The sequence below is a fragment of the Lycium barbarum genome, chromosome 7 (genome assembly GCF_019175385.1).
Source record: "Lycium barbarum isolate Lr01 chromosome 7, ASM1917538v2, whole genome shotgun sequence".
Classification (NCBI taxonomy): domain Eukaryota; kingdom Viridiplantae; phylum Streptophyta; class Magnoliopsida; order Solanales; family Solanaceae; genus Lycium; species Lycium barbarum.
The window spans coordinates 28,421,909-28,478,399 of record NC_083343.1 but is presented as its reverse complement, the minus strand read 5'-3'; the positions used below and the strand labels follow the sequence as shown (position 1 = coordinate 28,478,399).

The 56,491-nt window shown below is 38.2% G+C and overlaps 2 protein-coding genes across 2 annotated transcripts; both read right to left on the bottom strand.

Annotated features, from left to right (window-relative positions):
- Nucleotides 1-22,502: 22,502 nt before the first annotated feature.
- Nucleotides 22,503-25,328, bottom strand: LOC132602220 (uncharacterized). The gene is made up of 6 exons (XM_060315181.1): nt 24,534-25,328; nt 24,277-24,441; nt 23,750-24,168; nt 23,053-23,667; nt 22,900-22,968; nt 22,503-22,690 (listed from the first exon to the last, which is right to left on the bottom strand). Exons 3-6 carry the CDS (start codon nt 23,771-23,773, stop codon nt 22,586-22,588), a joined length of 813 nt encoding a protein of 270 aa, XP_060171164.1. The 5' UTR covers nt 23,774-24,168; nt 24,277-24,441; nt 24,534-25,328; the 3' UTR covers nt 22,503-22,585.
- Nucleotides 25,329-27,095: 1,767 nt separating this feature from the next.
- LOC132603346 (uncharacterized) lies at nt 27,096-33,631 on the bottom strand. Its single transcript, XM_060316367.1, has 5 exons — nt 33,474-33,631; nt 30,841-31,733; nt 28,317-28,517; nt 27,699-27,894; nt 27,096-27,464 (listed from the first exon to the last, which is right to left on the bottom strand). The coding sequence occupies exons 1-5, from the start codon at nt 33,583-33,585 to the stop codon at nt 27,238-27,240; spliced, it is 1,629 nt and encodes a 542-aa protein (XP_060172350.1). The 5' UTR covers nt 33,586-33,631; the 3' UTR covers nt 27,096-27,237.
- Nucleotides 33,632-56,491: the final 22,860 nt, after the last annotated feature.

Below are 56,491 nucleotides of genomic sequence, written 5' to 3'. Positions count from 1 at the left end.
TGTGTTCATCTCTTAAATTTATTCAATCAAGTAACACTTATATGTTAGTAAACACACAAACCTACAGCAAACCATCGATTATTAGTTGCTTCTTCATAGTATATTCATATATTTCTTTTCTCTATCAAATAGATTCAAGGCACAACCACATATCCTATACCTCACTCACAAATTTAATTGATTATCCAAATTCGAGTTAAATAGTTTGGCGCCCACCGTGGGGCTAGGATAATAGTGGTCTTTGATCTTGATCCCTATCTTACCCATAAAACCAAAAATATCTTCTGTTCGTCTCTGAAAAAACGGACCAAATGGCTGACAGTGGGCAATCTGGTCACGTCAACAACAACGAGATCGTGGCCGAAAATGAAGGCAACGGGCCACGAGGATTACCAAACCCCGCTGACCCTAACCCCGTTAATTCGAGGGAGGGCCTCAACCGTCAAAACACCGTGGACCAGGAGAATGCCGCCCAGCCGGCCACTGATCCTTTAAATACACACAATTCGATTACTTTGTCCCGGACTCAGGGCCGGAAAAAACCGGATACCCCGAATGATAATGTTGACTTACGTTTAATCTTTGAAATATTGCAGGAACAGAGAGCGGCGATTGTCGAACAGGGAATCGCAATAGCCCGGTTGCAAAACGGAGGGGATAAAACGATCTCGGAGGAGGCAAAGGGTGTTGCTGAACCCAGAAGAGATGAGGCACGGATGGTTGAGAGCGATGGGTCCAGAGCTGGGTCCTCCACCGAGGTTCTGAGAATGCTCGAAACTTTGGCAAAATGGGTAGATTCGACCGAGCAGAGGGTGGAAACATACAACTCTCGGATGGACCAAATCCCGGGGGCTCCGCCTTTACTGAAAGGGCCGGATTCGAAGAGGTACATCCAAAGGCCTTTTCCTCCGAGTGCAACACCAAAACTAATCCCGAAGAGGTTCAAAATGCCGGATATCCAGAAATATGACGGCACAACTGACCCACACGAACACGTGACCTCATACACCTGCGCTATAAAAGGCAATGATATGGAGAAAGACGAAATTGAATCGGTATTGCTGAAAAAGTTCGGGGAAACTCTGTCAAAAGGAGCATTGACATGGTATGACCATCTGCCCGAGCATTCGATCACTTCTTTCGAAATGCTCGCCGATGCCTTCATAAAAGCTCACGCCGGTGCCAAGAAGGTGCAGGCCCGTAAGGCAGATATTTTCCGCATAGCCCAGAGGGACGACGAATTACTGCGTGAATTTGTCAACCGATTCCAAAGGGAACGAATGGAGCTCCCCCCGGTTCCGGAGGAATGGGCTGCACAAGCTTTCACAAAGGGGCTCAACGTTCGGAGCTCAACGGCTTCGTTCAAATTAAAGGAAAGCTTGCTGGAGTACGAGGCTATGACATGGGCTGATGTCCATAACCGATACGAGTCGAAGATTCGGGTGGAGGATGATCAACTCGAGCTTCCCCCGGGGCCAATAAATGTGAACAAAAGTTTTGTGAGACCAAGGAAAGGTTACGAAACGGAGGCCGGATCATCGAGGGAAAGGTATCGGCCATACTCCCATTCGGAGAAGCCAAGCTTTAGGTCGGAGAAATCCAAGGTCGGCCCGAGCCACTTCTCTGGTCGGGGTGATAAACGGGTCGAGCGCCCGTCGAACAGTCAAGGTCTCTCATTCAGGAGCGATGTCGGAAGCTCTGCCAGCAACAAAGATTTGCCGAGGATATCGGAGTACAACTTTAATGTCAGCACCTCGGACCTCGTCTCGGCAATTGGCTGTATACCGGATGTAAGATGGCCGAGACCTTTGAGGTCGGATCTGGGCCAACGGGACCCGAGCATGGTGTGTGAATACCATGGAACCCATGGTCACAGAACCGAGGATTGTCACCAGCTAAGAGATGAGGTAGCCCGGTTACTGAAGAATGGTCATCTCCGAGAATTGCTGAGTGAACGAGCCAAAAGTCACTACAAGGAAAGAGAGGCTCATAAAAGGGCTGAGCGAGTAAGACCCCAGCATATAATCAACATGATAGTTGGAGGTACCGATGCTCCTCGAGGGCCGGTGATGAAATGAGCCAAGGTTTCTGTTGTTCGCGAAAAACGCAGCCGGGATTATTTGCCCGAGGGTTCTATCTCTTTCAGCAACGAGGATGCAGAAGGCATCATTCAACCGCATAATGATGCATTGGTAATTTCTATACTTATCTTTAAAACTCAGGTTAAAAGTATTTTGATTGACCCAGGTAGCTCGGCCAACATCATCCAGTGGAGAGTGGTCGAACAGTTAAGGCTGCTCGATCAGATCGTACCGGTAGCCCGGGTACTCAGCGGGTTCAACATGGCGAGCGAAACCACAAAGGGGGAGATCTCGTTGTCGGTGAACATCGATGGCACTATCCAGCAAACACGGTGTTCTATGTGATCGAAGGGGATATGAAGTATAATGCACTGCTGGGTAGACCTTGGATACATAGCATGAGGGTCGTGCCCTCAACATTGCATCAGCTGCTAAAATTCCCAACCCTGGAGGGGATAAAAACCATCTGGGGTGAACAACCCGCTGCAAGGGAGATGTTCGCGGTCGAGGAGGCGATACCTCAGCCCAAAAAATCGGATCACAAGGAAGAAGATCCAACCGGAGAAGCGGACATCAAATAGCAATCAAAGCACGCGGGTTTGGACCCGGGGTATGAAGAGGATGATTTCGATGTACCCAGATCATTCGTCATGCCGGATGACTCGGATGCAACCAAGTCGACAGTAGAGGAGCTGGAGCAGATCATTTTGTTCGAATATCTACTGGACAGAAAGGTATACCTGGGCACGGGGTTAACCCCGGAGCTCAGGAACAAGTTAATTGAATTTCTTCGAGCTAACGCAGATTGTTTCGCATGGTCCCATATAGATATGACAGGTATACCACCGGAAGTAGCAACTCACAAGCTCCGCTTAAACGGAAAGTTTCCCCCAGTGAATCAGAAGAGAAGACCCATGGCGGAAGCAAAACACGCCTTCGTAAAAGACGAGGTAACAAAGCTTTTAAAAATAGGTTCTATCCGGGAGGTAAGTACCCGGACTGGCTAGCTAACGTGGTAGTGGTGCCCAAGAAAGGTAATAAATTTCGAATGTGTGTTGATTACAAGGATTTAAACAAAGCATGCCCGAAGGATTCATTTCCGTTGCCTCACATCGATAGAATGATCGATGCAACGGCTGGGCATGAGATGTTAAGTTTTCTCGATGCCTACTCTGGGTATAACCAGATTCGGATGCACCCGGAGAATCAAGATAAAACATCCTTCATTACCCGATATGGGACTTACTGTTATAATGTCATGCCTTTGGATTAAAAAATGCCGGTGCAACTTACCAACGCCTAGTTAATGGGATGTTCGAAGAACAAATAGGGAAAACAATAGAAGTTTACATTGACGACATGGTGGTCAAGTCCCTGGAAACAGAGGACCATTTAAAACATTTGGAGGAAACCTTCGATATGCTCCGCAAGTATAACATGAAGCTCAACCCGGAAAAATGTGCCTTCGGGGTCCGGTCCGGTAAATTTTTGGGTTTCATGGTGTCAAACCGGGGGATCGAGATCAACCCGGACAAGATCAAGGCCATCGAGGATATCGAGGTGGTGAATAACGTCAAAGGAGTACAAAGGCTCACCGGGAGGATAGCGGTGTTGAGTCGCTTCATATCGAGGTCCTCGAACAAGAGTCATCGCTTCTTCTCCCTATTGAGGAAAAAGAACGACTTCGTTTGGACACCGGAGTGTCAAAGAGCTTTACAAGAATTAAAGAGATACTTGTCCAGCCCATCGCTGTTGCACACGCCAAAGGCGGACGAGCAACTCTTTCTCTACCTTGCTGTCTCCGAGATAGCGGTAAGTGGCGTTTTGGTCCGAGAAGAATCAGGTACGCAATTCCCTATCTATTATGTAAGTAGAACTTTGGGGGATGCGGAGACCCGGTATCCCCACTTGGAAAAATTGGCATTGGCATTGGTAAGTGCTTCTAGAAAGCTCAAGCCCTACTTTCAATGCCATCCAATATGCGTAGTGACTACTTACCCCCTAAAAAACATCATGCATAAACCGGAATTATCGGGTAGACTAACTAAATGGGTCGTAGAAATTAGCGGATATGATATCGAGTACAAACCTCGAACGACCATCAAGTCCCAGATCTTGGCCGATTTTGTGGCAGATTTCACCTCGGCTATGGTCCCCGAGGTCGAGAAAGAACTTGTTATATCCCGTATTTTTGCATATTCGGAAAATTCGAAATAATTTTGACTTGTAAGAAATAAGGCCATATTTTGATTTTATTTAATATATAGGTGTGGTTCATGAAATATTGATGCGGAAATATGGAGGAAGGCCAAGGGCAAAATGGGAAATTTTAGAAATTAGTTTCGGGAATTTCAAATAAGACCCGTAGCAAATTGGGCTTTAATGAAATGAAAAAAAAAAAGAACAAGAGGCCCAATCCACAAGGAGTGGCCGACCATACCCGTTAAAAAGGGCCCAAGCCTATAAACAATTAAAACCCATGTGTTATAAAGGGAAAGGGGCCATTATTCTTCAACATATTAGAAGCTTCAAGAAAATAGAACTGAGAGCATCACAAAGAAGGCCATTCGGCCAACACAAGAAAAAAGAAGAAAAATTTTAGCCCATCAATCTTGAGTCCAAAAATTGTAATTTTCTAGTATACCTACTAAGTTCAAGACCCTCTTCAACGGGATATAAATTTTGAGGCAAGAAAGTACTTTTTTTACCAAGTGAAAAAATTGGAAAAAGGTAAGAATTCTACCCTTTTCTTATGGAAAATTTATATTGTTATAGTGAGTAGAATTTAATGAAAAATATGGAGATGTTGTGTGTGGTGTGTGAGCCGTGTGTGTGTGTGTGTTATGGCCGTGTGGTGTCTTTTGTGAAGGAAGATGAATTGAAGTTGTTTAGTATGTTAATTATGTTGTTGTGGCCTTGTGATGTAAATGGAAAATTTATGGTTCTAGTTAGCATGAAAAATTTGTTGTTAAGTTGTTGTCGGAAAGTGTGTGATTTTATTATAGTTTATGTAATTATGGGAATGGAGTTGTAAGATGCAAATTGTTGTTGTTGTTGATGGAATTGGAAGAAGAAAATGCGACGTTGCGACCTTGTCGCAATTGTGGAGATTTCGAATGGAATATGGTGATAGTGGGATTATGGAAATATTTTGTAGAATTGTATGAAATGCTTTGAATTGTATTTGGTCGATTTTGAATTAATAATGAATATGTGAACCTTGAGATTTGCTTGAAAATGCGCAGTTGAATTAAATAATGATGAAATATATAGAAAGGAAGGTTACTAGTGTTGGAATGCATTTTAAATTGGGTTTTGATGTTATTAGTATGGTTGTTGGTGTTGTTGGTGTGGTTGTTGATGAATTTGGCCGAGTTGTATTCTCGGGGATGTTAAATTTACAGGGGAGATGCTGCCGAAATTTCTGTAGACAAGTACTAGTTAAAAACTGAATTTCTAAGTACTTGTAGCTAATGTTTGGTAATTGATAATATTATTGTAGATATTGGAGAGCCCGAGACTTGAGTCGGGATTTGGTTGGCGAGTGATCGAGTTTTGTTAGCGAGCGATCGAGGTATGTAAAGCTTACCTTTCTTCCTTTTTGGCATGACCTTTATGAAATAAACGAATGACATATATGTATGCTCTAAAGAAAATTCTACTCCTAGAGCCACTAGGATGACCTATGTCTTTGATTTCCATAAACTATTCCATATGACTTGACACATGCCTATGATGTTTGAAGTACTAGTCGATACGTTTCCGGATGTGGTTCGAAAAATATTTGATATGGCCTAAGTTTGGATATGTATATTTCGGATATGTGCATATGATTCTAAGGCTCCGTTTGAAGTACCCTATAATGTTATTTGAAAGCTCCTCAATATGAATGATACTAAATTTTCAGAGAATGACCTATGAAGTGTTTTTCGAAAGTTTGGTAATTTGAAAGTTCGCAACTTTGGTATACTAATTCTGATGGACTCGATGCTTACCTTGAGCCTTCTAATATTAGTATGTATATGTATTTATTCATCGAGTCTTGGAATTTATTTAAATATGTATATGCATATGGTTTCCGCACTACTCCGCTCGTGCCTACTACTATGATATCGTTCGCCGGATCTCGGGCCGGTTTTGTGATCGTGTGCACTATGTGATATTCGGAAGTATGATGTGTTACGGTTCCCGAGACCTCGCCATAGGGCCGGGTACCGCTTATATACGGCGTTATGATGTGATATGGCATATGATATGTTCTGGTGTTGTGATATGTACGATGATACGATATGTTCGGGGATTGTACGGAGATATGAAACCTTCTGGAGTATGATGTGTTGTGGCGCCAGCGTCGGAGTGGCGGCCACGTTCATGAGCCTTATGCATGATTTTTATTTGCACGATATATATATATATATATATATATATTCTGCACAGATTTTGATATACTCATTCTGTATCCATATTCGGTACTCCTCACTTCGGTTATGATTCGGATTTCTGTATTTCATGCTTTGCATACTCAATACATATTTCGTACTGACCCCCTTTCTTCGGGGGCTGCGTTTCATGCCCGCAGGTACGGACGCTCGTTTTGGTGATCCTCCAGTATAGGATACACATTCTGCCACTTGGATTACTCCTTTTGATCCGGAGCTCATATTTTTGGTACATACCTTCTGTTATATATATTCTGTTTATATATGACTATTTGGGTACGGCGGGGCCCTGTCCCGTCATATGTTTTTGTCATGGTTGTAGAGGCCTGTAGTCATATATGTGGGTCATGGGTCATGTTTGTTCGTTTGTGATTATGATCTGCGTCTTAATGCGGTCCCGTTTGCTATTATGGCCAAAACGGCCCATTTGTTTGTATAAGTGTGTATATCTGGGCGATGTCTATTCCGCCAGCCTACAGGATTTGATATGATGTTCTGTACGGGCGACCGCTTAAAACGATATTTGTTTTCAGTATCTGCTTAAATGACGTATGTTAAGTTTGACTAAACCTTTGATATGTCGATCTGGTACTTAAGTATGTTTGGGTGTCCAAATAGGGCACCAGTCGCGGCCCACGGGGATGGGTCGTGACAGAACTTTTGCTGACCTCGGGGAAAGCCTCGGGTATTTGGTCGCTACATACGGATGGAGCCTCGAACCTCAAAGGTTCTGGGCTAGGAATCGTCCTTAGAACTCCGGTCGGGAATGCCGTTCGGCAATCCATTAGAACTATTAAATTGACTAATAATGAAGCCGAGTATGAGGCTATGATTGCAGGTTTGGAATTAGCCCGGAGTATGGGGGCTGAAATAATCAAGGCAAAATGCGACTCGCTCTTGGTCGTAAACCAGGTTAACGGCGTCTTCGAGGTCAAGGACGAACGGATGCAGAGGTATCTGGAAAAAATCCAAGTGATACTTCACCGATTTAAAGAATGGATGATGCAGCATATACCGAGGGAGCAGAACATTGAAGCCGATGCATTGGCAAACTTGGGGTCCTCGGTCAAGGGGGAAGAAATCAACCCCGGGACTACGGTGCACTTGTTGAACACGACAATAGAAAACGGGCATGCCGAAATAAACACAATGGGTTTAACTTGGGATTGGCGCAACAAGTACATCGACTACTTGCGTGATGGAAAGCTCTCGAATGACCCAAAAGAATCACGATCATTAAGGACCAAAGCTGCGCGTTTCTGCTTGGTAGACGGCCAATTGTATCGACGGACTTTTTTTGGGCCCCTGGCTAAGTGTTTGGGCCCCGGAGAGACGGAGTATGTGATGAGAGAGGTGCACGAAGGAACCTGCGGTAACCACTCCGGTGCCGAAGCTCTGGTCCGAAAAATCATTAGAGCCGGCTATTACTGGAACCGGATGGAGGAAGATTCGAAAAATTTCGTCCAAAAATGTGACGGGTGTCAGAGACATGCTCCGATGATTCACCAACCCGGGGAGTTACTGCATTCGGTGGTTTCACCTTGGCCCTTTATGAAGTGGGGAATGAACATTGTTGGTCCGTTACCGTGGGCACCTGGTAAAGCCCGTTTTATTCTGTTATTGACTGATTATTTCTCTAAGTGGGTTGAAGCGCAGGCCTTTGAAAAAATCAGAGAGAAGGAAGTCATTGACTTCATGTGGGACCACATCATCTGTCGCTTCGGCCTCCCTGCTGAGATAACTTGTGATAACGGACCCCAGTTCGTGGGTGGCAAAGTCAACGATTTCCTCGAGGGGTTGAAGATCAAGAAAATTGTATCAGCTCCGTATCACCCGTGTGCGAACGGACAGGCGGAATCCACGAACAAGATAATAATCCAAAATCTGAGGAAAAGACTTGAAGCATCAAAGCATCATTGGAGGGAAATATTACCGGAGGTGTTGTGGGCTTACAGAACCACATCAAAGTCAAGCACGGGAGAAACTCTTTTCTCGTTGGTCTACGGGGCTGAAGCCTTTATTCCCGTAGAAGTTGGTGAGCCGACTTTCCGATTCAGATATTCCACCGAGGAGTCAAACGAGGAGGCCATGGCCGTAAAACTCGACCTCGCGGATGAACTTCGCAAAAACGCGTTAGTCCGCATTGCAGCCCAGAAACAGAGAATAGAAAGGTACAACAATCGGAGAGCCAACTTTCGGCATTTCCAAGTTGGGGACTTGGTGCTTCGAAAAGTTACCTTGAACACCAAGAATCCCAACGAAGGAAAACTGGGTCCGAACTGGGAAGGACCGTACAAGGTAACCAAGATAACGGGCAAAGGATCATACCAGTTGGAATCCATGGACAGGAAACGGTTGCGCAACAACTGGAATGTGGCTCATCTGAAAAGATACTACTGCTAAGGTATGGACTCCCCATGTTTTCAAATTAACCTTTTTCTTTTTGCAGAAAGTCAAGTACCGGCTAAAGAAAAGAATCTAGATCTGAAAACACGTGTTGCACTCTTTTCCTTAGTACGGTTTTGTCCCAAAATGGGTTTTCCGACAAGGTTTTTAATGAGGCAGCAAGTACAACGTGTTACTCGACGAAGATAAAGGACAAACGTTCGGATACTCGGGGTCGCACTGTACGAGTGGGGAATTGATAGCACTCACCCGATCTTGCAGCTCGAATAAGCGCTAGGGGACTATAATACCCACTTCAAAGTTTACCCCGGTTAGCGGAAATCGGAGGAGCTCAACAAGCAAAACCGGACCTAAAATATTAGGTTCCGATGTAAGGACCAAACGATCAGAATGAATCGTGTCCATTTAGTATTTGCTACGGCAAAGGCAGAAGGAAAAAAATTTCCTCATGTATATAAATACTTGCAATGCAAAAATTATCGAAACTTTGGATAACGATATCTCGGACGTCTTCTTGTTAAAGCAATTTACCCCGAGGATTACCGCCGTATTTCGGCACTACTCCATTCATATACCCAATACCGGGCATTACGGTCAAAATTCGACAAAGTCAGCAAGGTCATAGCGATCCGAGCCAAAATCGTTAACCCCACAAACGGGGACTCTTACATCAAAAGTTATCCAAGGCTGAGATTCAGGTGTCCGAAAAATACCGGCCCTAAAAAAATAAAAATAGCCAAAAAATTTCGGCCCTAAAAATGCCCGTCGTGATTCGGAGACGTCCGAATTCACAAAACATAAGATAAGTCCCACGGGCAAAAACTCAGTAAAATTCTCGGACAAAATGTACCGGATGAAGTGAAAAGTCGATGTTCAGGCATAGTCAGAAATAATGACTCTTTAAAGCAGACCGACAGTTCGGTCGAAAGTCGCAACAAACATTCAAACAAAGTAAAAGAATCAAGGAAAATACATGTTCTATTTATACGAAGGATTTTTACATTGGAGACTCCAAAATAATAATAATAATAATAATAATAATAATAATAATAATAATAATAATAATAATAATAATAATAATAATAATAAAAAGGCTAAGTACATGCCCTAATCTACCCGGCATGGCTGGATCCGCAGGCTTCGGACACTGTCCGCTCAGCGTCGTTGGAGTCAGACCCGAGGGCACCCTTAGTCTCTTCCTTGACTCTTTTAGCCTCGAGAATCAGGGCCGGAAGATCCGTAAAGCCGTGTTCGGCTTGCTCCAGGGTGATCCTCCGAGACTTCCATTTCTCATATTCGGCAGCAATAGTAGCATGAGCCTCGGCGGCCTCCACGCTCTTCAGAGCCTCTTCCAAATCGGCCTCGGCCTGGGCTAACTTTGCCGCCAAAACATCCCGAGCCTCTCCGAGGACATTCTGCATTTGGATGGCTGACTCGAGCTCGGCCTTGAGAGTGTCGTTAGCATCAGCTGTCTCTTCGAGTTCGACTCTTAGATCAACACATATCTGGCCCCTTTTCTCCGCCTTCTCCTCGAGCACCCTCATGCGCTCTTTGTACCGGGAATTCTCGGATTCGAGCTGCCGATGCCTCTCGGCCATGCTTATAGCATCGGACTTGACAGAGTCCAGCTCCTCCCGGAGTTGAGCGACGGTGTTTTCAAACTCACCGAGCCTTGAGGATAAATTAGTATTGTCTCGGCTAAGGCCGATCTTGTCAGCTTCGAGACTCCAGTTATATTCGGCCATCGCGGATAGCTCACCATTTAACTGACGATTTTCGGCCTTTGCTGCGTCGAGCTCGGGTCGGAGGTTGGAAAGAGTAATTGCTTGATTCAACTCATCCTCCTTCACTCGCAGAAGATGCAAAAACTTCTCGGTCTCTTAGCTTTGAGCATCCAGCTGGCCCTTGTGGTCGTCCACCTCTTGCTGGGCACGGACGAAAGCCTCGTTGACGAGCACCACACTCTGCAAATAAAGCAAGTTAAAAACTTGAACAAACGAGACTAAAAATTCTCGGTGAAATTATGCAAGGATGGCTGATAAACTTACCCGGTTGCCCGCGTGCATACCCTCGTTAATGAGGCACTTCCAAGAGACCCCGTTCATTTTTCGCTTGTCCGAGTCCGAGACAAGAGGCCTCAGATAGCCTGCTACGCCCACCGGGCGAGAAAGAAAGCTGCAATCCTCGGGAACGGTGATCGTAGCCTATCTTGTCCTCCTCGGCTCCACACTTGGGGCCGGAAAAATGCGCACCAAGCTGTCCCTGGCACCAGATTTAGAGGTACGGCTAGCGGCCCTCGTGGCCCGAGGGATCGAGAGATGTCCGAATCTAGCAGCTTCGCCGGTAGCGGGAGGAGTGCCCGAGAACATGTCCTCAAACTCATCCGACCTTGAAGCCGGAGTTGGAGAACTTGGAACGGCCTCAGCTGCTTCAGCAAAAGCGGGGGTCTCCGTAGTCGCAGTAGGCTCACAGTCAGGCAGCGGACCCACATCTATGGGGACTTCGGTCTCCAGGACCGACTCAGTTCTTTGACCCACTTCGGCAGCTGCTGCCCCCCCCCCCCCCCCCCCCCCCCCCCCCGCAGATCTTCTTGTCCTTTGCAAGGGGGTTTCCTCGGAAGAAGCTTCACCTGAAATATCGACGAATTCAATCGACCTTAGAGGAGTCGGGTAAAGAATTTATTTTGCACCTGTGGGTAATGCCGGAACCGAAGGTCTTTCCCCGGTTGAAGGAAAGGGTGAAACAGTGATGCCCCCCTCCGGTATGGCAGCCACGGAAGGAGCCGCACTGATACTTCGAACGAGGAGCTCGGGCTCTGCCTCATCCCTCAAAGTCCTAACAACGCTCCTCGCCCGTTTCTTTGGTTTCTACCCTTTGTCCGAGGGCCTTTTTCTCTTGGCGGCGGCAGCAAGGATACGAGAGGCACCCGCCGAATCGAACTCGGGTGCCGACATTTCTGGTTCTGCTGCTGACTCCGGCCTTGGATCCACCGACCCCTTAGGTAAACCTGAAAATCGAAGATGTTACAGAAGGGTAGAAGATGCCATAAATACGGACATAAACCAAATATTACTGTGGTTCTGGGCGACCCATCGGCCACATGACAGGTGACCCCACGTTCGATTGTCGTGGGAATGTTGGCTGAGTAGAGCAGCAACCCATTCGTTGAGATCCCGGACGACCGGAGGAATCCAACCCACGGCTAACATAGATAAGGAGCAGTGGGAAGATGGATAAGCTGAAGATCAAACAAAACACAAGCAATTGTTAAAAAGAATTCAGACTTAAGATTATTATTCCACCTTTCCGGAAAAGGCATATAGTTGTCCGGGATAATGTCCGAGGTCCGCACCCGGACATATCGCTCCAACCAGCCCCTGTCTCTATCTTCGTCCAGTTTTGAGAAAAATGGATTCCGACTACGCTTTGCGAGTTTTATTACGCCTCCCCGGAACAACCTCAGGGAATATAAACGGATCAAGTGGGCCAGCGTAAGCTCCTTCCCGGTGTTATTGGCCAGCAGCCGGTGGCAGGCCACGACCCTCCAAACGATCGGGCCAATCTGTGCCAAGGTCACATTATAGGTGTGGCACATGTCTAAGATGACCGGATCAACCGGGGGGTCGAGCTTGAGAGTGAAGGGGTAAGTGTAAACGTATAAAAAACCTTCCCGATGGTCAGTGACTGATTCGCTTGGCCCGAGGGCAAAAACTTGAACTGAACGGGTGTCCCACCCACAATCAGCCCGGACTAGATCAAGTTTATCCTCGGTAATGGATGAGGGATACCGCCTCACATCATACCCTCTATCGGATACCGGAGAAGGCTTTTCAACCTCAAAATCATTGTTAAAATTGGGTTTGGCCGGTATTATGTCCGAGGCAGTGGGCTCGAAGGTGCTTTTTGCCTTGGCTGGAGAAGTTGGCTCGGTTCCTTGAGAAAAAACCGAGGGGGCATCATGGGAAGTAGTTTCAGTATTGGCAGACATTTGAAAATATGGGATAGAGAGATTGGGAGAATGCAAAAAAGAAGTTAAAAAGTGAAGGTGACAGTAGAAGAATTCAAAGATGGCAAAGAACGAAAGGAGGAAGCAGCAACACGCAAGAACGACAAATGGAGAAATTGGCAGTATCGTTCCTTTTTTACGTAGTGCAAACAGCAAATCAACAGCAAATCAACAGCAAATGTGAGTTTTTAGATGATTATGAGTAAAGAGATGAAATGGGTAAGAGGCAAAAAACTTGAAATAGAGAGGTGAAGAGATGAAGATGTAAAAATGTTGAAGTGAAGAGGTAAGGGACGTTTTATAGGCATGGGATCGGGCGGTTACAAGAGCCCAGCCAATCGGGGAAGGCCACGTGTCCCATAATTAATGAGAATCGACTTGAAACGACGTGCGTTACGGCGGTTGTCAGAGCTGACCATCCGGGATATGACACGTGGCCGATGGCAGAGGGACGTGACGCAACTGTTCCCGCCAAAATGAAAAGATAATAATGGACGAATGGAGCCACCGGTTCCTTGATTCATCCACTTCCCGTTACTCCGATAAAACTTCGGTCCAGAAAGTGTGGGGACTATCTATATACGGTAAAAATCGGGTATCTGATGAGCCTGTAATACCAGTGACCGAGGGAAGAAAGAAATGAGGATATGCACGAAGGCTTTCTTTTTGGACCGGAGGAGTGTTTTGACCAAAGAGAGGGAAGAACCTCATTTGGTCCGATTTCTTCATAGCCGAGCTGATCGTGGTCGTTCCTCCGTTTGGTCGTGGCCGTTGGTCCGTTTGGTTGTAGCTGTTGGTCCGGGAGATCCGTTACACGATTGCCACGCGTCGATAGCGTCCTGCCATGTTCAACTGCCAATCGTACGGGTGTCAGACCGTATGATCAACCTAATCCAACCTGCTCCACTTCAGAGTTTTTTCTTTATTTTTTAGACACACTTGTTGTATGAAGCCCATGGGGCAATGCTATAAATAGGGGTCATTGCCCTACTTTTAAAGGGTTGGCTTATTCATATCAAGAACTCTTGTAATAGCAAAATTATATAAATGTCTCTCTCAAATATCTGATTTCGGTCCACATTTGCTGTGTTCATCTCTTAAATTTATTCAATCAAGTAACACTTATATGTTAGTAAACACACAAACCTGCAGCAAACCACCGATTATCAGTTGCTTCTTCGTAGTATATTCATATATTTCTTTTCTCTATCAAATAGATTCAAGGCACAACTACATATCCTATACCTCACTCACAAATTTAATTGATTATCTAAATTCGGGAGTAAACAGAAAGAAATACAACATTGAAAATAAATTAGTTTTTGGTATGAGAAGATGTTACATGTCTGTCATTGTCAAATATATTGATAAATCTTAAAAGAGAATATCTTTCCATTCACTTAGCCACTTAGGTGGTCCTAGGCGACAAACGTTTTCAATGAAGCATTGTTTTAGAAAGTTTTTAAAAAATCAGTAAAGAAAGACTTTTAGTAGTCTTAAACTTTAAATATGTAGATCATGCCATTTGGAAAATTGTAATTCAATAGTTGACAAAGAAGAAAATAATTTTTTTTTTAAACGGACTAAAAAAAAGTATAACAAATAAATTGAAACGGAGGGAGTTAGAGTCATTATTCGAATAAGAGATTTTATTTACACAAGTCTTCTTTATCAGCTCAAGAATAAAATAATTATGTGCAACTTTTAAAAGAATTGATATCTTTCACTTCTTGTATTTAGGGGGTGTAAGTGGTTCTTTTAAAAAAACAGACTTAATCGATCGAATCAATTTTTAGGTTTCTTTTAATAAAATCGATGATTTTTATACAAATTTATAATCATACCGAATAATTAGGTAGGTTTTAAATTTTATAAAAATAAATTGGAAAAATACTGAACCATATGGAATAAACTTATGTGTAAATATAACTTATATCTTAAGTTTAAGAATAACAAAATATTAAAATTTTCGCCTTGGGCCCAGGTGATGAAAATCAATATAGGCCGGCAACAGTTCTAATACTGAAACATATTACACTACTCATGTACATTGAGTCTAAATTAGTTCTAGCATCTCTAATAGTAACATGTAAACTACAAGGTATTCCAACGATCTTGTTTAACAAGCTAAAAGGTATTAAATATATTTCCTCTAGTATGATTTAAATTTCTCTTATTGGATACTTAACCTTAGTAAATACAGTTGTTGAGTCTCATGTTGATTGATTTTTTCTGATCTAAGTTATATATTTTGCTTTGCTTAACATTGCTTTACACAACCATAATAGTGGGATGAATATTTATTCTTGTCGTCTTTCACGTTTTATTGATTCATCACTTTTTAAATAGAAAAATGTCTACAAAGTTTTTGCTAAAGTCCTACAGAAGTATGCATCGTATCGTGTCTAACTTCTACTAGTGACTCCATGATGTATTTTTTAAAAGATACCGAAAATTAACCGACCTATACCGATACCAAAGAGAAACCGAGATGCTGGGACGATTCGAAAATCTAATTTTCGATATACAAAATTCAATAAACAAAAAATCGATATGGTATAAATTTTATAAAATAACCGCCCGAACTACACCATTGACACCCTTACTTATATTTGAAGAATTATTTTTAAAATTTATAAATTCAAGAAATCGCAAAATATTTCTTTTAATTTGATGATCACAAATGCAAAATACTCCGTAGCGTATAAATCCACGTGACTAGGCAAAATTTCTAAATTAATAAAATAAACATAAAATATAAAAATATATTAAAATTATAAAATAAAAAATAGTAGGAAAATGAATATATCTATTATTAATATGCTAACATGTGCATGAATCTGTAAAGAAAATCTTGATACGTAAAGATGCATTACACCAATAACATGGATATGATGAAACATAGTTAGAGTTGTAAAAATGATATTCTATCCTAATTATTCAAAGATAGACAATAATATAAAATTATTGTTTTAAAACCTAAAATTAGATAACAAATTAAGACTCATTATCATACGAATAGCCAGAATAGTGAATTCAAAACATTAGAGCGATACCAAAGGAAAATTCTAAAACTAAAAACTACCTTGAAAAAGCTAAATTGAAGAATGCTAAAAAAAAAATCTTGGAGAAAATAAAGCATGAAGAAGGAAAATGCAAGCACGGAAGCATAGTAAGAATTGGAGGAAAAAACTATTTGCTTTGTAGTTTGCACTTTGCATACAAAGGTCTAATGTATCTGTTACTTCAAAAACAACAAAGATAAAAGATTATAAAATTAGGATAAACAATTAGAAAATACTTTTGACTTTTGAGATTTTTAGTTTAAGAATTAACTATGAGTTAACTTTTGGATATTTAACTTTTCGTAGGGATCTAGTAGCTCAGTTGGTTGGTTACCTGAACTTTCACCTTGTTGGTGAAGATTCGAATCCCCACGTTGTAATCTCCTCCCCTATTTCCCTTTCGCCTACCCCCTATGTAATAATTTTTTAAAAAAAAAAGAGATATTTAACAATTTATTAAGTAATTTTGACTCAAATTTGAAAAAGTTCTTAGGGCTTATGCCCCAAATGAAAGCACAGATTGTTGGGACTTAAGCCTAGGCGAACACCCAAAAGGTTGGGGCTCACACTCCATGATATTTACGTCTCGATGTGTTCGCCCCGGGACTCGTTCAGAAAATGCCTTTTAAAACACTGATCGCACTAAAATTTCATGTTATATAATTTCTTTATTTCTTTACAGAGTTCATCTCGACTCATTAACTTGTTTAGGTTATGTTTTATTTAAAAATTTTAAAATACTCAAATGTTTTGATGGTGATATTCTACTAGTAGTTGAGATTGACTGTGCTCAACTCCAAAAATTTCGGAAGCAAGCAATTTATTGGTGAAAGTATTTGGAACTGTAATCTCAACTTTCTTCAGGTCTATTAGTTACTTCTTTTCTTCAAGTTTATTAGTTACTTCATCCGTTCATTTTTACTTATCCACTATACTAAAAATAAATTTTCATTTTTATTTGGTCACTTTAACATATATCAAGAGAAAGAATTTTCTTATTTTACCCTTAATATTAATTGTACATTTTAAAATCATTTTTCAAGTCTATTGAGATTATACATCAATTAATATGAATATTATAATAAAATAAATACCTTCATTTATTAATTGTTAAGGGTGTGCAAAATTACACGTGGACAAGAAAGGGAAAGGAGGGGAGTACACCATGCTAGTTATAAAATTAATCAATTTGCTAGAAACTATTAAGAGTGGATGATATCTTCGACTCTTGTACTTTTATGCTTTATATAATCCAAATTCTAGAGCATAAATTATAATATATGTCCTGTCTTGTTTTTTTGTTTTGTTTTTTTCTTGAGTTTTTGTGATTCACGTAGCTTATCCATTCAGTTAATCCTGCTCTTAAATTTGTTGTTTTGTTTTGTTTTGTGACTATTCGTCTAAAATAATGTGGGTCAATATGACCCAAAAATAAACAATTCCGGTTGTCTAATTTAACATTAATCTTGGCAACTCCCTTTCAAATTTCAATAATGCAAATTTAGCCAATTTGACAAGTCCTGGATTGTTCATTTCTCTCTAGAGCAGTCTAACTATTCTTTTTTTTTTTTTTAAGTGCAATAAGATCTCTTACTAAGCGTGTAGTCCCTCAATTATTATCACCTCTTTTCAACAACAGAAATAATAAAAAAAATCATGCACATTCTTATTCAGACTTTAACTACCTATATAATTTCAGCAGCTTGATGTTCATACTATAGAAAGAACCATAAACAAACAACGGTCCAGAATTAAGCATCTATGAGTTCAAAAATATTTAAGGTTTTAGTACTAAACTAAACTCATTATATGGTTAAGTTACATACGAACCCCGTATCCAAAAGCTACATATTCACCAGCAGAAACTGCTGCATTTTCATGTCATTTTCATATTTTCGGTCGTTGCGTAACAGTTACCTAATGCAGCACGCAATTTTAGCGAGTCCGGAGCCTAAAGGGTATAAAAATACACGGTTTTTACCAAAAGGGAACGTCCAAAAATTATTATACCAAAAGGGGTATATCGTGGGCTGATCCACGATATACCCCAATTTTTTTTTTAACTTGTCAGACGATTCAACGAAAAAAATAAATAAAAAAATTTACATGTATAACGTGGACTGATCCACGTTATACAATATAAATTGTATAACGTGGATCAGTCCACGTTATACAATTATAACTTGTATAACATGGACTGATCCACGTTATACATGTAAATTTTTTCCGTTTTCCAAATACTCACTCTGTAAGACGTTGCCTAGATTTAAATCATATTCGGTTATGTTTTTAATAAAAAAAAAATATTGATTTTTTTAATTTTTAAAGCATGATTAACTCAAATAAATATTTTAACACATGCAAATAATTAAATGTGTTATATATGCGAACAGAAATAAAAAATTAAATATAAGTTAAATAAACGTCACACATTAACTGAGTGGTAAATGTTAAATTACATACTAACTATTAAACTGCACAAGACATGTTATATATTCTTGGAAGAGTACATAAAGAAACAACAATTGTACAAGTTAAGAAAAAACATAAAAACCAACAAGCAACAACAACTACTGATTTCTATCGGGGCAGCGATTCTTGTTATGACCTGTTTGCTTGCACGTACTACACTTTCTAGCCATGCGAGCAGGAGCTATATCCATTTCATTCCTCCTTCTAGTTGTACTCCGCGCTCCTGAAGTTCGCTCGTATTCAGTATTTGCAATTAAACTGAAGGGAGAAGGTGGCCAATATGCCTCATCACCCAACAATGAAAATTTTCCACTGTACGTTTGCTTATAAAACCTGCAACTGTAGTACTTGCTAACATAGGTCTTTGGTTGAATTCCGCGAATATCACAAAATTTAATTGCATGTGAACATGCCATATGGTAGTTTCTCCACTTTCCACACGAACACTTTTTCCCTTCGGCAGAGACTTTATGTATATTTCCGCCCTTACCTTCGTGTGAAAATGTCAGAATCTCAAAGACCCCTTCAGTTGCATTGTATTGCTGCATGTCAGTATGCTTTAGGGACCTCTCCCAGTATTCATCAAACTTCTTTTCAACAGCGTGCGGCCAAAACTTTTTATCCGCAATCAACAAATCAGCAAGGGTGCTTCTTTCAACAAACCGATCAACAAGATTTTTAAACGTATAATGGACCATGGCAGTAACGGGCAATCCACGAGCTTTCTTCAATAAACCGTTGTAAGACTCGGAGACATTCGTTGTCATAGCCCCCCACCTATGACCGTTGTCCTTATGCAATGTCCATTTTTCCTCCGGAAGAGCTTTTAACCACAAATACGCTGGAGATGACATTGTTTTGATTTGTTCCATCCTCATTTTATACTTCTTCCTCTGGTGCTCTGTAGCCGCCAACCACATTAGCTTCTCAAGGTCACTACTGAGGAACTTTTTATTGAAGTTGCTTTTCAAATGCTGAACGCAAAACCTATAGTGTGTGGATGGTGGTTGTAACCAATCGTGTGTTTGGACACATTGCAAGATTCCTTGATGACGGTCAGAAATAAGTCCAATTCCTTGTCTCTCACGAACAATATGTCTCCACAACAACACAAGGAACCACGTCCAGGACTCAAAGCTCTCACGTGCAACAATAGCATATGCAAGTGGAAAAATGTTATTGTTTGCATCAATTCCAACAGAAAATAGCAGTTTCATCTCATACTTACCGTACAGATGAGTACCGTCTATTGAGATGACAGGCCTGCAACTTTTGAATCCATCGATGCTTGGTTTATAAGCCCAGAACAGAAACTTGAAGATGTGTTCACCTTGCATTGTAGTTGATTGGTGCTCCCACTCAACAACGGTCCCCGGATTGAAATATTTTAAGGCAGCCATGTATCGGGGCAATGTCTTGAAAGAGGTTTCAAAATCACCAAATACCATTTCAATAGCTTGCTTACGCCCCTTTTGTGCTTTTCTATAACTAGGAGTAAACAAATGCAATCCTTTTATTTTTTTCTGAACTGACTTAATACTGATGTATGGATCGACCATAATATATGGTATTAACATAGTAGCAATTAGGTGACTGTTCAAATTGGAATGATCCGGTCTGTAATCATCCGTCAGACAGCTGTGGTGGAGATCCGCTTTGCCTGCCTTCCACATACCACTTGAAATTTCTCTAAAACGGATCATCCACTCACACCCCAACATATGACGCTTGCAAATAACCCTCCAAAATTTACCTTTGGACTGATCACAAATGAACTCTTTCTTTTCTTTGAGACAATATTGTCTCACTGCGCCTTTCATTTCCTGCTTGTTCTGAAATAACATACCTAATTGCATAGTACAAGGAAAATTATCAACCCCTTAAAAATGGTCCAACAAATAAAAAGAATATTCATTGTCACCATACTAACCTGATCTGATAAATTCAGGTTTTTTACAATCCCAAAGTGCAGATCGAATTGGACCGTCATCTCTCATGAAGGCAAAATCATCCGGGCCTTCTTCTGTGTTGTCCAAATATGGAATCGCATTAGAATGGTAGCTAACGTTACCATCACTCGGAGTAGTAATGTCTTCATAAGAATGACCATCACCATCAGATGAGTGATCATCGTCTGTTTCTGTGTGATCTAATGGGACATCACTATCTGACTTATCGGAGTGATCATTAGCTACGTCGTTATTGGTCACAATTTGTGTGAGCTAAGTCAATACGGGGTTTTCTTCAAAATCGTTACACCTACATAAATAAATAAAATTAAAATTTAAAAAGATTATATTAACCCCAAGGACAAATTAAAAAATAAAAAATAATCAAAATAATATGTCGATTACAAAATGAAAAATAAAAATAAAGTTATATTATAAAAATAGTACATGAGAACTAAATAACATGTTGTATTCTTTTTATTTTCCATGGATGAACAATGAAAGAGGTTAGTTAGAATTTGCAGTATAATAATTTACATAGTTATCCTGAAAGTTATATTATAAAAATAGTACATGAGAACCAAATAATATGTTGTATTCTTGTGATGGTTAAACGCACAAAGACATTGAATAGAACGTAAATGAGAAAGTTTTCATAAAACATCGTTATATTTACCTTTCTGTAAATGACTCTACTTGAGTAGGGTGATATCGAACTATACTCCTGCCACCTAATTCAGTTGTATCTGGAGCACTACTCGGTCCAGGAATATCACAGCTCTGCATAGTCCAACCAAAGTTATGTGACTGACTACCAACTCCTACCATTATTTCTTGTTGAAGTGTACCTCTTTGAAGCCCAATATTCATAGCGGGAAGATACGTAGTACCCCGAATATCAAACTCATCGTCAGTGGGTGCTTCAACATTAGTAGAGCGTTCAACAGTTGCATACATGTCAAGTGTGGCTATACTGATATGATTGCTAAATATATCAGGACTTCGAAAAAATAACAATAAGGAGTCATCGTCCGAAATAAGAGCTTCCTCGTAAATGGGAAATCCCCTAGCCGTAATTGATGTTGGATATCGTCCAGTGATAACCACCGAAAGATTAGGATCAGATATGGCCATTTTGCTTATGAAAACATGTTGTAGACGATCGTATTTGAGGGAAATTGGAAACCTTTGTACGGCTTCCGGACGACGGTTATATCTAACTGAACCTTCTTCGTACACAACTTCCCCACCCCAATATAAATTAACTCTTACATAATTTTTCGCCATATTATTTTCAACAGAATACAAAAGTAAAAATTAATGGAGAGTGCAAGAGAGAAGTTGAGAGTTCGTAAAAAATAAAGTCTACAATAGAGAAGTGTAGAATTTAGTGAGACATACAAATCTGCGATTTTATATAAAACTAATGATTCACGGGTTTTACTATTTGATTTTACGCAAAACACGCTTGATTTGACGATTGCATGACAGATTCGACGACTACATGCATTCTGCGATTTTACACAAAAAATTTACAAATTATTGATCGTTTTTACTTTTACAGCAGCATGCGTGATTTGACGACTGCAACGATTCTCTGGCGTAAAAAAAATTTCGAGAATCAATTATTGCGCGAATCAATTACCAATCAACAAAATTTTATTGTTGCAAAACGTTGGCCAGCCAACGTTTTGCAACAATTTATATTTTGGAGGAAAAACGTTGGCTGGCCAACGTTTTGCAATTCATATTGTTGCAAAACCAACAATTCATATTTTGTAAAACGTTGGCAACAAAATTACACTTCAATGCTTTTGTAGCAACACTTATATCTGGACCAATGACAGCAACCAATACTACAATGCAAGATGTTTCCTCACCATGACTAAGGCCAGCCAACGATTTACAATAAAATTGAATTGGAAAACGTTGGATGGCCAACGTTTTACAATTTTTATTGTAAAACGTTGGCCAGCCAATGTTTTCCAATTCAATTTTGTTGTAAACTTTACACACATTAAATATGCAGAAACGAGGTGAACCAGAATTGAATAAAAACAGACAGACATTGGCAAATAAAAACAGTAACTTGTCCATCTTTTTCCGAATTCAATAAAGTTTACATACTAATACTTCAACATGAAGTTACCCACTATACAATAAAAATTTAATTTTTACAGTGTCCCTTTTTCCCCCCCGTGCCACATCGAGTTTGCCGACGCTCTCGTTTTGATCTACGTTGGTGAACCTCCTCTTCTATCACACCTGTATCCTGTAAATGCCATAACAAAAATAGAAGTTATTTTTGTATGATAAATTTTCGTAGCAATTACTTTGATTGTCTACGTAAAATCGGGCAGCATCTCCCCTGTAACAAGGAGTTCCTCCAATACCATATACCAACACAAATAACCAAAGCAACCAAGACAAAACACCACATAACAACCACAAGTCTCCAAAAACTTTGAATTAAAAGCTAACCTGTGGCTCTAAAGTCTGTACATCTGGCACAGGAATGTGTGAGGATCCAACATCAAATGCCATGGGAGGCTATGCAAAATAAATAATATAGACACATAAGGTAGCCATTACTTTAAACAAGATACAAGCTATTTGAGTGGTTAGAATACTCACGTCTGTAAAACTCAGTCTCCTCCCAATTGAAGAGCTCTGTCCAGTGAATGCAGGTAAAGGCCCCTCAGTCATCCCATAAGAGCTGCTTGTCTGACCACCAAACTGTTGGGCCATAACTGCGAGGCTAATAGGCCCAGACGATGCGAATGCCTGAAAAGGCCCCTCACTTCTGATTACCGCTGGTGATTGAACCTCGGGAGCAGACGTCGATGAGCTGGACATAAAATCTATTATTGGGTGATATGCATCATCATCTGCAGGCATCGTTGAGCTGGGCATATCTTGATCAAAACGAACCTCTTCCTCATCAACCAACTGGTGATCCACGGGAGCTCGACCCCGTCTGTTACCTGATTGGCGTCCTCTACCACGCGCCGCAGGTCTTGGTACATTAGGACGTTGATGACGAGGCACTTGCACAGTAGGTGGCTCAACATACTCTGCCGGTGGTGTATAATATGGAGCGAAACTCAACATCGTCCCCAGAGAGGCAGCAGCCATGGACTCTGTATTAATGTGGCTAAACATCTCTGCTATTTCCTTCACTTCATCAGACTTGGTTGGATCTTGGATAGTCTGCTGAGCCAACCTGTATGATTCTTGATGTCCTAAAGCCTTAAAAAAAATTGCAAGATTTGATAGTGGTCTAAGACACATGTAAAGACATCAAACATCTAATGGAATGTAATGTACGTACCAGTGCCTCATGCCTGTCTGCCATGTGTTGGTATCCTCTATCCACTTTATGCGCAGGATTTCCTATGAAAGTGCGCGAGTGACGTCGATACCAACAAAAATACTCTGATAGTGACTCTGGGTCTTGAGTTTCATACACCGACGATTTCCCCACAAAAAGTCAGTTTTTGTAAAATATTGTTGATCCTCCACTTTTATAGCATACCGCTTGTCACGTTTGTAATGAAAAGGATCAATCTCAGCACATGGACCCGGAATATGTTGCTTCCTACCAAACTGTCTGAGAACGCGGTCTACCATGTGCCACTCTCGATAGATCCCACAAATAAGGGGAACCTTCGCCATCCAAATATCTCGGCCACGCAGACACCACTCAGGGAGTCTATTGATGATGGCCTCTGAATAAGGCTGCCACACAAACTACGATAGAAAGAACATAAAATTACATGATAATAAAATAAATAAATTACACATAAGCGTAACTATTATATCAAAACGCCATCAACAACCATAATTATGATAAAATACCTGGCCATCTATTAGGTTGTCCAATACATCCCTACATATGGGTAAAACATCACGTGCCTCATTTTCGCGGGATTTACGATGAGTCCACCTTCGTGCAAGAGCCGTGTGTGGCGGAAGAGCCCTGCATGGTGGCTGCATCGGTATAATGCGCTCCCAAGCCCAAACCTATATTAAAAAATTAAAATAAATACATAAAAACCTTATAACTATCAAATAGGACAACCAAATAAAATTATATAATTTTAAAGGTCACGTACCTGCAATAAGGAAATGAATCCACACACATCCTTGGCTTTCCTCAACGAAGCGCAGCATAAACAAGTATACAAATATGACAATGCAGCCGCTCCCCAAGCTTGTCCACTCATTGCTCTAAGGTCACGCATGTCAAGCAAATAATCTAAATTAAGTAAGTCACCAGACTTATCCGGAAATATCGTGCCGCCACAAAGCCATAGCAAGTACAACCTAACCCGCTGTTGCACATCAATTTCTGGGGTCTGATCTGTAATGTCATCTAAGCCTCTAATATATTCAATTAATTTATGTACTTCTAACCTACTAACATCATTAAAACAATCCAGACCGAGTGCCCAACCAGTAAGCTCATGGATCAATTGTTGTCACCCACCAATATCTATATATCTAGCATTAAGATTATTCAAGGGATAACCATCAACAACCAAGCCAAACATGACCTCGATATCTTGTAATGTGATGGTCGCCTCACCTGTACGCAGATGAAAGGTGTGCGTCTCAGGACGCCATCTCTCTATAAGTGTAGTGATGACTGCCCAATCATATGATACACATCTTACCTCTATTACTCCCCTAAATCCACACAGGCCAAAGTAGTCAAGGATGCGAGGATGAAAAGGATGACGCCTCACATGCTTCCAAAATTCAGTATCCGCGCGGCGAGGAAACAGGCATCCGGTCGGTCCTCTCAAGGAACCATCCCACACAGCCTCTGATCGATGCTTCTCCTGGAGTGTTAACACATCGTACACTTCTGGCCCCGGATGTACGCATACCCGTGGAAACTCCATACCTTATATATAAAAAAAAAATGAAGTCTAGATCAAGCTATTTGGAGTAACTCACTATTAAAAAAAAATATATTATTCCAATTTTAGCAGAACAAATATGCACTGGCTAGATAAAGCCAACTTCCATACGCTTTATTTAGAAACCACTGATAGTGGACCACATTATAAGGTATAGACAAAATAATTGTCTACCCACTTAGACTTAGGTCCCATATAATAAAGCATTATCATGACATTTTAAGTATTTTTTTTTTGGGCCTACTGAGGCATCAATTAAGTTTCACTTTTCTGGCTATATAAATATCACATTAAAGGTACAATGAAATATATTGTATAACAATCCATAACAAAATATATTGTATAACAATCCATAACAAAATATATTGAATAACGTGGAACTGTCCACGTTTCACAATTATACCAAACTTCCGAGCATAGGGAAGAAATTACAGGTTCTGCAGTCATAAATTACTATGGTAATGCATAAATACATCAAACAAAGCAACATTCACAAAATGGGAGGAAAAAAATTCGATTCTTTATGACACATTTCACAATTCTTTTCTCCTGTACCGAAAATGTCATCATCGGTCCATTATTAGCAATATCCACAGTTCCACAATGTTTTAAGATAGTGATTTATACTTGTAAAACGTGGATTGATCCACGTTATACAATATATTTTGTATAACGTGGATCAGTCCACGTTTTACAAACATCCACAAAACTAACAAAAATAACAGCAGCATAACAATCCATAACAAAATATATTATTTAGTTATTCAGATCTTTTATATAACAATCCACAAAAATAACAACAACATAACAACAAATTTTATTCAGATCTTTTAAATAACAATCCACAAAAATAACAGGAACATAACAACAAATTTCTTCAAAAGTGCTACTAAACAAATCGGACCTTTTATATAATAATGCTTCTAACAATCATATTTTAAGTTCAAATTAAAATAACACAAACGTATTAAAATAACACAAATAAAAAATAACAATTAAGATATATAAGACAAACAGATCTACATCTACTATAAATATACAATATTATATGACTTAGAAAAAATACCTTAATTTAAATAGCAATAATAGATAAAGATGAAGAAGTTGCTCCAAAAATTAGACTGTATTGCAGGGTTTAAAAAAAAAATAGAGGAGAAGGAAAAGGAGAAGAAGATGGAGGTTCTGTAAGTATTTGCAATGGAGGAGAATGGAAGAGAATGAAGAGAATGAAGCGGCGGAAGATGAAATATTTTAGGGCAGAATTCGGATCAGTCCAAGTTAACATATAACTTGTATAACGTGGACTGATCCACGTTATACAATTTATATTGTATAACATGGATCAGTCCACGTTATACATGTAATTTTTATTTTATTTTTGTTTTTTGTTGAATCGTCTGACAAGTTAAAAAAAAAATTGGGGTATATCGTGGATCAGCCCACGATATACCCCTTTTAGTATAATAATTTTTGGACGTTCCCTTTTGATTAAAACCATGTATTTTTATACCCTTTAGGCCCCGGACTCCAATTTTAGCCACCTTTGAAGTCATCTTCCCTCCTTAGTTGTTCTTGTCCTTTTAGGTTTTAACAACACCCCCCCCCCCCCCCACCAACAACAACCACCAAGTCATAATCTACAGCTTCAAACAACCAATTTTAGCACTTACGGATGCTGAAATACCAATTAGTATTATCTGATAAAAATCTACCCCGAAAATTAACCCCAAATAATCCAGAATAACAATGGTATACGACAAATGCCATTTATGTACAAAGTATAAATGTTTCCAAGGGAGATAAGTTATTATCCTGTTTCAAAAGCAAATTCTTCTACCCTATTAAACCAAATACTGTACATTTCTCCTTGTATGAACAGGGGACTGTACCAGAGCTAAAACATCCCACCATCTTGATTGCTGGCAACTCCCTTCAATCGTGGTGGAAAGCTTTCGTATAGGTCTTTGAGGGCTGCATATAAGGGTTCTCCAGCCTTGGGTCTTTCTAGCGTTCCAAGAAGAATGTCAGCTGTAGTCAGGTAAGGATCCCCATAGAACTGGAGATTAGCATCCATCCGTGTTGTGACAACATTCCCCTCAAGTGAGACTCCCACAAATGCACCTGAAGCATACAAATCAAACCCAAAGGAATTCTAAGCGGAAGAAGTTTAACACATTTGGCTGCTCGGCCAAAAATATTTACAACCACTAGATAAAATACATATATTATATAAAATATATATATTATAGATTTGCCGGCTATTAATTTGGGTGGGCTGAAGAAACAATCACACTACTACTGATAACATCCACTCTTGCAAGGGATAGCCATCGCAGAGAACAACGGCTACATTACCTTTACTACAACTGTAAGTATAGCACATGCCAGAACCTTTCTCTCCAGCTCGAAGATCTGCCTCCACAACTCTTCCAACTGGACCAGCTGCAGCACTGCAACCAGCACCAAGAGAAAAATGCATGCGGCTGCAAAATGTTTTCACGGCCTTAGAGTCATGTAGCACAATAATGAAGTCCGTCAACTCGCCTCCAATCTATAAAAAGACAAAAATCAACCTTTAAGAGTAAGGATGAGGACAAATTTGAAAAAAAAAAAAACACACAAATATACAATCCAATCAACTATTCAGTTGATTTAGGAGAATCAGTTTCATTCATTTTAGTCCGGCTGAAATGGATCAAATCCTTAATTTAAGAAGAACAAAACAATGTTTGTCAATTAAGATAAAACAAAATGCTGATGATATGCCCATGGACCTTTTTGCTCCCCTTCAACATAAAAGACCTTCAGATCCAACCTTTGCGGGAAACAGAAAATGAATCTGATTAAAGGCAAAAATGTAATCACTCAATTCGACTGAATTCCTAGCATAGCTGTTCAATATTATCTGAACTGACCGCATTCTCAAAACTGAAGGAGACTGTCATTAGCAAAAACCATTAATTTAGAGTATACCTGTGCACCCCATCCCAAACCGGCTGATAGTATAGCAGACGGTGCAGACCATGAGCCATCAGACCTCCGTGCAACCACCAGGCCAGAACCAAGTTTATAAGTAAGAAGCATCCCAGCTTTAGCAACCGTTAATATTGCCAGACCTTTAGCTCCTTTTAAAACTGCACCAGGTATGGACCTCTCAGGATTCAACCGAGCAACCTGTGCATTACAAGATTTAATCAGCATTACAAGGTAGAAATTGCATAGTGGGGACAGCAAGTCAATCACAGAAGAATCTGAAAATTCTGATTGTAGAAGCATCTTCTAGCACTACCATTCTAGTTCCAACGTTAAAGGAAGATGAACGATGGGACGTCATGATGAGCTCTGTGTGTGACTGAGTAGGGATGGAAATTGGGGCGGGGTAGGGCAAACCCTTAATGGAGCAGGGCAGGGCAACACTTAAACGGGGCAAGGTGGGGCAAAACTTGTCTTTTGAAAATTTTAAATGGGGCAGGACAGGGCCAGGTTGTAATGGGCCTTTGGCCCATTCTTTAATCTGAACTTTGCAGTATGGTTAAAAGCGTCTCTAGTGCCTTAGCTACCCATAGCATTCTGCTTCACCTTAATATGGTATTTGACATTATTTTGAATGCATTTATTCGGAAGAATTCTTACAATTTTACATTTTGTACTTGTGATAATCTGATAATATAAAAATGTATAGATACTAAACATAAACACTTCGATAATATAATATGTTCCATATATATAAGGCCATTAAAAATATATCAATGGATTTTTTGTTGCAATTCGGAACTTCAGCTTGAATGTGTCACCAAGGCTTAAAGGTAAGTTTTACAAAGTGGTGCTTAGACCTACTTTGTTGTATGGGGCCGAGTGCTGGCCAATTAAGAACGTCCACGTTCAAAAGATGAACGTAGCGGAGATGAGGATGCTCAGATAGATGTGTGGGCATACTAGGAGAGATATGATTAGGGATGAAGTTATACGGGACAAGCTGGGAGTGGCCTTCGTGGCGGACAAGATGAGGGAAGTGAGGCTGAGATGATTCAAGCATGTGAAGAGGAGGTGCGAAGATGTGCTAGTAAGGAGGTGTGAGAGGTGGCCTGTAGCAGGGGTTATGTAGAGGTAGGCCGAAGAAGAAGGGCGAGAGGAGGTGATTAGACAGGACATAGCACAGCTTCAGCTGACTGAGGACATGACCTTAGATAGGAAGGTACGGAGGTTCAGGATTAGGGTATAAGGTTAGTATGTAGCTGTGTGTTGTCGCACTTTGTGTGGGAGAGGCAGGGGTCTAGCCCCCTCCTTTTCTCCTTTTTTTGACATTGAAAAAAAAAACTAGGAGAAAAGGAGAGGGGCCTAGACTCCTGCCTCTACCACACGAAGTGCGACAACACTTAGTAGTATTCTTTAGTTATCACATAGTTTTTAATTCTTCGATGTGTACTACTATCTATCTGCATTTGTTTTGTATTTTGCTACTTTATTGTCCTATTTCTTACAATCCTGCCTAGGATACATTTCTTTAGAGCCGAGGGTCTACCTCAAACAGCCGGTCTACCCCACACATGTAGGGGTAAGGTCTGCGTACCTCCTACCCTCCCCAGATCCCACTTGTGAAATTACACTAGGTATGCTGTTGTTGTAATTCAGAACTTCAGCTCGTTAATGTTTTGTTTCTTTTCCTCGTGAAAATGTATTGGCTAGTTCTTAATCAATATAAGCTCGAACAGAGGGAAAAAACAATTGAAGGCCTAAACTTCCTGATTCCAACTAAGCAAACCCAAATAATTAACAAAGCAAAGGAAGTAAGAATTTTGTTGTGACCATATCCAGTACTTTCACTACACTATAATGGGGATCTTATGATTATTTTACAATCCTAATTATATTTGTCTCTTCAGTAGTACTTTAATCACTGAGGTTAAATAATCTAACCAGTAACAGACTTAATTTGACAAATATCGTATTCTAGGTTAATTTTCCAATGATTCAATAATAAAAAGTAATAAAAAATTAAATGACAATACTCATCCTTTGTGTTATAATCGTATTCTAGGTTAATTTTCCAATGATTCAATAATAAAAAGTAATAAAAAATTAAATGACAATACTCATCCTTTGTGTTATAATCATAAGAAAAGCCAATAGTATTCACAGATTCACTAATACGCAATCCTTTATGTTTAAGAATAAAACAGCTTTTTTGTTAAAAAGACTAGGTAGTATGGGAAAAAATGGACTATCAGTTAAAATGAGTCAGGGCGGGCAGGGAAAAATTTGGGAAAAATTTATAAACGGGGCAGGGCAGGACATGTTAAAATCTTAGCAGGTCAAGGCTTGCCCTGCCCCGCCCTATTTACATCCCTAGAACGAGTGGAGAGAGCAAGTTTACAATGAAACTAAAAAGGATCATCAATATCCACCTCAATAGTAACAAAAGGTACATTGCTGATTCTTGAGGTTAAAGCCAAGAGCATAAAAAAAATAAAAAGTTGTAGTACTAAAGAGAATAGACCTGTGCGTACGTCCTCAATGTGTTTGATGACTTGTATATCTCATACTCCATGGATAAACCCACTGGAAGGTTCAACCAACCTCTTGTACAAGTCCAGTCCATAACATCATGCTTTGCAACCTGCACAGCGTTGCTAATGGTGTTGATGAGCACACCTTGCACTGGGTCAAGCCTATCATAGCAGGTATCACACACTCTCTGGGGGTTCTTCTCCCGAAACTTCATAGGCAACAGGCACCTCCCTGTTGTGCATGTCCTACAAAAAACCCCTCCACAAAACCGACAATGATGTCTTCCACGAGTGAATGCTGTAAAAGGCGCAGTGCATTGCATACAAACAGTTGTTGAACTGTCCGGAAGCCACTCTGGAGGCTCAGATTCCAACACATCCTTGTAAGCACTGTAGTTAAATGCGGTTGGCTCAACCAGTGGTGGAGCACTTGGTGTGTAAACTGACGAATGCAAGAAAGTATCTCCATTTGTGCCCGATCCAAGAAACGAAACATTAGAACTAGGGAACTGTGGAGTTGCATTTGAAACCTGACCTTTATTCTGCCCTGTAACAATAGCAACTAGCCCACCCAAGACATTTCTTAAATTGACCTCAGGAGGACCACTTTGTGGCAAGAAGTTATAAGGGTCATTACCAGAATCACAGCCCCTATCCAATACATCATCAGATTCGATTGGTGGGTACCCACATGGATAACTTTTTCCTGCAGAATGGGAATCTTCTGGGAGTCTTCCCCATGAATCCTCCTCAACTTCGTCTTCAACAAAATGAAATTTCGCATTGTCCTTTTCCAAATTAGCAAGCGAAGAATACACGACTTTGCCTTCAAATTTCACCATGGTTCCAGCATAATCAGTATAACATATCAAGAACAGATGGGCTGCAAATAGGTAACATGACGTCAGTCAAAAGAAAATTTAACAAGAAAGTTCAGGAAGAACCATAAAAATTTTAAAACTCTGTTATCTCACGAGACGCTCATGGTAAACACTTTAAAGATTGTCCAGTTGCCCCAAAATGCTTATCCTGCTTTACATGGTGTAAAGAAATGAATTTTAGGTCTAACTCAACCCCAACAGCTAGCTCAAGAGGTGACGATTGCCCGAGCCATATAAAGAGAGTATCCATCCCATAAATCCACGATGTGGGACTCTTCAGTACCTCCTCACGCCCAAGGCTGGACATATGGAGAGTGGGCAATGTTTAATATGGGGCCAATATCGAATAACAAGAATTGGGATGGGTCCTGCTTCTGATATCATGTAAAGAAATGTATCTTGGGCCAAACTCGACGTCAAGCTAGCTCAAGAGGTGAGGATTGCCCAAGCCATATAAAGAAACCACTCATCCCATAAATCCTCGATGTGGGACTCTTCAATACCACCACATCCCTCTCCCCATCTCCCCCCCCCCCACCCCACGCCCAGGGCTGGACATCTAGAGTGTGGGAAATTTTTAATATGGGGCCAACATCAGGTAACAAGAATTGGGATGGGTCTTGCTCTAAGGGAAAGAAATGGATCTTCAGCCTATCTCAACCCCAAAAGTTAAGCTCAAGAGGTGAGGATTGCCCAAGCCATATAAAGAGACCACAACAACAACAATACCCAGGAGGATCCCACAAGTGGGGAGGATATAATGTATGCAGACCTTACCCTTGCCTTTGTGAGATAGAGAGGCTTTTTTCGGTAAAGACCACCCATCCCATAAATCCTTGATGTGGGACTCGTCAACACATGGAAGGTTTTAATTTTCTTTAAATACCATAAAGAAAGTTCTATTAGAACCACTAGCCCTTTTCTTGATTATTTTTAGCTCCTCTCAAGAAATTTTTCCTGTATTCTATTCTTTATACACTTTTACGAAAAAATATATCACCGGGCATGTTTCTACAGATACTTTTAATAATTGTGGCAGGCCAAGCGCCTACAAGAAAATGTGTAGTTTCATTAACAATCAACTCAATCCCAAACTAGTTAGAGTCTGCCCCCAATTCCAGTACTGGTAGATAAATGAACTTATTCGCTGAAATCGAATTCCTTCCAGCCAGAAATGAAAGTCAATCATTGTTGAGAACATTACAAATGAAAAATTAAATCCCAGAACCAAAATACTAAAAAGCATGCAATTTTATAGCAAAACATACACAATTAAAGCTACAAAGACTCCCAAATAGCAAATCGCAATTTAAAAAAAAAAAAATCAGAGAAAAAAATTTGCTAGTGCTTGGCCATAGATTTTGGATCAGATTTTGAAAATTTATCTTCAAAATATTTTCAAGTTCCAAAATTTCACTTCCACTCACAAAACATCAAAAAATTCTCCAAGTAAAATGCATGTCGAAACACAACTTGAAGTTCCAAAAACTCAAATTTTCAAGTTTCAACTTCAAAATCTATGGCCAAACAGAAGCAAATAATTCACTAGCTAGCTAAAAAACTTCAACTTACATAATTCGATTAAGATGAATATTCGAATTTCAATTTTATGTATACCTAGGGTTATCTCTTATACCAAAAAAAAAAAACTAATACACACAAAGACAGAGACAAAATTGAATATTGAAGAGATAAATAATCAATTATGGAGGAATTCGAAAAAAAAAAAAGAGTAAAATTACCAGATGTTGTTTGCTTGGTGATGGGTGTAAGGATTTGCAGAGTAAAATAAGAGGTTTCTATGTTCCGTGGGTTTGCGTCTTTCTTCGGAATACGGATGGACACTTCCAACATTATCAACGCCCTCTATCTTTTAAAATAAATATTTCTCTATTTTGTATAGTTTTGTGGGGCATTTAGCTACAGGTGACTCTTAATTTTTTTTTATTGAGAGAAGGTGACTTAAGTTTTAATTATTGAGTGGAGGTGATGTTTTTTTATTAGTGATTAAGAGGTTTTGACCTTGCCCAAAAGTTTTTATTTTGACACTTTGACCCTTAACTTTATTTTTAACACTTTGCCCTCAAGTTTTATTTTTAATACTTTGACCTAGTCAATATAAACCCTAAAATACCAAAATGGGTCAAAAAAAAAGGGCGCCAATAGTTGCACCCGTTTTTGCTCTTTTCCCTCCTCTGTTCTTCTTCTCCTTCCTCGATTCGTTCTTCCTCCTCCTTCTTCTTCTTCTTCTTCTTTTCCATCCGCCTGTTCTCATTCTTTTTCTCCCTCCATTCTTCTTCCTCATCTTCCATTGCTGCTTCCCCTGCTTCTTCTTCATCCATTGTTGTTCCATTTTGAAGAATCTGCTCAATAAAAGAAAAAACTAAACCACCAAATTTGCAATTTTTTTGGTTGGATTTCATTAGTGTCTACATGGGCATTACTTCATAAGTATTGCTGCTTCCCCTGCTTCTTCTTCTTCCATTGGTGCGCCATTTTGAAGAATTTGCTCAACAAAGAAAAAAACGAAACCAACAGATTTTGCAATTTTTTGGCTGGGCATTACTTCAGAAGTAATTTCCGCTCATTTGGTAAGTAAAATATTGCTATTTTGTTTCAATTGTTTATGTGGGTTTTGCTGCTGATTTTCCAACAATTTACAGTAGCAATTGTACTTGTTGCAACAAGTGCTAAAGCTGCTGTATAAGAGCTTCTAAGTTTTTGCAACAACTGTTGTAGTTTCTGCAGAAGCTGCTGTAGTTTATGCAACAACTATTGTAGTCTCTGCCACAATTACAACAGATTATGTAGTTGTTGCAACTTCTATACTAATTGTTGTTAAATACGTAGTATGAATAAGTTGCAACAGATTTGTGAGTTGTTGCAAGTAGTGTACTACCTGTTGCAACAAGTATTTTACTTGTTGCAACAACTCACTGATCCGTTGGATTCAGCTTCAGTCCAACAGAACCCAAAAACTGGACCCAAAAAAAAAATTGTAGCTGACTCCAACAGATTAGTTAGTTGCTGCAACAAGTGTATTACCTGTTGCAACAAGTAATTTACTTGTTGCAACAACTTACTAATCTGTTGGACATCTTCAACTGTCTTTGGATTAAACAGAACTCGAAAAACTGAAGCTGACTCCAACAGATTAGTTAGTTGGTGCAACAAGGATAGTACTTGTTGCAACAGGTAATCCACTTGTTGCAACACCTGATTCATCTGTTCCAACAAGTCATTAAGTTATTGTATTTTGTTACTATACGGTCATGACCTTTTTTTTAAAAAACAAAATATATTCAGGTAGCATTAATGGGGGACTCAATAACAATAGGTGTTGATTGCCATGGCGAATGGATCGAGAAGAACAATCGATATATTTGGTGATGGAAGGGTAGTCACATGTTAGAGACGATAGCGATAAGTGGTCCAAAGAGATGTTGTGTTTGATGATTTTGTGAACTTAATCATCACCTATTGTGAATTAACTTGTGAACCGAAAGATCTTGCCATCACTTACATGCATAGCTCTTTTGAAAACCAGAGGGTCTTGCCTTTTAAGATAACTGATCAGGATCGTTTGCGTACTTATTTGAATGATGTAGCTAGGCCCATTTTAAAGGTATACGTGGTTGGAAGCCTGGTAGAGAACCATAATTTAGGTCAAGACCAACAAGATGTGTTAAATGATAAATTGGATGGGGTAGATATGGATATGGATATTCCAGATAATGGAAGTGGGGGTGAGCCGATTCCTACACCCGAAGTTGTGAGCAATACACCGTGTTCTACACAATCTTCACTGTGCAGCCATGTTCAAGATGATGAAACAGGCTTTTATAAAGGAATGTCATTCAAGAACAAGGAACAACTAGCAACTATGTTGAAACTTGCTTGCGTGAAGAAAGATTTTATACTCAAGAAGGTGATTAATTTGCGCACTGTGTATTGCTTTAGATGTGTACATCCGGAGTGCAAGTGGTGGCTGAGGGCTATGAAGTTTTTAAGTTCTGACAGATTTTGTATTACAACCTACATAAAGTATCACACATGTGGTTCTGAGCATATTACTAGCCATAATCCACACGCCACAGCGAAAGTCATTGGTGAATACTTCAAAGATAGGTTTCCCGACGGTAAAGGCCCATCTACAAAAGATATGAGCCAATCATTCCGCACAGAATTGGGTTGTAAGGTAAGTTATTGGAAGGTCTGGAAGGGCATGGAGATTGCAAAATCTTTGACAAGGGGGACACATGAGCACGGGTATGCAGTGTTTGATGCGTACCGTTATATGCTTCGTTCCGCAAATCCAGGAAGCAAGACGACATTGAAGGTTGATGCTAATGGGAAGTTCAAGTACTTTTTTGTAGCCTACAAGGCTTGGATGCTTGGTTTTGCGCAAATGATAAAAGTCATAGCTGTCGATGGGACATTCTTGAAGAGCAAGTACGAAGGAGTGTTATTGTCAGCCGTGGCGCAAGATGCGGAGAATCATGTTTTTCCTGCGGAATTTTGTGTAGTGGACAAGGAGTGTGATGCCTCATACAAATATATTTTTGAACAAATGAGAAGCTTTGTAGATGATACCAAAGAGTTGTGCATAATTTCTGATAGGCATCCAAGTATCAAAAAGGCAGTTTTAATTGTCTTCCCTTTATCTCATTATGGTTGTTGCATGAAGCACCTTGGGGAAAATCTCCGAACCACCTTTCACAATACGAAGGTCATATCTCAGTTTTATAAAGCAGTAAAATCGTACAATATAGATGAGTTCAATGACCATTTCAATCAAATCAGAGATACCGTCCCTGGGGCCACCGAACATCTTGAACGTGTTGGATTCCACAGATGGAGCAGGGTATTCTTCCCCGGAAATAGGTATTCATACATTACCTTTCCAACAAATAACACATCTGTTGGAACAACTAACTCACTTGTTGCAATAGGTAAGTTAGTTGTTCCAACAACTCAGTTAGTTGTTGCATTTTGTTATGACACAGAGACAATAACTGAAGTTCTCTCCAAAAAGTAACATATCTGTTGGAACAACTACCTCACTCATTGCAACAGGTGAGTTAGTTGTTCTAATAACTCACTTAGTTGTTGCATTTTGTTATGACACAAAGACGATAACGGAAGCTCTCTCCAACAAGTAACACATCTGTTAGAACAACTAAGTCACTTGTTGCAACAGGTAATTTAGTTGTTCCAACAACTCACTTAGTTGTTGCATTTTTTTATGACACAGAGACGATAACTGAAGCTCTCTCCAACAAGTAACACATCTGTTGGAACAACTAACTCACTTGTTGCAACAGGTAAGTTAGTTGTTCCAACAACTCACTTAGTTGTTGCATTTTGTTATGACACAGAGACGATAACTGAAGCTCTCTCCAACAAGTAAAACATCTGTTGGAACAACTAACTCACTTGTTGCAACAGGTAAGTTAGTTGTTCCAACAACTCACTTAGTTGTTGCATTTTGTTATGACACAGAGACGATAACTGAAGCTCTCTCCAACAAGTAAAACATCTGTTGGAACAACTAATTCACTTGTTGCAACAGGTAATTTAGTTGTTCCAACAACTCGCTTAGTTGTTGCATCTTGGTATGACACAGAGACCATAACCGAAGATCTTTATTTTCACAGGTATAATCTTATGACGTCAAACATTGTTGAGTCGGTGAATTCAATGTTCAATGTTGAAAGAGAGTTTCCCCATTACTGCTTTATTTGATGCCATAAACAGGAGATTTGCAGAAAAATTTCATGAGAGACGTATGGAGTTCATCGACTCACCAAACATCTTTGTTCCTTCAGTTGAATTTTTTTTTTCAAAATTTGTCAACTTGGGGAACAAGTTGTTAGCCCATCAAATAGACAACTACAAGTTCAGCGCTATCGGTCACAGTGCAGTTGTGACAGTCGATCTGCAAATTAGATCTTGTACTTGTAGAGTTTTTGACCTGGACAAAATACCTTGTCCACATGCAATGACAGCGCTTCGTGTCCAATATGGTGACGACTTTGGAAGGCGGATTTATGACTACTCATCTCCATATTATAAGGTGGAGAATTACATAATTGCATATTGTGAGGAAATTTGTCCTGTGTCTTCTGAAGAATCTTGGGAAGTTCCTTTGGAGATTTTAGAGAGAGATACCTCCTCCATATGTTGATCCAAGCAAATCCGGAAGAAGGCGGACAAAGAGGAGGCGCGGAATCGGGGAATCATTTCCAACGAGGAAAAACAAATGCTCCTTATGCAAAACAGCTGGCCACAAAAAAACAACATGTCCAAGCCTAAATGCTCCATAGTTGTAAATTGCATTATGCTTTAATAATAGTTATCTGTTGGAATTTTATGACATTGTAATGTTATTGTTTCTTAGCATGGTAATTTATGTTTAACTTCCAGCAAGTAATAAATCTGTTGCAACAATTGTGTTATATGTTGGTGTTTTTTCAACTAAGTTATGTGTTACAACTTGTATTTGATTCTACATATGTTGCAACAGATACTGCACTTGCTGCAACATATATTGTACTTGCTGCAACAGATACTGTACTTGCTGCAACGGATACAACTTGTGTTTTATCCAACACGAGTAAGGATACAATCGTTGTAACAGATTCTACATATGCTGCAACAGATACTGTACTTGCTGCAACAGATATTGTACTTGCTGCAACGGATACTATAGTCGCTGCAACAGATATTATAGTTGTTGCAGCAGATTCCTCACATGCTGATACTATACTTGCTGCAACAGATACTACTTGGTTCACCCATATTTAGTGATCAACTACTCGATTCACCCATATTGAGTGATAAACAAAGGAAATCAACCATATTTAGTGATAAACAATGGAATACTTAATCAATTTGATGTATTTTTAGTCAGCGAAGAGGATCTCCTAAGCCAGCATGCACTAAATCGAGTGATCATTAGAGCGAATTGATGTGAACTACTCGATTCACCCATATTTAGTGATAAACAAAGGAAATCAACCATATTTAGTGATAATGTGAGGACCCACAGCTGGGCGCTGACCATGCTGTGAACCTCTGGGTATCTGACCCCATAACTGACTGCTGTGGCATCTGCGCCCTGCTGACTAGTCATGACATACTCAGGTATTGTATGAGCAAGAGACACAGACAATTCGATATACGCTGCAGCGGCTGGTATCGAACCCGTGACCTCTCCCCTTTTGTCCTCCCGAAGGAGACGACTTTCACCAATTGAGCTGCAGCTCAACTGGTAAGAGTCGTCTCCTTCGGGAGGACAAAAGGGGAGAGGTCACGGGTTCGATACAAGCCGCTGCAGCGTATATCGAATTGTCTGTGTCTCTTGCTCATACGATACCTGAGTATGTCATGACTAGTCAGCAGGGCGCAGATGCCACAGCAGTCAGTTATGGGGTCAGATACCCAGAGGTTCACAGCATGGTCAGCGCCCAGCTGTAGGTCCTCACAGATAAACAATGGAATACTTAATCAATTTGATGTATTTTTAGTTAGCGAAGAGGATCTCCTAAGCCAGCATGCACTAAATCGAGTGATCATTAGAGCGAATTGATGTGAACTACTCGATTCACCCATATTTAGTGATAAACAAAGGAAATCAATCATATTTAGTGATAAACAATGGAATACTTAATCAATTTGATGTATTTTTAGTCAGCGAACAGGATCTCCTAAGCCAGCATGCACTAAATCGAGTGATCATTAGAGCGAATTGATGTGAACTACTCGATTCACCCATATTTAATGATAAACAAAGCAAATCAACCATATTTAGTGATAAACAATGGAATACTTAATCAATTTGATGTATTTTTAGTCAGCGAAGAGGATCTCCTAAGCCAGCATGCACTAAATCGAGTGATCATTAGAGCGAATTGATGTGAACTACTCGATTCACCCATATTTAGTGATAAACAAAGGAAATCAACCATTTTTAGTGATAAACTAAGTAAATTGTTGCAACAGAAAATCCATATGTTCCAACAGATTCTTTACTTGTTGTAACATCTTCAGCAGCTGCTGGATTATTTGCAACAGAAGATCCATATGTTCCAACAGACGCCTTACTTGTTGCAACAACTAAGTAAATTGTTGCAACAGAAGATCCATATGTTCCAACAAATTCCTTACTTGTTGCAACATCTTCAGCAGCTGCTGGATTATTTGCAACAGAAGATCCATATGTTCCAACAGATGTCTTACTTGTTGCAACAACTAAGTAAATTGTTGCAACAGAAGATCCATATGTTCCAATAGATTCCTTACTTGTTGCAACATCTTCAGCAGCTGCTGGATTATTTGCAACAGAAGATCCATATGTTCCAACAGATGCCTTACGTGTTGCAACAACTAAGTAAATTGTTGCAACAGAAGATCCATATGTTCCAACAGATTCCTTACTTGTTGCAACAACTAAGTAAATTGTTGCAACAGAAGATCCATATGTTCCAACGGATTCTTACTTGTTGCAACATCTTCACATTTGTTGCAATATTTGCACTAGTTATTTTATTTTTACCAACAATTTAGGTATTTGTTCCAACATATCTGTCACTTGCGTAAAACTACTGAAACAACTTAAACAATATATAAGGGTACTGAGCATATAATATATATTTAACAAATTTACATAATGTGTTCATCCACCATAATTCAAATGCAAGCAAAATATGAGAGAAATTGTTTAATGCAAACATAGTTTAAGAGAATTTGTTTGTCCCCACATTAGGGCTCCAACACCTTATCAATAATTCCACAAGCCCACCTCCATTGCATCCTCTCCACAGTATTGTCACTCAATAAGGTATCGGGCTTGGTCATATTCGTGCGGGTAAGCAAAGCTTCAACAAAAGCAAGTAACCAGGAAGCACATGCCTTATTGGTCTCATTGTGGGGGATATCCTTCTTCCGAACAAACTTCCATGATTCATTCAACAACTTTTCAGGTAAGTGTGAGAACATGCCACTCTGCTTTAGCAACTTGGGGAACAAATCCATTAACGGCTGCATGTGGCAGAAGAAAGCACCGTCGTCATTACATGGGATGTTGCAATCATAAACATTTATGATACCCTCCTCAATGATGATCTCAACAGTGACAAAATGGTTATCATTAATATTCATGACAGCTATGATCCTTTTGGCACCAATCCACTCGCAGCCACCTGGGTAGGGCACACTACCTCTGGGAAAAGCGAGACCATCATCGTCCCACCTAAAGAGAGCAAGTCTTTGATCATAGGGCACGGCACCCACATTTGTAGACTCATCGGACAATCCTAAGTACCTGTTGCGACAGTGATGGTAGAAGTTGAGGTCCATGATTCTATCAGAGGAATCATAGTACTCAGGGAAATTGAGTTGCCTCATACGCATCAACAATAAGATTTCATCTACATACTGCAGTAAAAGTATCAAAACAGTCAGCCACTTGCTGCAACAGGTAGTTAGAGTTGTTGGAACAACTAGTGAACTTGCTGCAACAGGTTGTTAACTTGTTGGAATAACTAGTTAACTTGTTGCAACAAGTTAGTAACTTGTTGTAACAACTAGTTAACTTGTTGCAATAAGTTCATCGAATTACATGACTTGTTTAAACAGCATACTAAATTATATACATATATATGAGTGTTGAAACTTACCCAATCCTCCCACCATTCGTGCATGTTTGTCATAACCTTGAAGTCTTCGGCCCCAAATTCATGCATTGAGTACAATGCTCTCCCACTCTTTTTGGATTTGATCAAGGTTTCAAGCTTCTTCTTTTTTTGGGGGGTTTACACGCTTGAAAATATCAACTTTTTTCAGCACTTGTGGCACGACTTCAGCAGGAGGAGTAGCAATAGACTTCTGTGGAGTACTTGTTTTCCTTGCTCTACAATCAGCAAGTGCCTTGGAAATTGTTTTTGCCCTCTTGCGAATCCCAATAGGAGTATAGGGTGATCTGAGCTTTTTGGATGGCTGGACACCCCTCTTGGACATCAAACTCTTTATAGCTGAATTCGTATCTTTTTGTGCCTGAAGCAACTCTTCAACCTTGTTTATCAAACCTTCCATTTTCAGCCTGCAAGTACTGCATTCACAAGCACAAGAATACACATTGGAGGAACCGGCACCAACTGAAGAATATCTACCCAACCTATAAGGGATATCTGTGGTCTGCTCACCACCACCACCACTTTGGGGAGTATATCCACCAACTCCACTACCAACTCCATCACCACCACCATCATCATCTCTTCTTTTATCAGCAAGACCTTCCACTGCTTGTCTTGCAACATCAACAATAGTATTTATATCAATAGCATCACCAACACCATCACCATCACCACCACCAACTCCATCACCACCACCATCAACAACATCAGCCCTTATGATGGTTGTGGCTCCAGCCAATTCTTCTTTTATCTGATCAATCAATTCATCATGCACAGATTCCCTATGCCCTAAACTAACAAGGCATGGCATCTTCACCTCTCGTTTTGTCGGGATAAGCCTTGGATGTACAACCTACAACAAACAAACAGATATATTCAACCAATAAGTGTGTAATTTGTTGGAACAACCCCCACATACGTTTCAACAACCTCCTAGGTTATTGCAGCATATTCTTTAGCTGTTGGAAAAACCAAAACAGCTGCTGCAGCTTCCTCTGCAATTGTTCTGATATTTTCCAACAGATTGTGAACCTGTTCCAACAACTGATCAAGTTGTTCCAACATCTTAGAAGTTGTTGCAATATATTCACTATCTGTTGGAAAATATCAGAACAGTTGTTGCAACTTCCTCAGCAACTGTTTTGATTTTTCCAACATATTCTGAGGTTCTTGCAGCAGATAAATGTATCTGTTGCAACAAGTAGTTACTTGTTATAAAACTATTCAGGGATATTTTCCAACAGCTTCTGACTTACTGCTTCCTTGGGGGGGTTAAAAGGATCAAGATTCATTTTTTTGTTGCTGTTTTTGGTAGTCAACCATCTGAGGATCCTTGGAAAACAAACTTCTTCTGAGTAGTCCCTGACTTGACTCCGTAGGTGAGGAATGGCTTCAAATGCCCAAGCCTAGAAAAAATTATGCCACAAAAAATCAGAATAATCAATGAAAGAAAAGAATTAAAAAGATAAAACATTGAAGAAAAAAAAGTTTACCATGAAGGCCCAAGGGAAGCCATAGATGTTGGAAGTCTTCACATTAGGGTTCAAAGCTTTGCCCAAATATTCAACAGTCAACTTAAAACTTTTATGACCCCATGGATAGTTATTGAATGCCTCATGATCCTCCGACAGTTTAATCAAACCAAGTTCTATAGTATTCTTTACATCCCTTGCCCAAAGGATAGAATTCACAAACCAAACTAAGCACAATGACTTCTTGTGCTTTCTTGACATAGTTTCTGACTTCAAGTCTGCTAGCAAATCCACTGCCTTGTAGCTCTTTCCACAAACATCCACTAAATCCAAATCATTATCAACCTTGGTTTTGCCTTTCTTGCCTTTCTTGGCTGTCTTGGATGACTTGGGTGTCTTGGCTCCCTTGGATGACTTGGGTGTCATGGCTCCCTTCTTTAATGTAACTGTAGGAAGAGGCTGAGAAGGATCATGACACCTCAGTCCGGTGATTATGGCAAACTCCTTGATGCCAAAACAAACTGGCATGCCGCAGTAGTTTATCCATATCTCATCAGTTTTGCTGCAAATAATTCTTCGTTTGAGAAGACCATACACAATGGTCATTTGAAACCTTGCATTGTTGTCCTCAGCCAAATCTAGATACATGCCAAAACATGTGGCCCTGAAGAAATCCTCCAAGTCCTCCTCCTGAAGTATCTTCCTAAAGTGATCAAAGGGCTTGTCCATGACTGATTTTACAACAAGATCACCATTCAAATCACCTAGTTTATCCATCGGCATCTGCACACGGAACTTCTCAATACTGAAAGTTTTGACAACTGCATCAGTGCAAGGTCTGTCAATATCAGTCCCAATAGAAGAATCAACAGCCCCGGTCGCTGACCTTTCAAAAGATGCAATTTTATCCTCTTCATTGTCATCATCATCATCTTCTTCTTCTTCTTCTTCTTCTTCTTCTTCTTCTTCTTCTTCTTCTTCTTCTTCTTCTTCTTTATTTTCTTCTTGTTCTTATTCTTTATTTTCTTCTTGTTCTTCTTATTTATCTTGTTCATCTACTTGATCTTCTTTACTTTCTTGGCCAGAAACTCCTACTTGAGAGGTTTCCTGTTCAGCAGTTTGTTCAGAAAGAATATTTTCCTGTTCAGCAAGATCATCTAATGATGGCCCCTTAGCTCTTTTACTAACTGTAGATGATATCGATGATTCCTCCCCTTTTTGTTTTCGTGAAGACATTTTATCTGCACACAGGAGATAAGCAAAAACACTTTCAATTGATTTGTGCACCATTTAAAGTAAATAAATAATGAATTTTTACAAGAGCTGAAACATATGTTGCAACAAGTGTGTAATATATTGGAACAACTCCATCATATGTTCCAACAACTTCATAAGTTGTTGCAACAGATTATACATCTGTTGGAAAATATTAATACAGTTGTTGCAGCTTCCTTAGCAACTGTATTGATTAATTCTAGCAGATGGATAATCTGGTGCAACAACTAGTAAAGTTGTTGGAACATATGATTGAGTTGTTCCAACAGACTAATCTGTTGGAAACCATCAGAACAGTTGTTGCAGCTTCCTCAGCAACTGTTTTAACAATTTTCAACAGATTTTAAATCTGTTGCAACAACATATTCACTTGCTGCAACAACCCCAGCAACTGTTGGATTTTTACTAACAAATTAGAAATCTATTGCAACAGATTACTCAGCTGTTGGGTAAAAACAAAAACAAAAACAAAAAAATGGCAAGGCCATTTTTCCTAAGCCTTACAAGGACAACAATAGGACAACAACATCTATTTCACTATCAGGCTGCAATATCAGTGTATTACAAACACACAACAGTCAAAAATTAAACAAAATACACAACATTGCATAGACACCCTGCCCATGTTCTTCCTCTTCTTCTTCAACCAAAATTAGTCATTTTCGTACTTTTATTTCAAAACTCTAACTTTTGAACCAGAAAAAACATTTGTTTCAATACAAACACACAACCATCACAAGTTAAACAAAATAAACCAACCTCAACTGTCAAACAAGTGCTGAAGTTGCTGCAACAACTTACTCAGTTGTTGGAAAAAATCCAAAAAAAAATCAAACCCTTTTTTCGAAACCCCAAGGAGAACAAGAACACAAACAATACCAAAAACCATAATTTCACAACCACATACACTATTTAACAACACAGAAACCCCAACAAGTGGAACAAATAGAACAAATGCGGGTTTTGTCAAGCCCAACAAGCCCTTTTTTCGAACTCCTAAGGAGAACGAGAACACAAACAACACCAAAAACCAGAATTTCACAACCACATACACTATTTACAAACACACAAACCCCAACAATTCGAACAAATACAACAAATAAGGGTTTCTCAAGCATTGAACAACAAAATAAACAACATTGCAGACAAACCCATGTTATTCTTCTTCTTCTCTGACCAAAATCATCATTTTCTCACTTTGATTTCAAAACCCTAACTTTAAAAGAAGAAAAAGTTGAGCGATTTTACCTAAGAGAAATGGAGAGCAGCAGTTCGTATGAGAGTCGGCTTTTGAAGAGGTTGAAGATGGTTTCAAGAAGCACATTTAGCAGTTGAGATCAGTTCGTGGGTTTGAAGTTGAAAGTTTGAAGGAGCAGTTGAGATCAGTTCCTGTTTTGAATGAAGTTCGTGTGGTTTGATATTGGACCGATGTTGAGTTTGAAATAAATGGGGGGTTGGATTAAATGATTTGGGGTCTTTTTTGTATTTTATTAAAGATTAACAAGTTTGGCAAAATACATTTTCAACCCCAATTTTCTTAATCCCAAATTTAATTGGGTTTTGAGTTGATGTGGTCCCTACAAGTCACCTCTAGTAATTTCCAAACTTAAAGGTCACCTATACTTAAATTTTCGTAGTTTCGTGATGTACATTCCAAAGGATTTTTCTTTTCTTTTTTTTAATAAAAGAAAAGAAATTTTGAGCCTAGTTTAAGGGTGTGTTTGGTAAATGTTTTCTATCTTTCAACTTGCATACCAAACACAAGAAAATGAATAAAAAAATTACTTATTTTTCAAGAATACATTTTTCGTCATACCAAACACACCCTAAGATACGTGAACTGCAAGTACAACAATTGGTCGCAGTATAAAAAAAATGGCTAGATTTACCCCTCAATTATTAGAAATAAAAGAAAGAATAAATAGAGATATTTAAATTTAATCTTAACTGTCAGTTTGACACTAATATTTTTAGTGATCAAGTAGAAATTTCAACTTAATACAGGTGCATTCCCGTGGGCACTTCGATTCTAAGATTTGCAAAATGTTTTGATTTTCACACAACTTGACATGGCAAAATGTTTTATTTTCACACAACTTTGAGCGCGTGAAGGCCCTTAAAATTACGTTTTTACTTAATTTTGTGGACCTCCACTTTTTTTTTTCTCTCCAATCAAGCAATATCCACCCCCAATCTTCCACCACCATCCGCAATCTTATCACCGCCGTCACACCACCACGCCAACAAGGACAACACCACATATATCATTCAACAACCTGTTGAAAAAAAAATCAACACCCACAATTTTAACTCCATCACTAAATTATCAAATAAAAAATATACTGAATACTAAGAAAAGAAATTAAATTTAGATTTAATGCCCATAACCACCGTATCTCCATCACTATGAAAAATCTATTTTCTAACATAAATAGAGATTCAATTCAGATTTTGAATTTCTAGAAATAGTATTCTGATTCAGTAAGAGAAACAATTCTTATGATGTTTGTATTGATAAAAATGATCTGAGCCGTTAAATGTAAACACATGGCAGAAAAAGGTCAAGATCAAGACAAGCAAGGATTTTTAAAACTGCACCTAAGGAGTCGAAACAATGTGCAAACGACCAGACTTCGTTTCGAACATACACGATGCGTTGTGAATCGGAGAGTCATCACGTGCACCCAACATATGGCAGTTGAGCATAACCCTTTATCCTTGTATATTCATAGGTTGATGATATATCCCACTTCAGAGTCGGCGATCTTCATGCCAATAACGGCTATTAAGTGCATAGAGTTTGAGGAGTTAGTTAGCTAGGTCAACCCTATATGTACTCCCATAATCCTTTATTTGTATTCTGATTTTCTCACCTAAATATGATATTACTTACTATTATTCACTGCGAATTCTTGATTGTTTACGACATTCATTTCATCATTCGAGCAACTTGTTTTAACGTTGCAGGAGATTGAATAAGAATTTATTTTCCTTTTAATTAAGTTATTTTTTATTATTCTTTACTGTTTCCCCTTGTCTTTCGTTATTACCTAACACTAAATATTTATAGAATGATTGAATTAATTTTGTTGCTATATACTCCTTTCAAACAAATTCGACTGATTTTCCTAATAAATGAATTTTACGCTAAACAGTTTGACACCCTCCCTTAACAATATTAATTATCCCATGCTCAACCATACCAATACTCAAGAGTTAGCCATATATTTCTCTAAAAAATTAGGCTTAATGCATTTGCGGCCCCCCTGAACTTGCCTTTTTTATTTTTATTTTGACATCTCAACTAAGTGTTGTTCATATTAAACTTCTGAACTCGTCTTCAAGTGTGTTTTGTCAAATCCCCTAAACTTGATTTTTATTAGAAGCAAAAATTAAATTGGGGAATTGAAGGTGGAGTAATATTTTAGACATGTGGTAAGCTATTCTTTAGGTCATGGATATGTCGGTTTCTGCTGGTTTTGCTCTTCCACTGCCAACTTAATTAAGAGCGTCTCTTTTTTCCCTGGCAATTGCTGATAATCTTAGCTAAAACATAACATAATTAAATTATAATATATATATATATATATTAGCAAGTTGCTAAATTGAAGATGGAATAATATGAAAGTTGGATTGTGTTTGATAAACACACTTGAGAACGAGTTCAGGGGTTCAATAGGAACAACACTTAGTTAAGGTGCCAAATAAAAAAAAAGTGACAAGTTTAGGGTGTCGCGTATGCATTAAGCCAAAATTTTAATATCATATTACTACTATATTAGTACTTAATATAAGTGAGGATCCAAGTTTTTTGTAGTCCTCACAAAAAATTTGATCCTCTAATATTGTGACATGTAGCTTTCCTTTTGACTTTTCTTAACCTATTCTCATTTTTCACTCATTCTTTTTATCCATTTCTATGTGGGTTCCTAACATTGTGGTATATTGATATTTATTTATAGTACTTTTTGTAAATCTTTTTTTTTTTCATGGTACTTTTAGCTTTCATATTTAGTCCAAATAAATATTTTTTTATATAATTAAGAAGATATTAATAGTTTGATATACCAATTTATCATTAGTTAGATAAGTGAATTTTCACACAACTAAAGAATCACATTAAATGGGCACTCTTTAATTAAGGTGATTTAAGTGAGGATCCATGAGTTTTGTAGTCCTCATAGCCTCAAAACTTTCATTTTTACCCCATTTTGGCCTTTATTTACATAGTTACATATATGTAATTTGATAAATTTTAAAAAGTTTGATGACAATTATACCCTAAAAAGCGACAAAGGTGGAGGACACTTGGCAGCTATCAAGAATTTTTTTCAAAAGTTAGGGGCCCCAATGTTTTCTCATTTAGATAAGTTAATTTTTATATACTATCAAGAAATCATAGAAAATTGATAATACTTAATTAAGGATAATTTAGTGAAAAGAATTTTTAATTTCTAGGTATGAGTGATTTGTTGGAGCTAAATTCTTTGTTCCAATCAAAACATTTATTAGGTCTTACTTTATAGTTAAACATGCCCTACGACATATGTTCCTCTCCATACGCTTCTCTCTATTAAACATCCAACATTTTGCTTCTTTAGTGATATCATATGTTCTTACAGATACAGAAAGTAAAAAAACATTAAATGACATTATTTAATGTTGAAAATGAAGATAGAGTTATCAGTCAAGATTAGATTATCTTTAAGATCTCTTGTTTAATTAACCGAAAATTATTTTTTTTAAGCATAAAAGATATATGAATAACTAAATTGATTCTCGAGGTTCATTTTATGAATTTAGTTATTTATTGAATTTCGTCTAAACTAAGGTTAAAAAACACATTTGACTAGCACAAAGCCTTGATACATAGAATAATGAGTGAAAAATTAATAAATATCAAAAGAAATCTTGTTGACACGCAATTTTGTCCCGCCTTTCTTCTAAAATATTTATTTGCGCTTCTAATAATTTTGACAACTTAAGAATAATTATTTATATTACAATTTAGCTTTTATTAATATCGTCGTTTTTCATTATCCAACTATAGTCATTGGCTATTATCGCGCCGCCACATGATGCCATCTAGGTAACAACAGTTTTACTAGGTTACCGACCCTGGCGTTGGGGTTGTTTCTACCAGAACAACTCCAACAAACGCCCTAAAACGCCATCATCGGCTAAGCGGGCTAACAACAGGACCACCGCCTGGTTACAAACAGTCCACCTGTGTCAGTCTCTACCTAACCTTGAATATCATGTTTTGGCTGTGATCATGATGCATTAAAGCATTATTACCATGATCTCAGTAGTCTAGTGTGACGTAATTCAACGAAGTATTTAGCCTATAAGGCTAAACATGAACTGAATTATTAATAAAGAAAATTAAAAGAAAAATAAAAATTATACCTTAAGGCTGAAAGTTGTGCTCAGCAGGAGGAGATTTATATGGATAAGCTTTTTATTTATAAGAAGATTTTTACAAGGAGGGAGTGGGAGAGAGCTCGTGCTTGGGGGATCCAAGACTTGCCTCTCAACTGAGAAGAATGATCCTTATATAATGGATCATGGATACAAAATAAAAAAAATCAAAAAGTAAATGGCCGACATCATCATGGCCAGATAAAAAGAAGGACGGAAAGTAAAAAGTAAAAGTGGCCGAAAGTGACCAAAGTGGAAAACATAATTATTACAAACTTAATAATTAAAGCTGCTTTATAAAAGCAGATTCCTTTTTTATTAAAGTAGCCGCCTAGTGGCAGGTCCCACCAATTAACTTGCCCTTGTTTTTTGTAGAGCTGGAAGATTCTTCCGTTTGGGTAAGAAATTGAGCCGCAAATTGTGCAAAGTCTTCTGTATTAGCTGGACTTTGAGATTCTCCTGCTAAGACTTGTGTATTATAGTCTTCATCTTCTTCATTATCATTATCAGTGGTATGACCAACAGACGCCATTGATGTATCTGACATAGCTTCCGTATTCAGATGCTGCATCAAATTAGTTTTAAATTCCTCCATGCAAGTGACTATAAGCTGTTCTGGGGGAATTATTCCTTTCTTCATCTGGATTTTTCGAGCAATATGCTCAAAAGGACTGGGCACTTCCTTTTGTCTGGAATTAATGGAGTCCTTATAATGTGCAATTTTAGATTTAATCTGATTTATTAAATCTTGTCCTGGGATGGTGCCATCCTTTGATTTTTGAAGCAATTTTTTCCAGAATTTTGTATAAAAAATCCTGTTTAAGCAAGGCATATTTTGCGGGGTATAACCCACTTCAACTAACCATTTCATGATCCATGGAATTGAAAATTCAATGAAGAAGTACATATTAGAAATTTCTTCAGAGAAAGTAATATTATTTTCCAAATCTATTATTTTTGGAGAAACATCAACCCATTCAGTATATAAACTCTTGAAGGGTTCTGGTAAAGATTTTATGGTTGGACCATAATGGATCCACCATTGATAAAACCAATTTGGTATGCCTTGTTTATAAACATTGGCACAGATTTTTATAAACCATGAATGCTTTTTATTATCATTCTCATATAGAAAAGCTTTATTAAAGCTTTCAACATAATCCCAATAATTAAATTTTACTGGGACCTTTTGTTCTGGGTGAATATAATCCCTATCCTTTAACGGACTTATTCCCCATTCATTTGGAGAAAAGATCTTTTTTATAATGATCTTGGAAAAGTTATAAACTTTTTTGGTATTTGCAGGATAAAAATGCTGGAATTCAGCTGACCCTGTATATGAAAGGATCATTTCATAATTCATCCGGTATTTGTAAGTCGGAGTGGCGTATGACGCTGTATCAAAATACCTTTGCATTATTTGCCAAGGTTCATCTTTCCATTGGAGATCATCATTCTCAAGGAGAATTATTAACTCTCGATGAGGATTTTCTTCATATGAATCAGTGTCTCCATTATCATCAATCACGAGAGCACTGGAATATGATGGAGGCATATTATCCCCTTTTTTCTGTGCTTCTATAAAAGCAAGATATTCAGCATAAGTAATCTGTTTCTGAGTATTATTACCAGAACTTTCTGCAATATTATTGGCTATTAACCTTTTGTTACCCATTTGGGCAAGAACAGTGCCTCTGTCTGTTCCTTTTTGTCCTCTTCCCCTTCCTCTATTAGAGGGAGGTGTCAGTGTGGGTCTCATCCTGCAAATGAGAAAATGACAGTTATGAACTTAAATATTCTCTGGTGAGAAAATCAGGGAGACTGTTATCAATTCCCTTTTTATAATGAATTTCAAAATCAAATGGTGCTAAAAGAGCTTGCCATCTAGCAAACATTTGTTTAGAAACATCATGTTTGCAATATTTATTAAACATAAATTTTGCCGCTTGACAATCAATTTTTATCAAAAACTTTTGATTATATAAATCACCTTGAAATTTAAGAACACATTTAACTATAGCAAGGATTTCTTTTGCTACAGTTGCATAGTTCTTTTGACTATTATTCCATTGCCAGAGTAAAACTGGGACTAAATATTCTTGTTTATCATTTGGAGAAAGCTGTTTAAGGATTCCTCCATAGCCAATATCAGAGGCATCAGTTTCTATAATTTTTTGCCAGTTAGGGTTGGCTAAAGTAAGACGAGGAAGATTATTAACTTTTCCCTTGATTTTTTGAACTGCTTGTGTATGAGCATCAGTCCAAGGTTTTGAAATCTATTTTTAATCTATCTTATAAAATAGATGTGTCTTGGGCTAAACCTTTATAAAATGGTGAAATATAATTTAAACTTCCAAGAAATCTTTGAAGTTGAGTCTTATCAGTAATAATATTAGGAAATTTAGAAGCAAATTCTATAGTTCTATTTATAGGAATAATTTTTCCCTTTTCAATATTATGACCTAAAAATCTGACTTTTGTGTAAAAAAGTGACATTTTTGGCTTAGATATAACTAAACCATTTTGAATAATAATTTTCTTGAATATATCAAGATGTTTGAAATGCATTTAATAGTATTTGAAAATACTAAAATATCATCGATATAAACAATGATAAAATTGCTATAAGCCATAAAAATATCATTCATAATTTTTTGAAGTTCTGAAGGGGCATTCTTCAGCCCAAACGGCATAACATTCCATTCAAATTGTCCAATTGGGACATTAAAAGCAGTTTTGTATTTATCTGCTTCGGCTATTTGGATTTGCCAATAACCTGATTTCAAATCAAATTTAGAAAATATAATCGCATTATGAAGGCGATCTAGTAAATCCTTTTTATTAGGAATAGGATATCTAATCCATTTTAAAACCTTATTAAGGGGTTTATAATTAATTACCAATCTTGGAACACCTCGTTCCTATTCAGCATGTTTATTAACATAAAAAGTTGTGCATGACCATGGAGATTTTGAAGATCTTATAAGACCTTTTTGTAAAAGAGTAGAAATCTCATTTTTGCATAATTCCAAATATTCGGAATTCATTTGACATGGTCTTGCTTTAGTTGAAATATTATTCTCAGAAAAAGATTCTTCATATGGAAGAGTGACAATATGTCTTTTCCTATCCCAAAAAGCATTAGGATGATCACTACAAATTTGTAGAGAAAATTGATTTTTTATAAGCTCAATTTTTTCCTGTAATTTAGGATTTTGTAAAATATCTTCAATTTGAAGAGTATAAATTTCTTGTTTAAGAAAATTAATTTGTTAATGTTTATTTATCAACCTATCTTTTATTTCATTTAGAATCCTTGAAAAAGGTTCAGTTATAAACTCAAATTTAATGGGTTTATCATCATAGGTTCCTATAAAACCTTTGTCATCCATCCATTGAATAGGAAATAATTTGTGAATGAATGGAGTACCCAAAATAACTTGATTTGAAATATTTTTTACCAATACAAAATTTTCAGGAATACAAACTTTATCTTGGCAAATATAAGCTTTGGGTAATTTATAAGTAATACCCATTTTTTGGCCACTGGCAGACCGTAAACTACGAGTAGTTCTTTGAAAATACTTTGAAGGAATTAATCCTTCTTGGATACAATTTAGATCTGCTCTGCTATCCACTAGAGCAGTAAAATCTTTCTTGAAATTATAATCAATCAAAAGAGTAATTTTTATAAAAAATTTGAAAGAAGTAATAATATCCAATTTTGTCAAAAAACTGGAACCCGGACTACTACTTTCTCCTTGTTCCGTAGTAACCTCTACGGTGTTATTAACAGATGGATTTTCTACAGAATTATGAACTGGTAGATTATCTACAGTAGTATAAACTGGTGTTTCTATGATTTGTTTTTCTTTTCCCTCTAGCTGCGAGACTCTATGATCTAAGGTGATCTAGTGTCTCCTAAGGGTGAAAATTTCTTGTTTGAGATTATTAACCTCTCGTTCTAGATCTTGGGTGGTTGCCGGGGTACTTATAATATTCCGGCGTTCTTGGAGGAGTTGTTTGACTCCAGCCATAGTATAAGGTCCTATAGGTTCTCTAATTTCTACAACAGTTGGTTCTTCTTGTGGCTGCTGTTTTGAACCTATTTGGTCTATAATTTGAGACCTAAGATTGGGATCCTTAATATACTTAAGGAGGTCAAAGAGGTTATTACCATCTAAGACTTGAAGACTGTTTTCAGTAAATTGGGAAACAAGTTTATAAAACTCATCGTCTTCTTTGGACTTAACACAGGGTTGCCCTATTTGGCATGGGTGACATTCATCATCTGAACTGGTTGAAATATAACTCTCTTCGTCTAACACCCTAATATCTTCATCAGAAGAGGGGTTGGAAGAACTATCACTTTCCTTGCCAGAATCATCTTCTGGTTTTGGGTCTGAATTTAATAAAATCTTATATAAAGATTTTCTAAGGTCATCATCTATGTTAAGGGCTTTAATTTTTTCCTTAACCTTGCAATTCTTATAAAAATGACCTATTCTGCCACACTTATAACAGGCTTTTGGGTTTTTGAATTTAATAAAATCCTTCCTTTCTTTGAAAGTCTTTTTGCGCCTTGCTTTTTTCTGCAAGCGCTTTTCTTTCCATTGTTGGAAATCTCTATGTTTCTTCTTATGCTTATGAGGATTTTTAGAAGATTGTGGAACATCCATACCAATCTGTCCATAGAATTCTCCTAATTGTTGTCTTTCATTAAGACCATGGTGCTTGATCTGCTGGTTGAGCCTAATTTCATTACACAAGGCTAATCCTTCCTGCATACAAGTACCAATTAAATTACCATAAGTATAAGTATCATAATTAATACTTCTATCCCCTTTCCTAAGAGCTTTTCTAACTCTTTCTGCAAAAAGAGGAGGGAGTCCATCTATAAATTTGGATTTCCAGTGAGAGTCATTACTCTCGGGTAATTCCATGACCCTGCAAAGAAAAACATCTTTATACCACCTAAATGAGGTTAGCGTCTTGCATCTAAGATTTTGAAGCATGGTACGAATAGATTCCCTATTATCAGACCATCTTCCTGAAAAATGTTCGACAATATTAATAACCAGTGTATAAACTGCATTAGCTACGGGTGCCTCATTACCAGGCTCCTGTTTAACAACTCCTAATATTGAATGACGTTGTGTGGGGGTTAAATAATTATCCCACCAACCTTTTAATTGGCCAGTGAAACCAACTATAATCATATCTGCAATAACTCTTTCAGTGTTTTTATGAACCTTGTAGATAGTGCTATACATTAACATTCTATGAATAGTACAATAAATTTGACATTCAGTATAACCGTCAATATTCCATTCATATATTTCCTTACCACTATAACTGTTGGAAATAACATGTTCACGTTCCTCTAATAAAACATCTTGAGGAGTTGGTCGAGGATAATAGTACATCCTCTGAGTAGGCTTAACCGCATAATATTCATCAATTTTATTAAGATCTGATGCTATGCGAGCCTTATAATCAACATCAGACAAATAAGCATCATCCTCTGCTATTAAAGGACTGAGTTTTAAACCTTTAAATTTTTCATCTAAAAGTTTTTCTAAATATGATAAAGGTTTTAATTTAAAACCATGTATTTCAGGAGGAGGTTGCATACTTGGAGTAACAACAACTTCCTTCTGTTTCTCCTTATCAGAAGTAGATGCCTGATTATAATAAGCTAACAGTTTATCAACTTTTTCATGAAGTGAAAATATTTGTTCACCCAAAATATTCATATAAATATTAGCATAATTTTGCTGTCTTATCACGTTATTAACATGTCTAGATAGAACTGGAAAATTCTCGCTTTCAATTAATTTTGAAAAAGCTGCAAAATACAAAGTTTTATCATCTTTGCCTATTTGGAAAGATTGTTGTGGAGGAAACACAGCACAAACAATATCTCCACTTGACAATTTATAATCTCTTTCTAAAACAGAAATATAATTGGCAACATATCTTGCCATAAACCAAGGCACAAAAGATATAATCTAGTTTGCTTTGGAAAGGTCTTTATAAAATTCATTTTGGAAAACCATTGTTTCCTCTGGTTTGAAATTATCAAAAAACCATTTTCTAAATGGTATCCATTTAGGAGTATAAAACTCTTTATTAATTTGCAAACTTGCGGGTGATCCCGTACTAAAATAAATTTTTTGGACTTGATCCATTAAATACTTGGAAAATTCATATCTGACGCAGATAATTCTATGTCTTGAATACCAGTTACAATATTATCCTGGTCAATTTTCAAATTACTAATTCTATTAGAATCAATATCTCTAATTTGAGAAGTAGATGCTCTTGACGGAGTCTGCACTATATAATCAACAGGCGATATATAAGACCGGTTAGAAGACATAGATTTGGGAATACCAGATCGAACACTATTATGTTCATTATCTTCTAAAGCTTCTGGTTCCTGAAATCTTAATTTAACTGTCCCATCTGGGATCTGTTCAATTTCTGATATTTCAGTAAAAACATTTTGAGGAGGCGCTGCTCCTTCAATGACCCACTCTTTTGGGAATTCTATTTCTTCCCACTTGTTAGGTCTTCTAGTCATAATATTAGATTTACCAAAATTAATTTCTATTAAAACAGTTTCGTTTTTTAAATCCATGATTTTACACATAGGATTCATAGTATATAATGGTTTATAATATATTCTATAACAGATACATATTACCTCTGTACCTGGCATATAATCATAACCATGCAATTTGATACTTAATATTAAAGCATCTAAGGAATTATCATCTTGCAAGGATACCTGCAAGTTAGGATAAGCATTAAAATAAACTGGACCATAAGCCAAACTTGTTTGAACTGTCCCTATTAGGGATTTTTTCCAGTTTCGATTTCTTCCATCTCGTA

Coding starts and splice junctions, on each gene's coding strand:
- LOC132602220 (XM_060315181.1), bottom strand. CDS start 23,773: ATGGCAGACAGGCATGAGGCACTG. Junction 23,668..23,749: donor CAGACAGGCATGAGGCACTG/GTACGTACATTA, acceptor ATTTTTTTTAAG/GCTTTAGGACATCAAGAATC. Junction 22,691..22,899: donor TACAGACTTTAGAGCCACAG/GTTAGCTTTTAA, acceptor TGGCATTTACAG/GATACAGGTGTGATAGAAGA.
- LOC132603346 (XM_060316367.1), bottom strand. CDS start 33,585: ATGTTGGAAGTGTCCATCCGTATTCCGAAGAAAGACGCAAACCCACGG. Junction 31,734..33,473: donor CACCAAGCAAACAACATCTG/GTAATTTTACTC, acceptor ACCTATTTGCAG/CCCATCTGTTCTTGATATGT. Junction 27,895..28,316: donor GTTTGGGATGGGGTGCACAG/GTATACTCTAAA, acceptor GTCTTTTTATAG/ATTGGAGGCGAGTTGACGGA.